Source organism: Pelodiscus sinensis, chromosome 1 (assembly GCF_049634645.1).
Source record: "Pelodiscus sinensis isolate JC-2024 chromosome 1, ASM4963464v1, whole genome shotgun sequence".
Lineage (NCBI taxonomy): Eukaryota > Metazoa > Chordata > Testudines > Trionychidae > Pelodiscus > Pelodiscus sinensis.
This window is the reverse complement of record NC_134711.1, coordinates 53,704,833-53,776,921: the sequence shown is the minus strand read 5'-3', so window position 1 is coordinate 53,776,921 and position 72,089 is coordinate 53,704,833. Positions and strand designations below refer to the sequence as shown.

The 72,089-nt window shown below is 42.1% G+C and overlaps 1 long non-coding RNA gene across 1 annotated transcript; it reads right to left on the bottom strand.

Moving 5' to 3' along the window:
* Nucleotides 1-40,157: 40,157 nt before the first annotated feature.
* Nucleotides 40,158-63,670, bottom strand: LOC142826541 (uncharacterized). The gene is made up of 4 exons (XR_012900742.1): nt 63,391-63,670; nt 42,086-42,139; nt 41,277-41,474; nt 40,158-40,634 (listed from the first exon to the last, which is right to left on the bottom strand). It is a non-coding gene; the product is annotated as an uncharacterized LOC142826541 (long non-coding RNA).
* Between the last annotated feature and the right edge of the window lie 8,419 nt (nt 63,671-72,089).

Here is a 72,089-nt window from a genome sequence, read left to right as displayed (position 1 = left end):
TCTCCTCCCAGCCATTGAGGGAATGACACCATGGGGCAATGTGGCAGGGCACTCTAGTCACCACAGGAATGGCGCCTCCTCCCAGCCATTCTGAAGAATAGCTCACCAGGTCAATGTCCCTTTCTGCAGTTGCATGCCATACCTCTGTCTCTATTTCTCTCTGCAGCCACTCTCACCCCAGGAGCTGCTGTGGACTCTGCCTCACGCAGCCATCCCACTGGATCACTGCTGTGGTTACCCTTCTTGCGGGGAGAGGAGAAGAGGAAGTGTGGAGGAAAGTCTCTTCTCCCAAACAGGCTCAGGCAGCCTTCCAATGTGCTGCTCCATTGGTGCAATTTCTCCCAGGGACCGTTTGGGGTACCCAGGCCCACTTTTGTCCAGGTTCCAGGTCAGAGACCCTCTAGTCAGCTGTCAAGGGTTGTTCCACCTCCTATCTTGCCATATGTCTTGCCCTTTCCTAAACTTCTGGCTTTCCCCTTCCTTCCCTGGACCTGTCAGCTTCACCACCACTAACAATCAAGATTGGTATTCTTCTGAAATTTTAGGGAATTTCTATGGTAGTGGTTCTCAACTTGTTTCAGTCCACGGACCACCAGGCCAATCAAAAAATTTTCATGGACCACCTTCAGCACATGTAGCACAGGACAAACAACACAGCAACTACTCAGCATGACAGCGGCATCTACACTGACACTCAGAGCCTCAGACAGAAGTTATTGGCAACACTGTGGTTGTGTCCTAGATGACGCTATGGATGACACACCGCGTGCTTGTGAACACAGTGTAAAACAGCCTAACAGCAGTGCCTGCTCATGCTGTGTGACTTTGGACAATGTTCCTGTAGACCACCAAAAAAGTCACCATGGACCACCAGTTGAGAACCACAGTTCTATGCTTGTGTTATGCAATCAGACTAGTCCCTTCTGGGCTTGTCATCAGTGTTCCCTCTAAACTCTGGGGCAGCACAACTTCACAGGTGATTAATCAGCCCCACCCAGTCAGTCAGCTGCATGCATGGAGCCCTGAGCCTCTGACTGGGCGGGCCTGATTAATCACCTGAGAAGCTGTGCTGCCATGCAGCCTGTGATCTATTCATCTCTTGGCCAGTAAAAAGCATTTCTGACCACTGCTGCAATCTGGAAGGCTAACTTGGAGCTTTTGAATTAACTTCTCAGTCCAAGAGTAGGATGAAAACTCTATTCTTGTGTTTGATTGTCACAGGTAATGTCCACACTAGAGTATAAATTATGATAGCTGCTCTGTTAATTCTGACTAAACTCTCTGGTCTCTAAATAATCTTCAGTAATATAGAATGGTTCTGAGTTTCAGGAACAGTACCTTGTATGTAGAAGAAAGTAGGCAAATGGAGTGTATTTTTCTTATCAAGAGATGAAGCAAGCTTTGTACATCTTTGACAGAGTTTTAGGATATAGGGGTCGGATTGCACATTACCCATTGCTGTGTCTCCCAACCCGAAATCAATATACTCGCCCTTCTTAGCACAGTAATAAGACCTAATGGCCCAAGTCATTTGACTCACCCTCAATAGCTGGGCTGTGTGGTCCAGTGGGCAGAGTCAATAGATTTGCTTCAGGCTGCAAAGCAGTGAGGCCCAGTAGCTACAGTCAGTAAATTTGCCCTGGTAATACAAGGCATTGCAGCAAAAAGGCCAGAATAAATAGATTTAAATTATCTTCATTCCTCTGCCCTACACATTATGATATGCTAATGGTAAGGCACTGAGTAAACAATTTAGGGATTTTGCTGATTTTACTGTGATCTGATTTTTGCAAATATCTGTGGCCATGCTCAAATTCCCACTGATACACCTAACAAACACTTGTAACAGAGGAATATCTGTCTTGTTGAACTGTGCCCTGGGCAAATGAGCTGCAAGAAGCAAAATATGCAATCATTACAATGAAACCTTTGACAACCTGCAACTATAACTTACTAAAAATGTGATACAGTGTTCTCTTCCATAATATACATCTACGGCACATGTCTAATGCAGGAACCTCAGCAAGAAGCAATGAAAAAAATTATTCCAGACTGATTTCAAAACCTTTTGTTCAAAATAGCAGACAGGAACAAATATCGAATGCTGATTCAGCTGCTTTGAAATGAATGGATTGCTGTAAGGCCACATTAGTCTACACACACATCTACACACACACACACACACACATTGCACTCTCCCTCCTCATAACACACAAAGACACCTCTGCTCAGGATTTTTTTCTATGACGTATCCATGCTTAGATTTTTTATTTTATCTTTTGCATCAATAACTCTTAATATGTTACTATGCATTAATCAATGAAAGTTTAACATCAATCCTATTTTAGTATTACAAACAATAAACCATTGATTGAACTTGGTGGCATTCACTAGGTGTGAACTCAATTTGTAGCAGTACAAAAAGCAGCTTAGCAAAGGAGGACCAAAAAGTCGAATGTTGGGTAATACTATATTATAAAAGATCTCAGTTGTATACATTGGTTGAGATACAATAATGAAACTGGGAGAACAAGGTACACTTTGGAATATACTCATCTGATATATTCTCTCTGTCTCCCCTCTGTTTCTCCTGTCCTTCCAAACTGTTAACCATAAGAGCTTAATTCAATTAACTAAAAATAATACAATTAAATGGAGCAACCTAATCACTCACAAGCCTGTTCATACAGCCTACTTGTCATTCCCTGTCCCCTGCTAGCTACACCTTACACCAGTGGTAGACAACCTGTAGCCAGTGGGCCACATGCAGCCCGTCAGAAGGTTCTGTTTGTGGCCTACAAGATATTTTGTTTACCGTAGCCTACATGAAGGGTTGCTAGATTCCACTGGTTTCAGTCTGTGTAGTTTTTCTCCTACTGGCATTACAAGCATGATATGTGCTGATGGCACACAATATTGACCATGAGAGCCATGCTCTCCCTCTCCATCCCATGTGCTGCTACAGCTCAGTCAGCACACCCTGCAAATTTTAAGTACTCAAGCATAATTAGTTAAACTACCCTATCTTGGTAATGATAATCTTGCAGTCCACTGAGATGAAGAAGGGCCACTCACATGGTACACTCACTAACCTACGTTGCCCATTGCTGCTTTGAACCTTTATGGAAACCTAAGTATCTTCCATAGTTTTGTCAAGTGTTTCACAAAATGCATTATACACACATGGGATAAAACATATACATAATATACCAGCACTGCTGAAAGTTCTGCAGACATTCCCTCCCCAGACAACTACATTATTGTTTACTGGATTATCTGTTAATAAGAATGCCACTGACGAAGTGGGTCTTTGCCCACGAAAGCTTATGCTCCAATATATCTGTTAGTCTATAAGGGTATGTCTACACTACCCTCCTAGTTTGAACTAGGAGGGTAATGTAGGCATACCGCACTTGCAAATGAAGCCCGGGATTTGAATTTCCCGGGCTTCATTTGCATAAGCGGGGAGCCGTCATTTTTAAATCCCCGCTGGTTCGAACCCCGTGCAGCGCGGCTACACGGGGCTCGAACTAGGTAGTTCAGATTAGGTTCCTATTCCGAACTACCGTTACTCCTCGTGAAACGAGGTGTACCGGTAGTTCGGAATAGGCACCCTAGTCCGAACTACCTAGTTCGAGCCCCGTGTAGCCGCGCGGCATGGGGTTCGAACCAGCGGGGATTTAAAAATGGCGGCTCCCCGCTTATGCAAATGAAGCCCGGGAAATTCAAATCCCGGGCTTCATTTGCAAGTGCGGTATGCCTACATTACCCCACTAGTTCGAACTAGCGGGGTAGTGTAGACATACCCTAAGGTGCCACAGGACTTCTCATTGTTCTTGCAGATTCAGACTAACACTGATACCTGTTAATCAGGAATTCTGTTCAATCAAGATAAAGTCACATCCTGAGGCATCTCAGGCAAAATGGTAGCTTTGCAGATTGTTTCTCTATAAACCTTTGATAAAGAGTTGATTTAACTAACAGGGTACATCTACTCAGCAGGGCTAAACTCGAAATAAGCTACACAACTTGAGCTATGCTAATTACGTAGCTTAACTTGAAATAGCTTATTTCAAATTTGGGCACATCAACATAGCACTTGTTTCAAAATAGAGCACTCTTCCTCTAACTTCCCTCGATCCTCGTAAAATGAGGGTTACAGAAGTCAGAGTAAGAAGTCCTCTGGCTGGACATTATTTCAACATAATGTTGAATCAATTACTTGTGTGTAGATGTGCACTTTGTTATTTTGACATAACGTCAGTTATTCTGAAATGACAGTGCTGTGTAGACATACCCATAGAGTCTAATGTGGAGCCCTGTCTTCACAGGAGAAAACATTTCCCATCTATATGGGGTTGACTGTGGTTGGATCATTGGTGTCAAATTCCAGTTTGATTGTATTTCCGGTTCATAGCAAAGGCCCCAAGACTGCTGGGAGGCACTTTTTAATGTTTTGTATAATCTAAACAATTAGGATTTTCAGCTAGTTTGACAAAAGATGTCAGACATAGACCTCTTCACTTCCAACCGCAAGCAGCATTGCATTCAGCAGTCCTGTTTGTGTGATCAGAGTTGACCAAGTTCAACAACCATTATAAAAACTCATTGTCACCTCCTTGTTTATACAGCTGCTGGTGATTTGTTCTCCCATTCTTGTAGGGGCCTGGTCCTTTCTGCTGAGCTGAGCGCGCTAGACCCTGACTTCTTTCTGTGGTGTGGAGGGCTGCTATCTCCCTGCTTATTTGCATACACTAGCTCATTTATATGCACATGGCTGCCTACTATGCTGATATGATTATTGCAGCTATTGGCCTGGCATAACTTCAGAGACCAGCTGGAATTCCCGCCTGGTATGGCTTTTGTTGGAGAAAGAAGATGCAGATCAACAGTTTCTCCAGTCACCCCATCTTTTCACCTGCACTCTCCCTCATTAGTTCATGCAGACTGTAGTGAGCCCTGTTTACATAAGTAATTGCACTATGTTGTAGATATAACTCCTATAGGTTTGATTGACAACACATGATAAAAGTATGGAAAATATAGTTTTATATACAGCTCATTGTGGCATTTGGTGGCTTCTCTCCCTTCTCACTTTTAAGCTATGATTACACATAGGTTTTCCATAGCATCCTTATTTTCAACTCACTGTTTGGCCTTCTTTTGATGTCTACATGCATATCAGTTGTAAATCAGGACTATTCTGCAGTATCCCTGGCTCTTTGACCCTGCTGTAAACACAGCTCTTCCACTGATTAATATCCTCACAACTGACTTTCGAGAACTTGGATTTGCAGGTTTTTCTTTTGAGTGGGTTTTTTTTAATTTGTTTTCTGTTGTGGGTGGGTTTTTGTTTTTAGGGTTTTTTGGCTACTAAGGACTCCTGAAAGTTCCCTAGCAACATATTAAGAATTATGGGCATTTCTGGAGCCAGTTCATCATGGCTAATGACTGACAAAAGAAGCAGTAGTATCTTCTTTCCCACTTACCTTTGGGTAGCAGTACAAGTTATTCCATGCCTGAAGAGCATTATAGATTGGAAGGGCAGCAACTTTACTATGCACTGGATGGCACTGAGAGGAGTCACCCACTCCCAACTACTCTCTGCCTCTAAATGCATTTGCAAGAGTTGGCTCAGTGCAAGCTACTGAAATCAGCTCCTGCATTGTCTGGTTCATGTGGTCTACCTTACACCCTAGCTCTGCACCCTTTGTACACATACTGTCAAGAAACATTATGCACAAATACAATCTCACTACCACATGTAGTCTAAACAATCTACCGGCAGTATACAGAACCCACTGTTTTTCTCACTGTACTGTAGAAAGGAAGTCCACTACAGGATGACACAACCCACATTCCATCTGTAAGAAACATTTGAGCATTATAGATTGATTAAAGGAGTACAATATCTCACATTTGATTAAAGGAGTACAATATCTGCCCTGAGTGCTAATTTTTGTGGGTTTGCAGTCATATTTTTCTACATTTTTCTCTTTGTTGTTGCTATGTGTACAACCCACACAAACAACAAAGAAAACATTTTAGCTATACAAAGGAAACTGTGAAAATGACTATACATAGTGTACCGCCAAACACACAAAGAAAAAAAAACAGTGAAAAGGATACATGTGCAGGATACACCAGGGCTGCGTCTAGACTGGCATGATTTTGCGCAAATACTTTTAACGAAAAAGGTTTTCCGTTAAAAGTATTTGGGTAAGAGAGCGTCTATACTGGCATGTGCCTTTGCGCAAAAGATTTGCTTTTGCGCAAAAGCATCTGTGCCAGTGTAGACGCTCTCTTGCACAAGAAAGCTCCGATGGCCAGTTTAGCCAATGGGCTTTCTTGCACAAGAAATTAATGTGGCTGTCTACACTGGCCCTATTGTGCAAGAATACTTGTGCAAGAGGGCTTATCCCTGAGCAGGAGCGTCAGAGTATTTGTGCAAGAACCACTGATTTTGTACATTACAAAGTCAGTGTACTTGCGCAAATACTCGTGGCCAGTGTAGACAGGCGGCAAGATTTTGCACAAAAGCAGCCGCTTTTGCGCAAAATCATGCCAGTCTAGATGCACCCCAGTAGTTTGTGACCCCAACTACCATAATAGCTCTTGGGGCCACATGAGAACCAGGCATCTTAGAGAAGTCCAAAGTTCCATCCTGACTACAAAAATAGTGGAGTAAAACAACCTTACTTACCCTTCTCTGGTCCAATTCCAAATAGAGCTTGTATGGACCAGAAAATCTCTACCTATATGTTACACAAACATATCAGAACTAGCCAATTAGCCCATTATAAGATGGGATTTTCAGGTCTCTCCTCCATGTCGGTCTTCTCTCCTGAGCCTCCAGTCTCTCGCTTCGTTTCTCTCTCTCTCTCTCTCTCTCTCTCCTCCTTCTACGGCCTCCTCCCCTCCCTCTCTCAGCTCTCCTCCGCCTCCTGCCTCTCTCTCTCACTTCTCCTCCCCCTCCTGCCTCTCACTCGGTGGACCACGGAATCTAAATGGCCATTTGGGCTCCGCACTCCCCGCTTGCGCCACTTGCTCCCACGTGGCGGCCTGGCTGAGCAGCGCAGGAGGCGAAGGGGGAGCGGGGTGGTGACATTCACGGCCATGGGGCGGGGCCTGGAGCCGCTGTCACGCCGCACATCACTGCCCCTCCCCTCTTCGCCTCCCAACGTGGCACTTGGCTGACTTCTTCGCTGCTCAGCCGGGCCGCCGCGGAGGAGCAAGTGGCACAAGCAGCCGTTTGGGCCCCACACTCCCCATGCAGCACGGGCCACCCAGAGGGAACAGCCAGAATTTCAAGCAACAGCGCCGCCCAGAGGGAACAGCCAGCATTTCGGCGTTACAGACTCTCAGACACTGGGCTACTATATATATATGATAAAGGGATTTATTAGATACCCAGGTGATAAGATCTTCAGAAATAAAGCAAATACAGTGGGCAACAGTTAATGAAGAAAGATAACTTCATCTTTTGTTTCCTTGAAGAATCTCTTATGGTCATCTCATGTATCTTTTGTTCCTGCTCAATAAACCAAAAGTTGAAATTAGCAGATGGACTGAAGGGCAGTTGGTTATTTTACCTACAGACAGATTTTAACTGGACTGCTAATCCAAACCAATCATTCTAATCCAAACCAATCTTTTTCCTTGAAGAGTATCCCATCCTGCCAAGACTTAACATCTGCTTTCTTGTCCTTCAAAATTGTTTAATAAGTGTAAAACCACTTCCCTGTGTCTGCATTTCCCTTTCTCCTGTGTCTTCCTAGTAAGTTATACCAAATACAGATCCCTAATCTTGTATGGAAATAGCTCACATACCACATCCACTTTGGATTCATGTGGCTCTCTTTATTACCAGACATTTTTGCTCTAAATTCAGACAATTTCAATAATAAAATAATTAATAATAAAATACAGGTTATCAACAACATCTGTCCCTTGAAAAATGGATTGATGAATTCACCCATATATTATACTTTTCTAATCTACAAACTAAGTTTCAACTTTCATAATATGCAAAAATCTTCCAAATATCAGATAAACATATATATGCAAAAACACCTACAACATATCACGTTTGCAATCTACATCAATAATGTAAAGGTTAAACTTAAAAGCTAACAATTGAAGCTAACTCCATTTTTAGAAACGGCATATCATGTAATTGATTCACATCCATAAATCCCATTGACAATATTGGCCGTTCTGCCAATAGAATAATTGGAGAATAGAGTACTTTAAATCTGCATAATAATATGCAGGGATTTTAGCTGAATAATTTGGATGCAACTGGGAGCTGGAGCTCTGTATAATGCTTTGAAAAATACACTGCCATTTTCAAATCAACAGCAATTTTTGCCTACTTATTAGCTCAGCAGAAATTACAAAACGACGCATAATCTAAAGTTTATGACATATGCAAAAACCAAAAAGTCCTAAAAAGCATCAATTAAAATTCAAAACTAATACCTGTAAGATTCTTTAGACCATTTTCTAATCTATTGATATGAAATGTATGTCAGACTCAGGCTGTTCGAACATTCCTAACTTGTCAGTGTGCACCATTAAAATTAGCCTAGCATATTAGGCATTCTGATAAACTTACAATTTATTAACATTTAAGTGGCAAAAATTGATGGAACACTGACAAAAACAGAACTAAACTAGAACTAAAGAGGCCTCTGACGCTAATAACATGGGGGGGAAGGTCCCTTACCACATTAAATAAGTGTTGATCAATAAATCTTACTCCGGGCAGAGAATATGTTGTACTAAATTTCAATATAAGTTAATTTTAACAACCAGTTTGAACAAATGAAGCTGCCCCATGAGATGTGCAGATCTGAGTCTATCCATTGTGTTTTCCCTGCCACAGTAAAATCATTTGTTATGAAGCCTCACTACCACCCAAAAGAGTAATTCCTTGACACTGCTCTATGAAACCTCAAAATACTAACATACTAGACCAACTACATGAACTGTATAAGTGCTGTATGTGTTGTTTTTTACTAGAACCCTCTCTTAAGTTTTTGATAAGGCCTTATAAATCTCTATAAAATATGGTAGAATAAACAGAAATATTACACATAATTAAAGTAACTTTAAGATTCCTGAACCTAAACATTTTCATGTGTTTTTGAAGTTAACAGTTTGACTTGTGCAGACAGCAGTGGTTTTAGAAAAGCAGCTTGTTAAATCATGTTTTCCACTTGCACTGGTGTTCTGTACTGTTAGTCACAGATTTCAGCACATAGACCCCCTTTAATCACACAAGAACATAGTTCCCCTGAGACGAGAACATTTTTTCTGGAAATTAGAAAACCATTAGTGCATAAATCAAAACACTGGTGAAATATCCTGCATTAAAGGAGGTTTAGCTGTGTTCACTGCAGCAAAGAAAGGTTAAAAAGCTCCAAGGAAAATGCTTGTATATCCATAAATCCAAATTAAATTAATTTAAACTATTTAGTTGTAGTTTAGAAACAATGACTTCAATACAAAAAGCTGCAATGATGTTTCACAGCAGATTCATTGGTTGGCACTATATTTTGATTACTCTTGTTCAGGGACCAGCTTTAGTCAATTAAAAATGATGTATGGGCTTGGGTCTAAATTGCTGCTTGTTTTAAGGATGGTCCATCCATCTACATAACAACTTATCCATCTCGCTTTTGACAAGAAAATGTAAAAAGTTCTATAATCTGATTGGCTGACATCAAGAAAGCAGGACTATCTAAGGTCTGATGCTATAATTAAATATTGTATTGATTGGTAAAACCATGATTAGATATGTTGCAATCAAATCTATTCACTTATATTTGTATCTTTCATTCTGTGCGATAGTGTGATACTTTTTCTAATATCCTACAGATAATTACTACTGATAAGTCAGCAGGACACTAACATGAACAATGTTTTTCAGCTGATGTTGGAATGCTCAGATTGAAATGTCTGTATGTCTTGCTGCTTTACCACATGTTTGTAATGTAGGGGAAATACAGATCTGGATGAACCTCCAGGAATGGCGCACAAACAGATGAAGCGTGAAATTTAATTTAAAAATTGCTACTGCAATTTTGCTACTACTGCTTTTGTCTACAATAATATTCAGATACTGAAATTCCTAACATCTAGGTATCACACCTTCACTGTGAAATAATATGCTTCATCAATCAATTGCCTAATGATTAAATGTATGCCCTGCCAACAGAATATCCAAGATGAGTGCCTGGATTTGACAAAAATGCAACAACAAACAAGATGGGTAGATACTATCTTGCATTGAACCAAATCTGTTGGTGACAGAAAGAAGCTGTTGAGCTTACACAGAGCTCTTCCTCAGGTCTGATAGAGGTACTCCGAGTACCTCTAACTTTTTGTGATATCTCACAGCTTGTGATTATAATATAAGGGAAAGAATTTTGTTGATCAGGGAAAATTTCAATTTAACTCTGTCACAGCGAGGGCCAAATCCTTGGGCTGTGTCTAGACTGGCAAGTTTTTCCGCAAAAGCAGCTGTACATTTTAATAATAAAATGTATTCAATATTTGGATGTTTTTCTATACAGTATTTTCAAATATATTGATTTCTATTACAACTCAATATGAAGTATACAGTGCTCACTTAAAGATTTTTATTACAAACATCTGCACTGTAAAAATTTAAAAAAGAAATAGCATCTTTCAGTTCACCTCATGCAAATACTATAGAACAAATTCTTTTTCATGAAAATACAACTTGCAAATGTAGAATTTGTCTTTTTGGTTACGTAACAGCACTAAAAAACCAAACATTTTAAAACTTTAGAACCCATGAGTCCACTCAGTCCAAGTTCTTGTTCAGTCTACTATTAAGACAAACACATCTGTGTCCATTTAAGGGAGATAACACTGCCTGATTCTTATTTACGATATCACCTGAAAGTGAGAACAGGTAGTCACGGGGTACTTCTGGAGCAGGTGTTTCAGGGTATTTGTGTGTCAGATATGGTAACCATTCAAATGCCCTTTCATGCTTTGGCTGCCATTCCAGAGGATATGCTTCCATGCTCATGATGCTTGTTTAAAAAAAAATAACGTTATTTAAATTTATGACTGAACTCTTTGGGGTAGAATTGTATGCCTCCTGTTCTGTTTTACTGACATTCTGCTATATTTCATGTAATAGCAGTCCCAGATGATGACCCAGTACATGTTCATTTTAAGAACACAATGTGAGATTACTAAAACATAGCATCAGCACTTGACCCAAAATTTAGGTATCTGAAGTGCCATCCAAAATCTGGGAGGGATGAGGTGTGCAGAATGCCATCAGACATCTTAAAAGAGCAACTCTCTGGTGCAAAAAACTAAAGTACCAACCCATCAAAGAAGAAAATCAACTTTCTGTTGATGCCATCTGTCAAGGCTGTTCCCCACTCTGGCCCTTTGGGTGTGTCTACACAGCAGGGCTTAACTCGAAATAAGCTATGTGACAATTGCATAGCTTATGTTGAAATAGGAAGCATATACATGGCACTTTATTTCAAAACAGAACACTCTTTTCCGACTTCCCTTATTCCTCATACAATGAGGGTTACAGAGTTGGAGTAAGAAGTCCTCCAGCCTGACAGTATTTTGACACTAGCGCTAGTTATTTCAAAATAGTGTTGCAGTGTAGACGTACTCTTTGAGTGCAAAAGGTGAGGGCCTGCAAGAGACTTTCAAAATACCCTGCCACTAAACGCTTCTGGTTAAAGCTCCCCTAGGTCAGGGATTCCATGGCTATGAATTAGTATTGCTGTCACCACTCAAATGTAAAAACCCTTTTGAAACTCCAGGAAGACACATTTGGGAATTTTTTCCTGGGGGGTACCCTCAACCTCCCTCTGGAGGGAACTTTGAAAAAAATTATAATGTTTCTTAACAGCTGACCTTGCAGTATTAGGCATGTGCACAAAGAACCTCCTGCCTTCCAGAACACAGGAATCAGATCATGGTCTTAAAAAGGTGATTTTTATTAACAAAACAAATAAAACATACTTGGTAAAACATTACTTGGTTGCTAGGTGTTACAAAGCAACTGAAAAAAGAAAATATAAAACACAGAGAATTGCTTCCTAGGATTTAGTTTAAAAGTTACAGTGCAAAGGGGGGGGGGCTTATATGTGCTCAGCACAGAGAAGTTCGACAAACCCAAAATAAAGAAAATAACTTGATCGTCCCTGAGTATACTTCCTCTGTTCCACTTATCTACCTGTTGTTCCAAGATTTAGTCCTTCCCAGAGCATGAGTGTTCCTGGATATTCCAAGCTTGCTTTCTGGCTTAATTAGTGTCACCTAGCTCTGCTCTGGTCACACAAAGACTGCCACAGGAAGGCCACTGTTTTCAATTCAAAAACCCACACTCTGTTTTCATTGGCTTTCCTGGCTTCCCACCAACACTTCCTGTTTCCCCAGCATTCCTGGAGACTCTGTAGGATCCTTATCTATGGTTTTAACCCTTATAGGCCATTTAGATAACTGAATGGCTGGAATGTTCAGAAAAGAGTAGTATTCCTCCCATTCATCACAGCAGATGATGCAGATGATGAAAATGAACACACGTCAGTCTGCTCTGCATTGGATCATTATCAAGTAGAACCTGTCATTAGCATGGATGCATGTTCTTTGGAATGGTGGTTGATGCATGAAAGGATATATAAATATTTAGTGTGTGTATCAGATATATAAATATATTGCCATGCCAACTACAATTGTGCCATGCAAACACCTTTTCTCACTTTCAGGTGACATTGTAAACAAGACTCATACAGCATTATCTTCTGCAAACTGTAATTAAACTTGTTTGTCTGAGAGATTAATTGAACAAGAAATAGGACTGAGTTGACTTATAGGCTACTTTTACATTGTTTTATATTGTTTTATTTTTGAATGCAGTTAGAAAAATCCAAACATATATTAATAAATGGTATTATATTATTGTTTAACAACACGATTAATTGCACAATTCATCACAATTAATTTTTTAATTGTGCAATTAATTACGATTACTTGACAGCACCAGTAATGTTTCTGGTTATTTTCTTGCAGTAATATTAAAAGAAAGGGTTATGAATGCAAAAAGTAGGGCAATACAGTAGAGTTGACAAAGGGTAGCTTATGAGTAACAGGAAATATACATCTTGTTTTCAGCATGGTTATATCTGGTTGCTGTTCTGGCTGCTATCAATAAATCCATTTGTACCATCTTTCCTCAAATAGTTCAGTTTTTAGACTAATAGTCTATAAATCACTGCACTTTTCTTACAGTTTTTATTCTGGTCAACCATATTTCTAGAGCACATATTTGTTCATGTTGTTTTCTGTAATCACAGTGATTAAATACATTTATTGGATTTAGTCACAAGTTTTTAATTCTATTTTGTTTATTTTTAATACAAAGTTAGTATCTAAATATAAACTGTTTGAAGGAGAGACCTTGTTTTTTAATTTGATCTGCAGAGCAGCTAGCACACTTCTGAGTGATAGAAAATTAACTATTAATAACACACAAATATCTTCTGTTTGGGACTCTCTATCAAGTCATACTTACTGTCACCAAGAGATTAGTCTCCAAAAAAGCCCAGTAAGATTGTAAGGGTATGTTTGTAGCACGCAAGTCAGGGAAGTGAAGGCCACATCCAGCACTCCTGGGCTCCAGCAAAAAAGCCCTTGTGTTAGCAAAATGCAGGACAATGTAGCACTTTAAAGACTAACAAGATGGTTTATTAGATGATGAGCTTTCGTGGGCCAGACCCACTTCCTCAGATCTTCCACTATTTGATCTGAGGAAGTGGGTCTGGCCCACGAAAGCTCATCATCTAATAAACCATCTTGTTAGTCTTTAAAGTGCTACATTGTCCTGCATTTTGCTTCAACTACCCCAGACTAACACGGCTACATTTCTATCACTTGTGTTAGCATGCCTTTTGCATCTCTGGAAGCCAGGCCAAACATTACAAAAGTGTGAAACTCCTTAGTCACATTTTGCTAAGCGATTTCCATTCAGCTGTGTTCTCTCACACATGACAACTGAAAAAGTTAAACAGAATGCTTTCAGCTTAACCTGGCTCAGTTTGTTTTCCTGCATTCGTTTCTTTCAAAAGCAAAGCATATTATCCCCACAATAGCTGCCCTGAATATATGGATGAGTGTAATCCAGACATTGATTCATGCTCTCACAACTACCAGTGGAAAGGTCACAGAGGCACAAAATATGCCTCAATGCTGAAGTTTGCATTTGTGCCTGAGGTAGCTGAAAGATGGTAAAAGGACATGTTGTTAACTAACTCTCTGCTAACTATGCTTCTGAGAAGGCTCATGTGTGATTAGCCCACCAGCTGAATGATTGAAGTTGCACTAATGCAATTTGTTCCTGATGTGCAAGACTGATCTGATAAGGACCATTGATGTATATGGGGTACATCTTCTCCATTTTGGACAAACCTCACCTTCCTCTTGAAGTATATTTTGAGACAAATATTTTTTCACCCTTTTGAAGTATATTTTGAGACAAATACTCCTATCACATATGCAGAGGGCCTTATCCATAGTGAAACCTCTGATTTTAACCATTACGCTTTTCAGAGCAGGAACTATAACTTCTTATGTCTTTATACAGCAGTTAGCACAATTTGGCTACATGTACACTGCAACACCATTTCAGGATACTGGAGCATCTCGAAATAGCTATCCCATGTCTTCACAGCAAACCTGTTGTTTCAGGTTCACTAGTCCAACGTCCCTGTAAACCTCATTCTATGAGGCGTAAGGAATATTTCGGAATAGTGCTTTATTTAAACATTTGGCACTGTGTTGACAGCGCCAAATGATGAAACAAACTATTTTGAAATAGCATTGAAATAAGATATGCAATTTGCATAGTTCAGATTGCATATCTTATTGCGAGTTATGGTGCTGTGTAGACGCAAACTTTGGGAGCTACTGTAATAGAAAGTGATATAAAAATAAATTATTGTAAGGGCATGAACTGGGAGCTCATGGAGGGTGTTCTTTGCATGTAAGGAATCCAAGGCCAAACCAGCTCCCTGCAACATAGTGCAGTGAGGATTTGAGGCTAGGCTATGTTGGGGAAGGCAAAGGTGATTGCTAGCTCCCTAGAACAGATTAAAGCAAGATCCAGGTAGGTGCAGATTTGTTGGAGGAAGAAAAGGGTTTTTGATCATATTGTATCCAAATTTGTTCATGATTTAATTCACCACTGACTGCCAATACACTGATAATTAATCATTCCTTTATGAAAGAGGTTGGATTCTCCCACCAATGAGTAACTCCCTAACATGCAGCACAAGAAACAGAATTCAGACCTATACACAAACCATACATATTTTCTCCCATATACATTGTCAGTCCTCAACACATTTTGGAGGACTGCAGGATCCTGGCAAAGCATGTAGGTTACAGTGAGTTCATCAAACACACAATTGATTCCAATTTTTTGCTGGAAATTAGAAAAACATTTGTGCTTAAATCAAAACACCCTGCTCAACTGATAGTTAGCTTGGCTCCCTGCAGCAGAGGAAGAAAAAGGCCTCCAAGAAAAGACTTGAGTCAGAGCCAAATTTAGTTCTCAGTTTACACCTGTGCTACTCCACTGAAGGCAATGGGATTACACAGGTCTAAAGGAGTTCAGAATCTGATTCCTAAAGATTACCATACAATATGTGTCTTAAATTGAGATTGCTCTTTGCTCTCCCCTAACTGCTTTTGTTATTGTATGTTCTCTTTGCATATCTTTTGCATGACAGGAGAGAAGTCACGTGATGATTACCTGTTGTATTCCCTCTCTCGGGGGCATCTGGTATTGGCCACTCTCGGCAGTGTCAACAGAGGGGATACTGGACTAGATGGACCTTTGGTCTGACCAAGTATGGCCGTTCTTATCTAAAGTGAATATTTCCTATTAAAATGTTCTTTTGAGATAGAAATTCCCTCACATTTCCCTCTCTCTTTAAAATGACACTTTGTAAAGAGAATCATTAGCTTGGAGGAAGTTTTTAAGATGAGCACTATAAGCAGCCACTCTTCAGTATGGTATGCAAACAGAGCATATGATGGCTCTTATTTTCTGCCACTGTTCCATGGCAATCTGTGAAACAATATAGTACATTCATGTCTGAGCTGCGTCTCATATTCTCTTCAGAATCCTTTCCACCAGAATAAGTGTACATTGCAGATACACAGCTTTCTTGCTGTAGATATCAAATGGCTTTATAAGCATTTATAAAATTAAGCCTCATAACACCCATGGTAAGCCATATTATCCCAGTTATAAAGATCGGGCCATGGAAAAAGGTAGGTTAAAAACATGTCCAAGGTCACATACAGAGTGTGGCAATGCTGGTAATAGAACATGAATCTCCTGATTCATTATGCAGTGTCTCAGTAACTTCCTTCCTTTTGCTATTATTGGTATTAATAGACATGTGGACTGTAACAGCATCCAAAAAGCCCCTTTGTGCTAGGCACCAAATGCCCTGCAGACTTTGCAATTCAAAAGGAAATAAGCCTTTTGTAGCCCTTGTGCCTCTGGAATTATCTTGCTCAGTTTTGAATTTATTTTGACAATATATAATTTGATTAGCTGGAAATTTTTAGTCTCCCTATTTAAGGATCAATTATGTATCCAAATGGAATCAAAGGGAGTATTACCACTGACTTCAGTGGGTGCAGGATTAGACCTTTTGCAGGCTGATATTGTGATGCCCTGGGAGATACTGAGTTTTCTTAACTAACATTGGGTATGTCTACACTGCCACCCTAGTTCAAAGTAGGGTGGCTAATGTAGGTATTCGAACTTGCAAATGAAGCTCGGGATTTAAATATTCCGGGCTTTATTTGCATGTTCCCAGGTGCTGCCATTTTTAAATGCCCCGTAGTTTAAACTACCTGCCAGCGGCTACACGTGGCACGGACAAGGTAGTTGGAATTAAAACTCCTAATCTGAGCTACTGTTACTCATTACAGGTCTAGACATACCTATTAAGATTGAGGGGAGTTAAGTCTAGTCAGCACTTCACAGGTTTGGATCCTGACAGATGCGGAAACAAACCATGAAACTTCTTGTCAATAATTAAACTTAAAAAAAAAATCAGCCGGTTACATGAAGATAGCCTACTGTATTTTACAAAATGTTAAAGGCAAACAGAAATAAATTGGCAGAGAGTGTTAGCTTTGGCTTCCGTGTATTTTTATCAGACGTTGTTGAAAGGTTTTCAAAGAATAAAAATACTTCCTCAATAGCTGGTGAACAGAATCAACTGCAAAACTAATAGGAGTGAGTGTGGGATGAGAGATACACACAGAACTGGACTGCACAGGACTGCATTTTAATGGCAAGTCAATACAAATCCCAATACAAACCAAGTCTACTCTGACAACCAATATTATAATGTGCAATACAGTCAGATTCAATTCAGATTGCCTTTATAGAACAAGGGTCTCTCCGTAATTACGAAACAGTCTTAGAATTCCAGACATAAATGTTGCCTTGTAGTGATGTCATGCAAGTGTCAATAATGCCAGGATGTGGCTTTATTTTGAAACATACTTTTATATAGACAGTCTTTAATTCAACAACAATAAGGGTCTGAATGTCTAGACTCCACGGTTTTGTCTCAATAAGGACTGGAGAAGGCAGTAAGCAACTCCAGTCAGTAAATTTATGGGGAAATTATTGCACTTTTCAGGTAGTTAAAGTCATTAACTTATGCCTTATTACAGCAACTGAGGCATGCAATAATCAGCTAACAACCTACTGCCTGTCATGTCTCAATGCTTAGTTAATTTTCTGGAATGCACATACTGAAGAAAAAATGCAAAAAGGGAAGAAGGGGGAAAGAGGTCCTCTCTAATTTGTTTTCCCTAATTCCTTCTTGATACCAGCTACCAGGAGGTTTTCTATACTGGCAGAAGTAAACCATGAAACTGTTATCTGCAAATGAGAATTTAAACCCTGTTTGCATCAGAATCAATATCACCACCAATCTACAAAAAACAAAACAAAACAGTAATAATCATGGGCCAAGTCTTCCACCAGTAGAAGTGCAGTTACAAATTCCCTTGAACTGAATTGAAGCTGTTTTGGGCCCTGTTTTTAGAGTTCAATAATTATTAGCCCATCTATTTTTTCAGTTTCGACTCTAAAGGTTAAAGAGCCCTGCAAAAAGATAAAGAATTTCCTCTAACTACCCCACTGCTAAGTACAGCTAATTCCAACAAAAGCAGGTAGAGAGCACTAAGGTCTCTCCTCAAACCCAGAACTGTAAATAAAACCATAACTTGTTTTGGTTCTTCATGATATTTTAGGGCATATCCTCTGATCAACTCTGTAAGCAAGGCATGAGATGATTTTTTTAATATAAAGCAATATACATGCATGTATTCTGTAATAAAATATCCACAACAAAGAAGGATTAGTTAAAGATTATAAATTTGTCTTGGCTAATTATCATTTATAAAATGCAGAACTGCATATATCACACCTTATTAGGAAGAAGTCCTTTTCTTTGTGATTACTTGTATTAACACAGCCTATCTAGATAAGTCACTTTTTATAGACTTCAGAAATGTTAGCCTATTACATGATTGCTAAGAATGTGTCTTATTATGTAAAGTTAATTTCTAGCCCTTCAAAGGAATAGTGTCAAGGTTTCATTACTCTAGTAACTAAATTTTCATCTCTACATTTTGAAATATTCTCTAAGAAGCTTGAAGAGAATTGACTTTATTATCATTTCATTTTCATCAGTTTTACATTGCTGTAAATCTACCTGGCTCAATGGAGTTATTCTTTGTTTAACAGTACATTGATATACATAGGATCAGAACCAGGCCTAATACTTCTTTCTCCACCAATTTTGTTCTTTTTCCATTTGCCAAACATCGATTTTTAATTCTGTTTTAATAATGAAACATGAGCCAAGAAGCTCAACACTTATTTCCTTGTTTGTGTGCCAGCATCACTGATGATACAATATTATCAGAACAACTTTGGAATATGGACCCTGATCCTGGAAATCTTTACTTATGTTAGTAGCCCTTACTCTTGCAAGAGGTTTGTTTAACTCAATGTTAATTTGTTAACTAGCCCACAGCTAATTAACTTTTGCTCCACCAAGGGTTTTCTTTGCAACAGCATGTCACTGGAGCATAATACAGAAAAATAATGCAGCAACTAGAAATGTTATGTAACTACAGGAAACCCCCTGAGCTGTGACCGCTCGAGCTGCAAACCCCTGCACTTGCAACTATTTGTTACAGTGTGGAAGGGGCCCAAAACCCTCGACTTACGTCCTCAGCCCACATTTACGAAGGTGCACGGAAATTGAAAATAAAGCAAAATATAATGCTGTCAAATATTCCCAAACAAATATGTAAATTTTCCACAGCTCTACAGAAAGGTCTTAATAGCAGCAAGATATACTTCAAAGGAAGGACAGACCTGCATCCTAGAAGAGACAGATCTTAGTGGAACTGAAGAGATACAAGTACACTTTTGACTTAAAGCACTACTGTATTTACATCTACTTTGTAATGATCTTTGCACAAAAGATGCATTTGAACACCAATAACCCACTGGTCAATAATATTATGGTGCAATTTACGTAACAACAATATAGGTAAAGCTATGAAATCCCTCTGTTGCTATTAGCATATGTTCAAAACCACACCACCCTATCTAGGAGAAGTTTGTAAACAAGCCTATCCTAAACTAAAAGATTGTATGTTTACCCCAATTTACATATAAGCAATAAACAAGACCAGCAAGACAGCAGGTGTAGGATATGGCAGGAGACAATTTGTGTTTCAACAAACAAAGATGGCAGAGAAAGAGCATGGACCTTCCTTCACCAGCTGCAAGTTGCTTTCCTCACCATTTGAATAACCATTATTTTGAGGGGTAACTGTCTGAAGAATCCACTTCAAAGATTCACTGGACTATAAAAGAAAGGCGTAGAGAACCCCATGTTCTCTCTCATTCATTCAAGAAGACAACGACACCGGCAACTTTGGGCCTCTGGAGATATCCTGAGCAAGGAAAGGGTCAGCCACCATCTTGCTGGAAGACTGTGGGTGAGAAAGGCCATCTTGAACAAAGCCCTGAACAAAACTTGCTAGATATTTATACATTTAGATGCATGTTTCCACTTGTATTTGCTTACAACTGTTTCTAACATGGTCTCATATTTGAATTCACTTACAGTCAATTCACTTCTTTTATTAATAAACTTGTTTTTATCTTTAATCTAACCCAATCCAGTGATGTATTTAAACTGAACTGTTGGATAACTCCAGTTAAAATAATAAACTGTTGAATATTAACTATTCACAGGGGCATTGAACCTTATCTGCATTGTCTAGGAGAAGGCGGGACTTTGCAGAACACATACTTTTGGAAAGTCCAGGACTGAGCATGTGTTGGAGTAACACTGCATGTGTAACCAAATGAAAGCAAGAATGTGACTGGTGTGTTGCTGGCAAGATGCTGGGGTTAGAACTGCTCAATCGGGACTGTCTAGCACAGAGACATTGAGGGTGTGACCTGCATGCTGGCAGGAAGGTTATGAGGAGCCTGGGTTGGGAGTTATGACAGCAAAGCACTGTGATGCACCCAGGATTATAGGGCAGATGGTGACACAACCCTTCACTCGTCTGGATTACACCTCAGAATGTGACACACTTGTCCATATGCGTAATTCAAACCCAATACCATTGAATTCTTGCTACAATTTTCCTCAGATACTAAGGCCAAAAGGGGCCATGATCATCTACTCTGAACTCCCGAATAACATATATAATACAATTTCACTAATTCCTGCATCAAGCGCATAATTGCTAGGAAAGCTAGAGAATATCTTGTAGCAAGACATCCAGTCTGACTTTAAAGAGATCAGATGATGGACACCACATCCCTAAGTAAGTTTAGCACTTCTGGTTAGCAAACCAAGTTACCAGATCTGTATTCCTAAAGCAAAGTATATTACCAGACCTGCCTTTCTATAGCAATGTCCTTTGGAAGCAGGCATCCTGAATCTGTGAGGGGGAACTTTCACAGTGTTGAAGCAAATAGAATAGAAGTCCGGGTCAGGCAAGGGGTTTCACAAGTTGATGGTGCACTGCATGAAGAAAAACTTTTTTTTTTTTTTTGCTTGTTAAACCTGCTACGTATTAATTTCATTTGGTTACTCTCCAGACCATAAATTAGTCTGTAACAGGCAAACTACTAGGTGTATTACAATTCTGTGCTAAATCAACTGGGAGAAAGAATTTAAACAGAAAAAGTGAATAATAATTGGGAACAGTTTAAGAACCTTCTATTAGATGCCCGAAATGCCACCATCCAACAATCAATAAAAAAGACTAACTTGGTTAAAACCAGCCATCTGGTTAGATTTAGAGGGGAAGCAAAAGCTGCTATCATAGTCAGACAGACAGATGGAAGAGGATATATTGATAGCAATAGTTATAAAATTAGAAACTAGAATCAATAGAAAATTAGTAAGGGAAGCAAAGGGACAGTAGGTCATCCCATAGCATGTAAAGTGAAGGCCGAAAAGGAGTTTTTTAGGTAAATCAGGAAATGGTATTTGGGGCACAGAGACAGAAGTATTCAATAAATATTTCTGTTCTGTATTTGGAAAAAAGTCAAATGATTTAGTCATATCAAATGATTATGACTAGTGACTAAGGAAAATTTTCAACAGCAAGGAATAAATGATGACATTTTAAATCCATGAGACTAAAGAACTATCATCCAAGAGCTGTGAAAGAGCAGGCCAAAATAATGGACCAGCTGATTAATTCAGGTTTCAATTAATTCAGAATTAAAGGATAATATAATTAATTACAATTAACATTTTATGGAAAATAGGTGTTGTCAAAATAAATTGATATAATTGTTATGAGATTACAAGTTTGGTTGCTAATGCTAATAAAATATTCTTAGGGTTGTCTACACTATAGAGAAGCGAGAAGCTGCCACAGTCAATCTTTGGGGTTCGAATTACCAAGTCTAGTGAAGACACGCTAATTCAAACTGAGAGGGTACTCCTGTTGGCACTGGCAGTCCTGCTCCTACGAGGAGTAAGGGAAGTCAACAGGAGCATGTGCTCCCGCTGACCTCCTGCTGTGTGGATGGCACTAAAATGCAATTTAAAATACTTTCATAGAATCATAGAATCATAGAATAATAGGACTGGAAGGGACCTCAAGAGGTCATCGAGTCCAGCCCCCTGCCTTCAAGGCAGGACCAAGCTCCGTCTACACCATCCCTGACAGATGTCTATCTAACCTGTTCTTAAATATCTCCAGAGAGGGAGATTCCACCACCTCCCTTGGCAATTTATTCCAATATTTGACCACCCTGACAGTTAGGAATTTTTTCCTAATGTCCAATCTAAACCTCCCCTGCTGCACTTTAAGCCCATTACTCCTTGTCCTGTCCTCAGAAACCAAGAGGAACAAATTTTCTCCTTCCTCCTTGTGACACCCTTTTAGATATTTGAAAACCGCTATCATGTCCCCCCTTAATCTTCTTTTTTCCAAACTTTGACTCCAGCTACATAATTGACATAGTTGGAGTTGCGTATCTTAAGTCAACTTTATCCTTATATTTGAATTAGTATTGCATAATATGCTTATCTAACAAGAATGATATAAAATCAACATGGTGCACATAAAATGGATTAAAAACTGGCTAACTGAGCGGTCTCAAAATGTAATTCTAAATAGGGAATCATCAACGAGCAGGCACATTTCTAGTAGGGTCTCACAGGGATCTCTTCTGAGACCTATGGTGCATAATAGTTTTAACAATGACGTGGAAAAAACTATAAAATCATTATTGATCTGGGGTGTAGATGACAAAGATTGGAAGAGAGGTAAATAATAAGTGTTGCTTGGTAAACTTGACAAAATACAATACAGTAAAATAAAAGGCGAGACATCAAGGAACAAAGAATTCAGGACATAATTACAGTAAGGGGCAGCTAGTGAAAAGGGACACCAAGGGGGCAACAGCTAAAGAAAGGGAAGGCACATGACCCCTTGTGTTATCTCTCCATGTGACTCACGCCCACCCCACCCCTCCCCCAGCCCAAGGCCTCCATGCTCACCCTTTTTTCTTCCCATCTTGTGTTACCTGGAAGGGGAGGGATTCTGTCCCCCTGCTGTGCGGGCTCCAGTCCCCCTGGCATGTGGAGCCACTAATACCCTCTCCCAGACAGTGTCCACCCACGCTGCCTGTCTGAAATGCTTCCTGGTACAGCGAGAGGCTGCACTCTCCCAGGCAGCCTGTGGCCAGGCCCACACTCTGTGGGAGAATGCAGACACTGTGCTGAATCGGGCAGCATCCCAGGGAGCATGGTTAGAAGAAGAGAGGCTCTAGCCCCACGTTGTGCCTTCCAGCTCTGGACCTGCCCCCTCACCTCCCCGGCTGAATGCCCCTTTCCTCTCTCCCAGCATACTGGAGAGAGGCATGTGACCATTCAGTTCCCTTCCAAGTATAAGCCACCGGTTAAAACATGGATTTTGCATCTTTAGGATATTTCTCTTTAGTTATACATTAGGACTTAGGCTGGCTGGCAGTGGCCTTTTAACAGTAAATACCCATAGGAAATGCCTATAGGAAAAAATTAACACTCAGTAAATGCTCTAATTGAAATAAGTAACGTTTTATCTCAACAAAGAGTGCTGAGTAAGTCATTTGTCATTAAAAGACCCATTTAGAACTGGTTCACATCAGAAATGTGCACCAGTTTAACTAAATTTATGCTAACTGATCTAATGTATATGTCCTATAAACTGGTTTAATCCATCTTAAATCAGTGATGCTTATGTGACAGCTGCCATTTTGGATGAAACTGGAAATGGAGGTGGAGACTTCTAGAACTAAAAGCACAAGTTTCTCTAAAGAAGCAAATTTAGACTCTCATCCTCTGTGGACAGGGTCTGTGAATAGGCCATAGAAAGGAATGCGTAATACAGACTTATCTGCAGGTTATACTTGCATCTGTAAATTACTGATTTAATTAAACTGATCTAAAATAAGGTTAAAGCAGTTTAACTGCATCCATATTAGAAATTTACACTGTTAAAGTTAATCTAGTTACACTGATGCTAGATTTTTAATGTAGATAAGCCCTCAAGTGTTCTTCCACAACATTCTGAGGATAAACAAAGTAAATATAAACCTAATGATATGGTAGTGCACATTGCTGTAACATTTATCATTTCTTCTGTATGTGGGCTAGGTAATGAAACCATGTTAAGCCACATCATGGCCATGTTCTTTTACTAATTTAGGCCAACACGTTTTGTTTTATGGCTGATCTTTGCACATTGTTAACAAAAACTGTACAAATCTATAAACTCTGCTTTTGAACAGCTGTGAGAACATGCTTGCATTCTACACATCCCGCAATGAACAGAGAATACCATTTAATGAGATCCAGTCCAAGCACGTTCTGAAAACTAAATTTAGCCATAACATTCTTCAATAAATCTATGTATTTGCACCTTCTTGATGCACTGTCTTAACGTTATGTTGCAAAATTGAAAACTTACTTTCCATTTTCTGCCTAAGACCAGGTGACTCGTTTTCATAAACTAATAATTTAATGTTTGAAAACATTCCATTGTTTTATTTGTTCTATTCTTTGTTCATTGTTAGTTGTTAATATAATACAGTCTTTTAAATTTGGTTTTAAAATCAACTTTTTTTTTTCCAAAAAAGTGAAAAGCCTTTAAGGCTTGCAGCAAAATTACTCATGGAAATGAAGTATGTATGGGCCTCTATTCATAAAGAACTGTGCACAAATAGCTTCAGAGGGGTAGCTGAGTTCATCTGTAACAGGAAAAACTTCAAAAACAACAAACAAACTACAGTAAACTTCCGATAATATGGCACCTTTAGGACCCAGGAGGTGCCGGATTATCAGATATGCCGGACTATCGGAAGGGGGGACTATGAGGGGTCTGGGGTGGGAGGGATGGAGGGACGGCACTGCAGGACCAACCCGGCAGCACCCCAGCTGCTCTGCCACATGTGTCCCCAAGTCAGCTGCTGCTGAAACTGACCAGCGGTTGACTCGGAGAAGTCCGGGGCAGAGCAGCTCCAATTGTCCGGCTGCCTGGAGCACTTCCAGGTTCCAGGTGGTGCCGGACTATCAGGGGTGCCCGACCATTGGATGCCGGACAACTGGAGTTTTACTGTAGTAGCTTCTTAAAGACCAACAAAACATGTAGATGGTATCATGAGCTTTTGCGGGTGCTACCTACTTCTTAGATGACATACTAGTCTACTTGGTTTTTTTTTAAGTTTTTCCTGTGTACCAATAGACATGTTGCATAAGCAAATTCAAAATCCAGATGGCTAATGTTTATTATAAACAGAAATAGGTATAGGCATTGACTTCTTCCAGGTCTGAGGGGTGCTCAATCCCCACTCTATCCCAGGTCCTGTCTTCACCTCTTCCTAAGCCCCTACCCCTGTCTCACCTCTTCCTGTCCCTCCTCTGCTCTGGGCCCCACTCCAGTCCTGCCCCTACCTCAAGTCCCCACCTCTGCCCCACCTCTTCTTACCACCTCCCTTCAGCACACTCCATTCCTGCTCCCACCTCTTTCTCCCAGACTGCAGCAGGTAGTAGGCTCTGGGAGGAAGAGGGAAGAGTTAATCATTCGGGCTGCCAGTGGGCAAGAGGTGCTGGACAAGGAAGGGGGAAGCTGGCTACTGGTGGGTGCTAAGCACCTGCTAATTGGTTTATGGAATAATTTGCACTTGCGCAAAGTAATGCAAAGTGCTGTGAGCATGAGACTGGTCTTGCTACTGTCGCGAGAACCACAGGTCCAATGATGCATACCCAAGGGGGGGAAGGACAGAACCAGGTGGACAGTTTTAGCAAATAAAATATATTTATTTATGACAATGATAAATTTATAGTATTTATTCCAAGATTTTTAACAGACCGTGTTAATAATGAATTTACAGTATTTATTATATTTATTCTATGATTTCTAGTTACATGTGTCAGAGATATAAGGATGGGAATGGCAAGGGGAATAGTCTCTATTCTAAAAATATCCAGCTACACTAATTAAATAACAGTGATAACTACAAACTCTACAAAACAACTACAACACTAAGCTTATACAATGAAGAAAATCAAATCATACATATCAACTTACACAGCACACGGAACATTTCACAGATATCGGTTCGGTTGCGAAGGCCTTAGTTACGCCCGAGAGTCGGGGGAGGTGGCTGGCAGCACTTTGAAGTATACAGGAAGGCACATGCACAGTGGTACATGTGTTGCAAAGACCTCCTCAAGCGAACTGTGCGATGGGTATTTATCCTCCAAGTCTGCACATCGCTTTCCCACACTTGCATATTACCATATATGGCCCAAAGGTCATCAAGTGGGGGGGTCTGTGTCCCAAGGGTTGGGCCAAAACTGTGCAGGTTTCATGCAACCAGGTAAGCCCTGCTGTTCTCACGCCAAGGTGATGGGTGGGAGAGTCTGAGGCTATTTTCCCCTTTTCACACCTTCCCTTTTTCTAAAGGCAGTGGTATGCAGGAAGGGTGCGGCTGGTTTCTCCCAAGGAGTACTGCAGCCCACTATAGCAAGAGCTGCCTGGCCAAACTTTTTTTACTGGGGGGGGGGGGGGAGGCAGTTTTTTTCTCTCTAACAGCTACCATGGAGAATGTTCTGGGCTTCTATTCCTCACAGGTGGAATCAGAAGATGAAAAGAACTGAGTGCTCCCACCCCAACTCCCTTTACCTGGATGTCTGCCTGCTCTTGAGGACTCCTCTTTTCCTCTCCCATGTGGTAGAGTCCTCATAACCCCGATAAGGCTGGGGCCAGGATCCCTAAGAAACCTAACCCCAGTATCATCACAGGTCACTGAGAATGAGGGCTAGAGCATCCCCACTCTGAAGTGCCCTGGATGCTTCCCAGACTCCTTAGTCACACATTTTGTTTAAACCACATCTAAGTAACTGAAATAGCGACTGTAAAAAAAAGGCGGGGAGGGGGGGAGGAGAAATTGAGAAGGTTATAGGGTCTGGAACCCTGCATTATGGGCCCAGGGAATGCCCTAAACAATCATCTCAGGGATTCAGGACAATTCACAGTTTACTCCTTTATGCATCCCAGCTCTCCTTCCCAGGGCCTGTCTGTGCTACAGTGATAACATGGCTAAGCCATCAGCTCTGGAGGTGGCTACAAGCCCTCAGCCCTCTGATTGGGTTTGTGTCTCCCCACTCTGCATTCAGCCTTTAAGGCCCTCTTGTCTAGAGATGTCACCCTCCATTGGGCCCCATCTCCCCAGAATCCCTACCTCGTTCTCCCTCTGTTGGCCCACACTAAGCTCCCCTTTACTTGCCACATGATGGCCTCTCTGCTATCCTGCTTCTGGTCCCATGGCTCCCCAATGTAACTCGGTTCTGACTCACTTCGGTGCAGTTTGTCTCTGCTGCTCCAGTTCCCCATCTCTGGGAAGCTGCACTCTCCCTCTCATCGTATTCTGCCCTGGCAACCCGAACTCACACAGAGGATGAGCCCTTGCATTGGCCTGCCTGTCATGTCAGTCCAGCTGACTTAAAGTGCTGGCCTCTCCCCATTGGCCCTACAGATCTGTCAGTCACAGGATCCTGACTCCTCTTTTGACCCTTCCCCTTTCTCCTGGTATTGGGAGAGGGCCAACCAAAAAGGCAATAAGGAGCCAACTATCCCCTTACAATGGATTGAAACCACAACCAGTGATGAGAATATGATTTGTCAGGGTTTTCGCTTTGGACATGTGTCAATGACTACATAAGCTGCCAGGCAATGCAGAATCTGGCCCATTTAAATCAACAGGAAAAGTATGCATATATTGAGGGTAGTATATAGCTTCTATAGCTACACAGGCAAAATTCTGTGCATGACTCAGCCCAGTCTGGCTTCAAGTATCCCTATCACAGCACAAACCCACACCACCCCCTCTAGCAATTTGTCTACTACCCTTGATACCAGTGTTCACGTTCCTTTTCCTGTTCCCTTTAGGCTTCAGTGATTCTGTCTGCCTCTCATTTCCTGCCTTGCTGACCATTCCTTCAACATTTCCTTTTTAGCTTCTCATGCATCCGTACCCCATCTGCTGTCATCTGTGATGTTATGGAGCTTCACCCAGATTGGGAAGGAGTTCTGTCAGAGCCTGCCATGGAACCCCGGGTGCCTGTATGCTGTGCAGCTTTGACTCAGAGTCCTGACACCAGCAGCCTTTACAGAACAATGGTCTCATCCAAGCATTCACCAGCCCAGTTAACATCAGCTCCCTTCCAGTCCTGAGTCTCCCTGGCAGTGCCCAATCCCTCTTACTGGAGACTCAGAGAGGTATCGGCAAGTGGGATGCCTCCAATGAGTCACAAATGCTTGTTAGCTCATCTGGAGCAATGCCCATCATTTTACCATAGAGTACTGAGATGGTTTGTAAAACGAAAAATAAATTTATGATCAAAGAACACAGATTTAAGTGATTTCAAGCATGAAAGAAAGAGATGCAGAAAGATTACAAACAAAACAAAAATAACATGCTTACTCGGGTTTAAAACTTAATTCTCCAGCATGTTTAAACAGGACCCAGGTGAACCTCCAAAGCACGGTGTTCTGTTATTGCCTCCCTCCTTTACTTTCTGTTCACATTACTTGAGTGACCTTGTCAACTCTTTGTCATTGAAGAATCCAGCAATCATTATTTAACAATGAGAAGGGGAAGGACAGGTACATTATTATAAAAATATAAGTGATAAGTATTCACAAACACACACACATTGGACCAAATCCTACAAATTCACAAAGGGACATGTCCCTTTCAAGTGCTTTTGATTATTTTATGGGAACAGTGCTTCAGCAAGGACTGTGGAATCAGATGATTCTACATACATATCCTGTCCTGTTGAAATGTAAAGGGATTCTGTCAACTTAAAAAAAAAAATCAAAACTTAAAAATGCCCATCTTGAAGCAGGTTTTTCCACTCTGTAACAGGTGAATCCTAAAACAATTACAGCTGGAAGAGAATAGATTTTTGTACATTTGGCAACCTCTGTGGATAGTCAGGGTCACTAATTTTCCCTTTTATAGTCAGTTGGTATCCTGTTCCCCTGTTGTTTGTGTGGGGCTTTTACACAGCAACAGCAGGAAAAAAAACTACAAATAGAAAAATTTAACTTCAAGTCCCAAATACGACTTTACTTATTTAGATATATTTTTAAAAAATTAATATAAGAATTCAGCCCAAGTTCTGGACATCTCTTACAACTCGAAACAATAAAAAAAATACACTGAGCTGCTTAAATTCACTGCAAGTGCCTCTAACACCATAGCCAGAGCTTACTCTATCCATACGTAAGCAGGAGAATGGTCCAGCTATGGTGGGGAACTTCCCTGACTTCTATACTACATGGGTGAAATGGGCTAGTGAAAGGGTCTGAGTTCTCACTCCTGTACTCAGAGGGCTCCCTGGCCTCAAGGACTCCCCTTCTATGCTCCTGTGTAGCAGTGTCCTTATAAGCCCAACAAGGTTGGTCCCAGGATTCCTGAAGGGCTCAATCCCCAACCTTGTTGTCATCACCTAAGGCAGGGGATAGGATGTCCCCACTCTGGGGTATTCTCACCACACTGGATGGTCTCCTGACCCACTGATCATTACATACAGCTCAAAGTAAAAACAAGGTCATTACACAACAATCAATTACCAAAACAAGAATAAGGAAAAATAGGGAAAGTGAATGGGAAATGCATCACTCCACCCCACTCTGTGGCAGGGAACATCACAAACAGTGTCTCTGGAAGGTCAGGGCAGTTCACAGTCTGTTCCTCGCAGGCCTCAGACCACCTTCCCAGACCCTTGGGCTGTGTCTACGAGAAACTTTGGAATTGCAAATTCCGCGGGGGATTTAAATATCCTCGCGGCATTTGCATGAACATGGCTGCCGCTTTTTTCCGGCTCGGGGTTTTTGCCGGAGAAAAGCGCCAGTGTAGACGTGATTTTCCGGAAAATAAGCCCTTTTCCGGAAGATCCCTTATTCCTACTTGAAATAGAAAGGGACATGAAAGTATTCCTACTTGAAATAGAAAGGGACTTGAAAGTAGGAATAAGGGATCTTCCGAAAAAGGGCTTATTTTCTGGAAAATCACGTCTACACTGGCGTTTTTCTCCAGCAAAAACTCCGAGCCGGAAAAAAGCGGCAGCCATGTAAATGCAAATGCTGTGGGGGATATTTAAATCCCCTGCGGATTTGCAATTCCAAAGTGTCTCATTAGTATCCCTTTTCCGGAAAGGGATGCCAATGTAGACACAGCCTTGCTGTGCTTCAGGGATGCTACAGCTCAGACACTTGTTCTGGAAGTGGCCACACACCTTCAGACTCTGGACCCTTCTTCCCAGTGTCAGCCCCACCAGTTGGGGTTTTGATTCTGCTCTAAGTCTGCCCTACAAGGCCTCTTGACTGGTGGCGTCTCCCTGAGCTGAGCCCTCTGCCCACAGGTCCCCTCACTTTCACCAGCTGCTCACCGCCCCCTGCTCCAGAGTGCTCCAGCTCCACTCTCTGCTGCTCTGCTGTCAGCTCAAGGTCTGCTTCTGTGGCCCCTCTGGCTCTGTGGCTGCACCCCTGTGCCCAGCATGGATCTCTCCCTGCAGTGTGTCTCTGGTTGTCTCTGGCTAGCATGGTTCTGCTCTCCACTCAGCTCAGGCCCCTGCTCTTTCCTAAGCTTGGCAAATCTAGCTCACACAGAAGACAGGGCCCCCATCCCTCAATGGCCTGCCCATACTGTCAATCACCTCTTCCTCTTCTTCCTGGGGATTGTCAATCTCAGGGTCCTGATTTCTCATTGACCTTTCCCTTCCTTTTGGTACTAGGACTAGACAGCCAAAAGAATCCACTGAATTTTAGTAAGGGGCCAACACATAGTTATGGTCATGCTAGTAAGCAACCCCATCCAACGGGAATGCTGGTCCCACCTGAGAAAACGAGATTAGCTTTGTAGCATGCCCAGGTTCTGGAAGGCCAAGGAAAAGTACATTCTGCATTGAAGAAGCTCTCAGGGAAAACATCCTTCCAACAGTTCCCACTCTTCTGTACTGGGGGAGCTTCTGCTCAGCCACCAATGACTGCTTCTGTAGCAAGATGTTGGGGGGGAAAGGCAATCTCCCACGTACCTTAAAGCCAGGGGCGAGTTGTGAGGGGAGACCTGGGATGCCACTGGCCCCATGACCCCCCAGCCTAGGGAAAGGCCAGGACAACACCCTTCTACCCTAGGGCCTGCTTTTCCCAGTCCTTACTCTATCCCCCCCCCCCCCCCCCACCCACCTCCCATGCCCCTTCCCCCAACTGAGGCAACCCAGGGAACAAATGCGGTTGGGGTCCAGTGCTGGCAGCGAAGTGTTCAACACTCCCATATACACACACACACACACACACACACACACACACACACACACCCCTACGGCAACAGTATGGGAAGCAGAGCAATGCAGCCCAGCTTGCTCTCCTCCTGCCAGCTGCATTATTCCACTTTCCACCAGGGAGTGCGGGGGCATTCCCGCCTCTCCCCTGAGCAATGCAGCCCGAGGAGCAGAGCACGCTGGGGCTTCATTGCTCTGCTTTACCCACCACTGCCAGTGAGTTGGGGAAGGAAGGCGGCAGACACTTGCTGAGAGCGCCAGATTCCCCCCCCCAACTTCTCCACCAGCTGCTGGATGGCCCGTTTCCCCTCCTGCCCATGGCATTGGGGGTATATGCCCTCTCAGGCCCCCCACAAGTTGCCCTTCCTTAAAGCATGATTTAATGTATTCCTGAGCTTTACATTTGCAAATGAAATCAGCAACTGGCAAAACTACAGGCAATGTAATATGACTGGACACTTGTTTTTCAGTCCAATAATGTCTGTCAGAAGGTAGCATTCAAAAACATAAATATGGAATTCTTACTGCTTTGCTAGTAAGTTAGGAAATTGTTAAACTGAATTCTAGCAACTGTCACCATAGAAACACAGGAACTGTCATTCTGAGTCAGACTATTGCAGTTCAACCAGTTCAGATTCCTGTTTCCCTGAAATTGGCCAGCATCAATGATAAGGGAAATGTGCAAAAAACCTGTGCAGGGAACTTCTTCCTAACTCTGGTCAAGCCTTCATGCCCTAAAGCATCACAGTATAAACCCTTCTAAATGTTTTTAAATCCTGTCTAACATAGCAGCAGATGTCCTCATTCATCCAACCCTCTAATCATCTCTTAATCCTGCTAAGATCTTCACCTCAGGGATGACTGTGGCAGTGAGTTCCACAAGTTAATTGTGCATTGTGCAAAAAGGCATTTCTTTTGAGCAGTTTTAAATTTGCTGAATCTCCCATTTCATTTAGTGTCCCTTAGAATTGTATTATGAAAAGTAATAAATATAGTGCACAGTTTACCTTATCTATATTATCAGTATGTTGTATACCTCTACCCTGCCCCCTATTAACTGACTCGATTTGTTTTGCAAACTGGGGAATGAAGGAGCAGCATATGCCGCATTGCAGGTTATATTTTAGTGTTTTTAACACCCCTAAGATCTCATATATTCCCTACATATCCATCTGATCATAGTGCTTTTGTAGAGCATAAAAATAAGCAATTTACTATTTGCAACGTAATAGCCTTTCTCCAGATTAATTTTGCAGAATGAAAGCAAGGATACATTGAATGGTGCCCACTCCTTAATACCTTATCTATTATAACCCTAAAAAGAAGGTAAATTTTAAATTTTACTTGTAATCTTTCTTCTCTGTGTCATAGCCTTCAGATACATTGAAGAGAGAACATGATTTGAATACGAACATGTTTTTTCCCTGTTCCAAATGTGAGATATATGATGTGCTGTTCGTCCATCGAGGTCGATGAGGACCACCCAGTGTCATCAGTTTAGTTGGGGGTGGGTTCGGAGATGGCTGATTAGTCCAATCCGAGCCCGAAATTGACGGTTACAGTGGGGACATGAAAGATTGGACTGCCGACTGGAGGAAGAGAAGATACCTGCCCTGGACTTGCGAAGACGACGTTTCTCTGCAGCATAACGCAGTCTCTTTTGTTCATGGGCTATTGCACCATCATGTATTCGTCTGTGCCAGGCGGAACGATCATCAGCAATACTCTCCCAATTTCCAGGATCTATGTTACAGTTCTTAAGAGAGGCCTTAAGGATGTCTTTGAATCTCTTCTTTTGACCTCCAAGAGATCGCTTGCTGTGTTGTAATTCACCATAGAGCATCTTCTTGGGCAATTGATCCTCAGACATGCGCACAACATGGCCAGCCCATCTGAGTTGTGCCTTGCAAAGCATGGTGTGAATGTTTGTCATATTAGCCTGTAGAAGAACATCTGGAACTTTATACTGCCATCTTATCTTCAGCAGTTTCCGTAAACAGTTCAGGTGGAAGTGATTCAGCTTTTTCGCATGACGACTATATACAGTCCAGGTCTCACAAGCATAGAGGAGGGTGGGCAAGACGACCGCCGAGTAGACTTTTAGCTTGGTCTCAGTCTTAATGCCTCTTCGAGCCAAACATTAAGTTGAAGCCTTCCAAAAGCTGCACTGGCTCTGGTGATTCTAGCATTCACCTTCTCGTCGATGTTGGCTGCCTTCGATAGAGTGCTGCCAAGATATGTAAACCTGTCCACATTATCGAGCTTCTGGCCATTGACAGTGATGGATGGCTCAGTGTAGTCACAGCCAGGAGTGGGCTGATGCAGAACCTTGGTTTTTTTGGTGGAGATCGTGAGGCCGAAGCTCATGCACGCTGAGGAAAATAGATTCATGCAGTGTTGCATGCCTTCTTGCGTACCTGAATTGAGGGCACAGTCATCCGCAAATAGAAAGTCACGAATGGTCTCGACCTGAACCTTGGTTCTGGTCTGAAGCTTCCTCAAGTTAAATAGCCTTCCATCAAAACGGTAGCGCAAGTCGATCCAGACATTATTTTCTCTAAAGGCATCGATCAGCACAGCAGAGAACATAAGGCTGAAGAGACTGGGGGCCGGGACGCATCCCTGTTTCACACCGTTTGTGACTGCGAATGGCTCTGAATAATTGCCACGATCTTGGACTCTGGCAAGCATGCCGTCATGGAACTGCTTCACCATTTCAATGAAGGTATCTGGGCATCCAAATTTGGCCATAATCTTCCAGAGGCCCTCACGACTGACAAAGTCAAATGCTTTAGTTAGATCCACAAAGACAGTGTAGAGCTGGATATGCTGTTCTTGAGATATATGATATGGCATCAATCAAGGACAAATTCTTTCAATTTGATCAAAAATATTTGTTGTGTGGAATATTAAAAGCCATATTTAAAATTTTATTAAATCAAAACCCCTGAGCTTTATCTGTTTGACTGGAAGTCCTGATTATTTGATTTGAAGTTGAACCATATAGATATGTCTGATAACAAAAAGCTGTAAAGGTTAAGCACACATTGGCAACCATAATTTACCAACGAAAGTTATCTTGACTTTTTTTAATCGTTTTTGGAAAGTTTTTAGCAGAAAAACATTTGGTTTACATTTGTCCCCTGGCTGACTCTATCAATTGTTCTATTAAAAAATCAATGTTATTTCTAAAAATAAGGTTCTGTCAAACCAGGAACAGAAAGGAAGTGAAATAAGTTAAACGAATTTGAACTGAGTGCCAAATGTTTGCTTTATGTGCTGAATGTCTCAGATTAATTTTGGGTACTAAGTATCAAAGCGCAAAAGGCATAACACTTGTGAGGTGAATCAAGTATTTTCAACTCCAATCTAAACACCTTTAAAAAATCCAAGCAAGGGATAAAATGATCTGAATCTTCAGGGGTGGGGAAGTATTTGTTATAACAAATTTTATTTTAATTTTACTTAATAGTCACATCTGACTAAGCTCATCTGGTGTAACTGAATGTAAAACATTCAAAAAACAATGAGTCTAAGCCTACCAAATTCATTTTGTACAGATTTTTTGTGGATGGGAAGAGAGACTTTTTTTTAAAAGTCCTTGAAAGGCAGAGGTTTTATAAATCAGTTTGAAAGAAATGTCCTAACATGTGATGAGAGAGAAAAAAATATACACTGAGATCCCAAAGAGTTCCAAGAGAAGTTTATTCTAATGTATCCTCTGACCCAAGACATTATCTCCTGCTTCTAGGAAACAACTACAGCCATTATGTAAGGAAGGGTCATTACTGATGTGAACTATTTAAAATGTATAGTAATGGGGCCGAGGAAGGAAGGGGCAAGCCAAAGGCAACCAGTCCTCTGCTCAGCCTGGAGCATGATGCACCACCTCCCAAGCCCTTACCACTGCCCAGAGTGCACAACATGGCGTTCTGGTGTGGAGCTGTGGTGTCAATTTAAAGGGCTCAGGGCTCCTGCCACTGCTGAATTACTGGGCCCCAGTGATTCCATCACCTCCCTAGGATTTTTGACACTGTGCAGTGCTATAGCTGTGCTTTACTACAGGTGAATTATACAGTACACAGCAGGGAGGTGTAAAGGGGAGGAACAGGTTTTGCAGCACTCCACTGATTAAGCCCCATGCCTGTGCTTCACCACCCACCTAGTAAAACAATTTTTCTTAAGATCCAACCTAGACCTCCCCCACTGCAACCTGAAACCACTGCTTCTTGTTCTGTCACTGCTACCACTGAGAACTGCCTCTCTCCATCCTCTTTGGAAACCCCCTTTAGTAGCTGAAGGCTGCTATCCCATTACCCTTCACTCTTCTCTTCTGCAGACTAAATAAGCCCAGTTGCCTCAGCCTCTCCTCAGAAGTTATGTGCCCTAATAATTTTCTTTGTCCTATTCTGGACTCTTTTCAATTTGTCCACATCATTTCTACAGTGGGGGACCCAACAGGATGCAGTATTCCAGATGTGGCCTCATCGGTGCCGAAAAGAGAGGAATAATCATTTCTCTCAATCTGCCGGCAACGTTCCCATTAGTACAGCCCAATATGTTGTTAACCTTCTTGGCAATAAGGGCCTTATATCACAAGCATTAATTATATTACTGTAATGACTATTTCCAGGGAAAAAGGGTTAAAGGATCAGAACCAGCTTAGGGCATGTTCCTGGTTCTACTGAAATCAGTGGAAGTTTTCCAATTTACCAACAAAAGCAGGATCAGGCCCTAGTTCATAAAATCATTAGTTTTGGTTAATGTTAAACATACTACCAGCTATTTTACATGTTTCCAATATACACTGAAAGATTCCGTTTTGTGCAGCTCATATTTTATTGCATTCCTTGGAGTCAGCGACAAAATGTATGTGGTTTAAAAGTTGTTTACATTTGTCATCTTTTGGTTTACATTTTTTATTTCACTAATGGATCATGTTACCACTCTTCTGTGGATTAGCATTAAAATGGGATACTGTTTTTTACATTACACAGTAACATCTTATACTCAAATAATTGCTAATCTCATCTCACTGAAATAATTCTTTGTTCCATATTCAAGTCCCTTGGATCTCTGGATCCTCATGGTAAAGTGGCTTGGAAAATTACTGAGGGACTGTTGGAGTCAGTTTTCCTTGGGGTGTAACTCTAATGATTCTAATGGAGTTGTGCCAGAAGAGAATTCGGCCCTTGATATAAACCTCCCATGGGATGTTCGTTGTTCTATTATACAGACCATGTTCATGCTACATGCATACAATAAACTTTGAATAATCCATCCCAGAGAAGCAAGCTTTGTTAGGCTGATTATTATGTGAAAATACATAACTAAAAATTATGCTTCAACCCCATAAATCCAGCTTGGAATAGTCAAGTCAATCTCTATCCAGCATACTAATGATATAACTATTTTTTATCTCATTCCCCAATATTTATTTTCAAAGGCTTTGAGCTTGCACTAGGTTACATGTTGCCTGCACAGGTCACTTCACAGGTAAACCCATGATCCTGAAAAACTCGGTCAGATCCAGAAAATACTTACACATGCTTATACTATGCGCATGCATCAAGTTACTCACATATATGGTTTTGCTAGATCAGACTTTTATCTGCATAAATCTGTTTTAAACCATATCAATAGTATTAATATTTTGAACAGAAAAAAGAGCCACTGTGTAATTTAAAAAATATAGCAACCCTTAGCATTTGTATAGCACTTTATATCTTCTGGGTATTATGCAAACAAACTAAGAGATATAATGCAATGAAGCCTTTTTCTTCTAGTGAAGCCTTTCCTTCCATATGGTAAAGGCAGTCTGTTTTCTAACAGTATCTAACAGTGGAAGACATCTGTTTGCCTTTCATATCAGATCATCAACCTGTTAGAATAAAGCCTCTCTATTCATCTGAAACTAACTTTTTCTTTTACCCCTCCAGCACACAAGGGTTTGATGCTGATATGTTTTCCAAGGGAAGGTGAAATATTATTGCAATAAGTAAAGTGAATATAAAAAAAGCAAACTAGCATCATTTCATTTTTCTTTTTCTACACAAGTAAAATTAACTTCTCTCAATGTAGCATCCAGCAATTATAAAAGATTCAGTGTGCGGAGGCAGGGAAGTATATTACTGTACAAATATAGACTATAATTATTCATAAACAAAGATATATGTTGAGCCTGTTCCTGCAGTCCTCATGCAGGTAAAAATTCCCATTGACATTCGCTTTGACTTGGCTCCAATGGAAATTGTGCCTTAGTGAGGACTGCAGAATCTTTCATGTTAACATAACTGTATGGATTCGCATTTGACTACATCCCTTGGGTAGATTTCACATTAGCAAATGAGATAAAGGACATGCCACATTTATTATTCCTTTTTTAAGATATATGTGGTTGGATCAAATCCAACTATCCAGCTCATGCTTATCTTTTCTAACTCTACGTAGAAAGTTAAGTACCCCACATACTTCATTAAAGTTTGTAGATTGTTAGATCGCTCTCTACACATTTAGCCTCTTTTTGTGTTAGTGAACCATTAGCAATCCAAATCTAATTTTATCCTAATGTATTCAGTATACCTAAGTATCCACTCCATAGCTTGGACAAATAATTCTTGGTTTATGGATGCTGTTGGGTACCCATGTTATATAATTAGCCACATGGAATTCCTTCTGCTTCTTGTCAGATGCTTTGTAAACAAGAGAATCAGGAATAGTGAATAACTCACTTCAAGCATGAATAAACCTGTTAAAATTAATGAAACTGAACATTTTTACTCATCCCCAGGAATTATCTAAGTACTCATGTGACTAAAAAGTAACATGATCCAATGAATCACAGCCAACTGAATTTGTTCATGAATCAGATGGAGGGAACGGGTTGTTTTGTTTCAATCTAACCAGCTCTAAACAAATGTTTTAAAATGCGTATTTCTTTTAAACGGCAGCCTTAAACTTGAATCACTTCCCCGATATAATCTATTTGTGAGTACGTAAAATGTGATGTTATAAATATAGATTATCATTATGGTGGCAGTGTACTGATATAAGTCTTCAGCTATAAGGGAGTTTTCAATGCAGTTGGTGAAGACAGAAAGATGATCACAGCATCTGCATCAGTAGCTGAAAAGTAGAGACCATTAAGAGTCATGATGGTGACTTTACACATGGAGAGTCCTATAAGCTGGAGGAAATCTCATGTGACTAGATCTACAAACTTTAGGAATCATTTACACCACTGGAGTGGTCCAACATTACTGAAAATGTTTTGAGTTCCACTGAATGTAATATCTGACATTTGGACATTTTAAACCCAGAGCTGAGTATAAATAAGAAAGTCACAAAATTCTCAGTTTTTACTCATTCTACTCTACAAGTCTAGCTATATAGGGTATGTCTACACTACCACCCTAGTTTGAACTAGGGTGGTTAATGCAGTCATTCGAAGTTGCAAATGAAGCCCAGGATTTAAATATCCCGGGCTTCATTTGCATCTTGCCGGGCACCGCTATTTTTAAATCCCCATTAGTGCGGACTCCGTGCCCGCAGCTACACATGGCACGGAGTAGGTAGTTTGAATTAGGCTTCCTAATTCGAACTACCGTTACTCCTCGTGGAATGAGGTGTACCGGTAGTTTGAATTAGAAAGCCTAATTCGAACTACCTACTCCGTGCCGCGTGTAGCCACGGGCACGGAGTCCGCACTAACGAGGATTTAAAAATGGCAGCGCCCTGCAAGATGTAAATGAAGCCTGGGATATTTAAATCCCAGACTTCATTTGCAACTTCGAATGACTGCATTAACCACCCTAGTTCAAACTAGGGTGGTAGTGTAGACATACCCTATGGTATTTGTGCATCTGGAATAAGAAGAAGAAGAGCTGGCACTACAGGCTCTGCTTCGTTTTGTTTTTCATTTTGAGCAGGCAAAGCACAGATGTGAATCACCAGGAGGGAGGGAGGGAGGAAGGAAAAAGTAAAAAACATGTTTTGTCAGTCACAGGAAACTTTCATTTATTAATTCTCAAAGATAATTGTCAGTGTAAGGTGAACATTTTAAAATGGTAATAAGATGAGTAGTAAAACTTTAGTAAAAAAAAAATCAAATATTCCAGACCCTATCCATTTCTTAGAATGGCAGTGTGACGAGGCGGCCCCCGCTCGTCCCTGGGGCGCCGCTGAACAGGCCTTGCTAGGGGTAAAGGGGGGGCCCTGCCGAGGCTGCGCGGCGTGCACGCGAGCCGCGCCGGGACAGGGACAGCTGACCGCCCCCCCCCCGAAGCGGTAACGCCGTGTCCGTCGGCGCTGAGACAGCGGGGGGGCAGCACCCCCCCGCCGTGAGTGACAGGGGAGCCGGCCAATGGGGAAACCGGACGGGCGGTAAGGGGAACGCCCGCCCGGTGACGTAAGGGGACGCGCGCACCCGGCGGGAGATTTAAAAATGGACTCCCTTCTGCTCAAGAGGGAGGGGAGAGAGGAGTTGGGCGGCAGCCATGCGCAGGCCGGTTGCCAAAGGGGTGGAGGTCTGGAGAAACCACCCCCCTTTTCTTGAGCCCAGACCCGACAGTCCTCTAGGCTGGGGAGCTAGCCCAGCGCCAAGTGCGGGCGTACGGACGAACCCAAGGTGACCACCCCGAGGAGGGGGGCGGAAGGGGCACCTGAGGAGGGGAAGGAAGTGGCCCAGGGCAGAGCTCATTGGAGCTGGTGGGCTGACGCGTTTCGGCAAGGAGCCCCGTCAGCCGGACCGGAGCTAAATATCTCCGTGTCCTTAGGGCCCTGGGCTGGGGCCCGTGAGTGAGGGCGGGCCCGGGCCCCCCTTTCCCTCCCCCTCTCCCACGGGAGGGGGAGAAGCGTTTGAGCTAGGCGCCGGCCGTGTGGCGTCATAAGGCACGGCCGACCACCAGAATCACTCCCGTGAAGGCGGGAAGACTGAACCCTGAGGGGGAACCAAGCCCACGCGGGGTGTGGGCATAGGACTCAGAAACGGGGCCGGGAAGGGCCCCCGTACAGGCAGTCAGGGTGAAAGAGTACAAAGAGAAATAAAATATCTCATCTTCTTTCATTCTTTCCTTTTCTGTAGTCATCATTTGTAAGGTTTCTTTTTCATCATAACCACTAAAGATCTACGTTCTGAAACATGAATTACAGTGGTGTCTGTTCATTGGTGGTCAATCATTTCCATGACATTTTAAATATAATGAGGAGTTAACTATGTGACTGACTTCCAGGAAACAATATCTTAATACATTTTGCTGAAAAATTACCTCTATGTGTTTTATATGTACAAAAGAATGTGAAACAAATATCTACTAGTTACATCAGTGGTGACACAATGTAAATTGTATCACACACAGAAAAACTGTCATTTTACAAATGTTTTTGAATGTAAAGTCAAACAGTCAAAAATTAAGAAATGACATAATTAAGCTTGATTGTGCACCCTTAATTCAGCCCTTTTATGCATATGCATAAGCTTTAAATATAGTGTAATGGTGCAGTTGCACACTCAGGGAGAGTAGGGTCTAAAGCAGTTCAAGAGGGAGACTGGACAGAACCCTCCAATCAAGAAAGAGCTTATTAAGAGAGCCAATCAAGAAAGGGCTTGCTAGAGCAGCCCAAATATAAAGGGCTGCTCAGCAAAGCAGAGGGTAGCTCCTGCCTGAAGCTATGAAGAAGCACCTAGATCGGGGTGGGCAATAACAGACAGAAAGACAAGCACTTCGATACTCACCCCAACAGCTCACAACACAACCCCCCTAAAGCCACACTTACCTTAGCTCCTATAGGAGGTTTCCCAGGCTAATTCCCCTGTTGGCTGCTGCCCAGTTCATTGCTCACTCCATTCACTTTGGCTGTCTTTTTTTATAAGGCTGTTGGCTCTCAGGAGGTGGCCTGGCTCAAAGCCTTGCCTCTGATCCAATACAGGTCAAATATCAAGACCTTGCTGCAGGGCATGGGGTGGTGCTAAAGCTGTACAAAGGGAATGTCATCAGAATTTTTTTTACATGTGATAGGTAATGCATATAGAATGAACAATGTTCCCTCATCAAAAAACTTGCTATCTGTGGTAAGAAGACCTATTCTTAATGGGCCCTCACTTAAATTTTTAATATCCTTGCATTTGTGCTGCAACCTGTAGTAAAACTGAACACTTTAGGCCAGATTTCCAAAGGATTCAGTGCACACAAATGGTGCCAGATTTACAAATGTGCTCAGCATCTAAAATCTCCCATGAGAATGGGCCATTAAAAAAATCTCTCACTTTATTTAAGTGCCGCCTCAGTGAAGGTTGGTTGCTGAATGCCTATGACAATTTGGCCCTATTTACTCACCTTATAGATACATTTGAACTATTTGTATTACAGTCTAGGGTGTCAGTTTTTAACTGGACATTCCGGGTATGCAGAATCTTGACAAAACGCACCATGACTCCCTGTGCAGCTCTAAGTCCTTTAGCTCAAGATAAAATTACAGATTTTTTAGTGGCTCAAAGTTGTTACCATTGAACTTGGCAATTTCGTAGGCATTGTGGTTTATATTATAAGTCAATTAAAGGCAATATAGATGCTATGGATACACACCCACTTAAACCATGAGAATTTGCTTGGAAAATGCACTGTAGATTTTTTTTCTTCCTATAAAAGAAATGATAAAATATATGATGGAGTTAGTTTTTTGGCAGCATTCTAAAACACATGAGTTCACAGAGTTAACTAATTACAAGCAAATTTCAGTTTCAAAAAGCAAAACTTTTAAGTGATAGGCACATGGAAAAATCTATATAACCACTAATCCAATTGTTTCTCAGTCTTGCAGGTTAAAGCAAATCTGTGTTCTTTTTTAAAAATCACTTCCAGGTTGAGATTTTATGTGCCAAATTTCAAACTCAGACACTTTGCTTCATCTGATGGTAAAACTGTGGTAAATAAAATCTTGTGATCTGAATGATAATATAGCCAAATCTACAGAAGTGAGATTTATTTTACACACATAGGGTATGTCTACACTACAGCGCTAATTCGAACTAACTTAGTTCGAATTAGTTAATTCGAACTAAGCTAATTCGAACTAACGCATCTAGAACTAAAAACTAGTTCGAATTAGCGTTTTACTAATTCGAACTAGCGCGTCCACATTAAGTGGACCCCGAAGCGGGGTTAAGGATGGCCGGAAGCAGTGCCGGCAGGGCATCAGAGGAGGACTTAGAGCGTGTAGATGCTGTCTCAGGCTAGCCGAGGGCTGTGCTTAAAGGGTCCCGACCCCCACCCCGGACAGACAGTTCTCAGGGGTGCCCCGCTTGCAAAGCAGTCCTGTCTTGGAGTGCCCGAGTGCCCACACTCGGCACATCACAGCACTCGGCCATCAGCCCGCCTGCAGTTGCCGCAGGCTGTCATCTGGAGAGAGGGGGCAATTGGGTGGCTGCAGGGGAGCTTCCACCCCCAGAAGCCCGCAGAGCCAGCCCAGTCCTCCCCATCAGGGGCGCGTACCCCATTCCTCCCTCACCTCCTTCCACTTACCCTTCTCTAACCCCTCTTCTTGATGTACAAAATAAAGATAACGTGTCTTCCAAAATGGAATCTGTCTTTATTAAACAAAACTGGGGGAGACTGGGAAAAGGAGGTGGGAGAGGGGAAGAGAGAGGCTGGGAGAGGGGAGGGCAACTAAAATGATCAGGGGTTTGGAACAGGTCCCATATGAAGAGAGGCTAAAGAGACTGGGACTTCTCAGCTTAGAAAAGAGGAGACGGAGGGGGGACAAACTAGTAACAGAAAGTTGTTCTTCACAAAGCAAAGAGTCAACCTGTGGAACTCCTTGCTGCAAGAGGCTGTGAAGGCTAGAACTGGAACAGAGTTTAAAGGGAAGTGAGATCAAGTCATGGAGGTTGGGTCCATGGAGTGGTATTAGCCAGGGGGTAAGAGTGGTGTCCCTGCCCAAGATTTGTGGAAGGCTGGAGAGGGATGGCACGAGACAAATGGCTTGGTCACTGTCTTCAGTCCATCCCCTCCAGGGTCCCTAGGGTTGGCCGCTGTCGGCAGACAGGCTACTGGGCTAGATGGACCTTTGGTCTGACCCAGGACGGCCATTGTAAGCTCAGGGCTCAGGGTCGGGGGTCTCAGTGGACCCCCTTGCTTCTCTTGCACACCTGCTCCTGGGCGGCCAGGCTGGCAGATATCCTGCCCAAGCCGGCCACTTTCCTGTGCCTAGTGCAGAGATCGTGGACAAGGTCCACGATGTCCGCACTAGCCCAGGCAGGTGCCCGCCTCTTGCGGTCCCGGGCAAGCTCCCGGGAGCCGCCAGCCTGGTCCCGGGAAGAGCAGGAGGGCTGGGGGGCATCGGGTGGGTGGCTCGATCCTTGCCAAGTGCAGGGTCTGCTGGCTGGGTGCTGGCAGGCTTGCACCTGGCACGGGCACCGTAGCCAGCCCGTGCCCCTTTAAGGGGGCCGGGGCCGGGAGGGGGGCAATAGAGTTTCCCTGGTGTTGGCCAGAGTGTCCACCAGGGAAACCTGGGGAGGGCTAGCCTCCCACTAGTTCAAATTAAGGGGCTACACACCCCTTAATTCAAACTTGCTTGTTCGAACTAGGCTTAATCCTCGTGGAATGAGGATTACCTTGTTCGAACTAAGCACTCCGTTAGTTTGAATTAAATTCGAACTAACGGAGCGCTAGTGTAGCGCCTATGAAAGTTAGTTCGAACTAACTTTGTAGTGTAGACATACCCATACACACATGTGCGTGCTTCATGTGTATATGTTTTTAAAATAAATACATTGGAGTTGGCTAAAAATAAGAATATCCATATTTGAAAAACAAATTTTATGGATTACTCACCACTCTTTTTGGGTGGTCCAGAATAAACTTGTAAAGTTGTTGGATACACAAACCTAGTACTGTATTGTTTAGAAAATAGTCATCTGTGTATTATATTTGCTCTTTACAGTTCTGTGAATTCTTATTTCCAAAATACCAATAGCAGATCCAAAGCTGAATGATTCCTCACTTCAACAGACACCAGAAAATGGTGAACTCAGTGGAACAGAGACATTGTGTAGATTTGCGCTGCTTTGGACTGACCAGTATAGGGACTTATTTGTTGATAGATGATTGATTTTTTTCCATAGTTACTTGCCATACTGAGAAACTAAACCAACTCCTCTCCTTCCAAATGTATTCCTTATGCTGCCTAAACTATGGAGCATTATTGAATATTAATGGGTTTGGCTTTATTTATTCATTTATTTATGGCAAAGCAGACACTCTAAGCTTAACTCAGGAACAGTATTTTTCCCATGTCTTCTTACAGTCCATAAATAGGTTGAATCAGCTCATACAATAAAAAAACCACTAAAAAGTTATAGTACTATCAAGCCAAATCCACTTTTCCAGATCTTACATTTCTTACTTTCTCCATTTAGAAAAACTAAGTCAAATTTTGTGTTTGTTCAAAAAGATTTTTTAAACTGTACCTTTGAAGTGCAAATTCATCTCTGCTTTCCAGTTACATTTTTCTGTTGTTTTGAAGAAAAGTGCTTTAAATTAACAAGTCTAACACTGAAGTAATGAAAGAAGCTTCAATGAAAAAAAGCAGGGTTATCATAAACTTACTGACTCAAAGCTAATACATTCTCAGCTCCATTAGTACTAAAATATAGAACTATATATTCCATATAAATTGACTGGATATTTTTCTAATATATAATTCATTATGGTACTGTTAAGTGTGATACAAATATGAAGCAACTAAAGAGAACTGATGGCCAGTCCAGTGGATAATAAATGAATGAAAAATGATGCTTTTCTTACAATAGCACATCTAAACTGCCATCAGTATGTACTTCCATCTAAAAGGTATTTAAGCACTAGAATAATCCAGAAACAGAACTTGTTGGCTATCAATAGAAGACATCCGCTTCTTCCCATGGATGTCAAATCCTCCTGACATTTTCCTCAGATATAATTGGCAAGGGAATAAAAATAGCACAATATTTGTGTTTGTCTATATGCAGCTTGTAATCATCTTTATATATTATGTGGTAAACCAACACCACTACAATGAATGGGATGACACTGGAGTAACTGAGGGCAGAATATGCTCTAGATTTTTTTTTAGCTATAGGTCAGATTGTGGAGCTTTCCCTAAAATATTTCATCAGGATATGAAGAAACAGTTGACTAAGTAGCAGACATGAATGAAAAAGGTGAACTCTGGGAAACAGTTGTCTTTACACACAGATCCATGGGCTGTGATCTGCCACTATGGCCAGTTTGCCCTAACAAATGGTTACACACATTATGGTAAACAGCAGTTTATGTCCACCTATTTGTTTATTGTCTGGTCTGAGACTAGTACCGTATTTTAGCGAATATACCCCGCATCCGAATATACCCCGCAGTTTTTCCGAACTGAGTAAAAAAAATCTTGTATACCCCGTGCACGAGTATAAGCCACATGGTATGCAAGACTTTTCTTTCAAACTGTGCCGGGATATATTAGCTAATTTATGGTGCCAGGGGGAAGAAGGAGGGGAATTAGCCACCCTAAATGCCTCGGTTCCTGCGGGCACTCACTGCACCAGTTCCTGCGCAGCCTTCAGTCTCCAGGCGGGGGAGCGCTCATCTCCCTGGTTCCTGTAGCTGTGCAGAAACCGGGGGATGAGCTCTCCCCCGCCCCTTCCTGCGGCTGCGCAGGCACCAGGGGGATGAGCACTCCCCTGCCCGGAGGCTGGTGGCTGCACAGGAACTCACCAGGTAAATACAAAAAATACTGTATACCTCGCACCCGAGTACACCCTGCGTGGGGGGGTGCAGGGTTTGTAAAAACGCATATAACCCGCGGATTATATGTGCTAAAATATGGTATATCCATTAACTATTAGGACATGTCTACACTGCAGCGTTAATTTAAAATAGCAAGGTGAGCGTCCACCCATCAAGCCTTCTCGGCCTGGGGATCGCACAGCATCCTGGGTGTGTGGATGCACAGGGAGCACCAGTCTGGAACAGACAGCTGCATGGGCTGCCACAAAGGAACCTTGCGCTCCAGCTCACAGGGTTTCTGGAGAGACCTGCCTTACTCCCGACTCCATGGTGGAACACCTTCCCACCGCAAGCCACCACTATGGAAGCTGGCATCATGGACACACACAGCTGTACCACACATGGCACAGGCTCATGCCCACGCTCTTGGGACAGCATCCAGCTCACACATTAGGGCTAGGCTTCCTGCACTCTGTCTCCTGGGATGACTGGTCTTCTCGCTTTTCTTCATTGCTGGATCAGCTGCGAGTGAGGCACATCCATCACCTCCTGCGCCATCCTCCTGACCCCACAAGATCCACCACTGCAGACGGTCCCGCGAGGACCTGGAGCGGGAACACATCGCCTGTGTGCATGCCCTCCAGTGGTGTGGTAAATGGCAGGAGCAGAGGTGGGATGCCGACTTGGAGTTGTGCCATACCACTTGGCAGGAGCTGTCCAAGCAGACCTGGATCCAGCTTGTGCGTGGCATACACCACTGCTGTCAACCACCTGATCCTGAGTGGTCCAGCAGCCACCCCCTCGCATCAGCTGCTTCCCAAGTCCCCTCCTCCCACCCCCCACACACTCACTCCTGCTCCTGCCTTCACCTCTTGGCTTTGACCCTTAGCTCCTCCTCATGGCTAACAAGGGCCCCACACACAAGGGCGTGTGACCACCCGAGGCAGGCATCAGTCCCAGTCTCATACCTGTGCCCCTCCTCCCACCTCCTGCCCCTTCTACCTCCATCATCTTCCCTCCCAGATTCCTTTCCCAGTTATATTTAACCCAATTAAAAGTAATAAAAAGTTTATTGTTCCAAATTGAAACATCTGGTTTATTTGGTCTGCAGGGGAGGGGAGAGGTGGGAAAGGAGAGCAACAAAGGGAGGAGTGGGGGAGGAAAGGCACAGAGGGGCTATGCAGAGGTCCCTTGTGGGGAGGCCCAAAAGAGAGTGTCACAGGTGGTTTTGTCAGAAACACTCCCTCAGGACCACGGGCAGATGACCGTTTTGCATAATTTCGCGGGGCCCTCCCTTTGCCACGGCACATGCGTGGGGCTTTTTGAAGCACGGGCCCTGGGGCGGCCGCCCCGTTCGCCCTGCCCTATATCTGCCCCTGCTCAGGACCTCTCAGATGCACACAGCCCCCAATGGGCAAGCCAGATAGCAGCCGTGTGCAGCTGCTCAAAGACCCTGGCCAATTGCTCGGCCTCTGCCCCCAACCCTAGCAGGAAGGTCGCCCCTTGTTCTCACACAGGTGTGCAGTTCAAATGGCCCTGCTGAGCCTGACATTGAACCGTTCTTTTGTGGGGTCAAGGTGTCCTGTGTAGGGCTTCATTAGTCAGGAGAGCAAGGGTTAGGCTGTGTCGCCCATGATGCCCATTGACATGTCCATGTCCCTTACCCGGATGGTGCAATCAGGGAAACAAATACTGGTGTGCATCTTCTGGAAGAGGCTGGAGTTCCTAGAGATGCAGGTGTCATGTGCCTTCCCCAAACACCTGACATTAGTGTTGGTGAAGTGGCCCCGGTGGTCCACAAGGGCCTGCAGCACCATTGAAAAGTACCCCTTCTGGTTGATGTAATTGGAGGCCCAGTGGTCAGGAACCCAGATGGGGAATTGAGTGCCATCAATGCCCCTCTCCCCCCGCCCTACACACACACATAGTTGGAAAAGCCCACGGCAGCAAAGCCAGTGACGATGGGGTTGACATTGCCCAGGAAGATGACCCTGTGCAGCAAAATGACATTTATGGCCCTCACTGCCTGTAGATAGATACAAACTAAAAATCACAGGGTTGCCAGAGGTCTCAGGAGGTCCCTAAGCCCAAGCCCATTCCCTCAGGAGAAGCAACCCCTAAGTACCCCATTCCCTGCAGGGCTTTTTTAAGGTGGGACTGCAAAGCCTCCAGGGAGAGAGATTCCACACACCCCTCCTCTTCCCTAGGGAATCCCATTCTAGTACTTCACCACCCTCCTGGGACAACAGTGAGAGAGTCATACCTGCATGAACATGGCCCCAGTGGTTGATTTTTCCATGCTGAACTGGTTACAGACAGAGCAGTAACTGTCTGGCGTGACGAGCTTCCAAATGGCAATGGCGACCCACTTCTGGAGGGGGATGGCGAGTCACGTGCAGGTGTCCCGTCATGTGAGGGCAGAGGTGAGCCATTCGCACAGCTCCAGGAAGGTGTCCTTCCACATGCAGAAGTTCTGAAGCTGGTCATCCATGACGATCTGGTCCCACCAGTCAGAACTGGTGTCCCGGAGTCAGAAGCAGTGGTGCACGGTGTGCAGTGGAAGATGGAAGGGGCTGTGCTGCATGAGCAGCACATGAAGAGAGATGAGGAGGAGGAGCCCCAGAGTAAGCTGCTGGTCCTGGTGCTGTAGTGCCATGTGGGCAGCCTGCATTAAAGTACACCAGGAAGTGCAGCAGGAGCTGTAAGACCCAGCGAGTGCTTTGCAGCAGGTCCAGCTCCATGGCAGAAGTAGTGTGGCATCTGCAAGGGCAACCAGAGCATACAGTGGGAAGAGTTTGCTGTCCCTTGAGGAGGTAGGCAACGGAGAGGAGATTGAGACACAGTTGTAGAGGGTAGCTCCTTTAAGCACAAACCTCCAATAGCCTCAGGCAGCAGCTACAGGAAGTGACTGCTGTCCTGCTGCCCTGCCCGGAGTGCTTACAGGGGGCTTTAAATGTGATTCAGCCTCCAATCAGTGTGAACATGCTATTTTGACATAATTCTGTGCTATTTTGATAGGGATTTGTAGTGTGGATACATTATTCTGAAATAGCGATTTCGGGAGTTATTATTCTGAAATAGCTTATTTCAAAATGAGTGGGTAGTGTAGACATACCCTTAGTTAAAACTGCAGATACTGAGTGGTTGAAACCTAATCATTATACACAAATATGAGTTTCAAATGTAGTTACACCTGGCTAACACCCACTAAGCCAAATGCTTCCAGCCTACATAGCTGGTTTTCAAAGGCCCTTTCAGCATTAGAAAAAACAATAGGCCTTTGAAGAAGCAAATCCCCCACCTGATAATCCTTCCTGAAAACGCTCCAGACAGCCTGTAAGTAACGCTGGATTTCATTTTGGATTCCTGTATTTTCTCACAAACTGAGCTGAAAACTGTTTTTGGAACAAAGGGTTCCCAACATATGGAAAAGCTATGTTAAGCAGGGAGTGACATATACGTTGTTCTTCTTCCACAACTGAACACATGAGAAACGCTCTAATAGAAAAGGACTGGAGTGAGGGTAGGAAGCCCAAAGCAAGTGCAGGCTGTGTCTTGAGAATCTGCAAGCCTGCTTGTACCATCAGTCAGGGTGAGAAAATTGCTAATTCATAACCAATTTTTTTTAGTATTTTAGATTTACTTTGTGTATTTGCTAGGTAATCTGATTTGATAAGTTTGCTATCACTTGGAATTACTTAAAATCTACCTTTTAATAGTTAATATACCAGTGTAGATTAAAACATAAAACAAGTTTGTCTTTGACGTATCTAGGAAAAATCTCAGCTTGGTTTACCACAAGTGTATTGTACATATTCCTCTCCACGATGAGGGAGAGGTGTTTTTTTCTCACCCTAAGCAATGTGGTTGTACTAACAATAGCCCAGTATAGGCAGCCCCTATGTTGACTGGAGGACCTCTCACATTGGCATAGCTACTACCTCTCATGGAGGTGAATTAACTACATTGATGGGCAACATTTTCCCAGGTCTGTGTAGTAACAGCTTCACCGAAGTACCATAGTGGTGCAGCAGCATTGGTGCAGCTGTGTCACAGCAACATTTTAAATGTAGACCTCCCCTAACTCACTAAAAACCTTACCCCAGCTGCTTTTCCCTTCCCCCGACTGAAAGGGTGTTAATGGACCACTTCATCTTGAACGGAACCTTGAAATATGTGTTAGTTATTTATGCTAAACAATCTGTTCGAATCTTGTATTTAGCAGTGAAACTATGAGTTAGTTTGAGTTAATTTCCCAGATCTGAAGAAGCAGAGTGCAGCTCAAAAGCTTGTGTCCCTTTCCACAACAGAAGTTGGTCTAACAAAATATATTACATCACCCATCTTATCTTTGGAATGAGATCTGAGAAACATTGGCCAGATGATGCAGGTAAATTTGCACTTCTACTGCTTGCATTGTATTGATTTTGTGGATAAAACAGAATTTCTGTCTACAGGCTTGCCCAAAACTAGCACATTGTACCAACACTGAAATCTTTCTTGAAATGTCTAGAAAACAAAAACTTCAACCCACCTCAGTATAAAACTAGAGTTCATTGCTATTACTGAGTAATGTTTCTAAATAAGGCAAACACCGAAGGAAACTAAAAATTAGTTAAGTGAAATTTCCATGGAAGAAACCAATCAGGTTTAAAATTCATTTTGAATCTGTTGTCTTGCATTATCATGTGCTCAGATTGTGCCAACTAGCACTACTAATGCAGAAGAGTACTAAAGTTTCATCCTCTAACCCCTGGCTGCAATGAAACTTTTTTTGTATGTGCTCCTAGACCGGCATGGACTAGCCAGAGTATTTGTCCAGGGCCCTTATGCCAGGGTGCTAACTGTAGAAATAAAACTATACAACTGTTGATCAACATTTACAATAACTACTGTGGTGTAGCTAAACTAGACTTAAGATATACTTATAGTGGAGAACAAAGTTCCCTCTATTCTTTTCCATCTATGTGTGGATTTTTTCCATCCATTTGCAGAATAAAGGTACATCTACACTACACCGTAGCTTGTAGCTTTGAGTTACACAAATTATATATCTTATCTCGATCTTATTTTGAAATAGCTTATGTCGTACTTTGGCACTGTCAACACAACACCAAATTTTGAAATAACCCACTATTCTGAAAGGTCCCTTACTCCTCATGGAACAAGTTTTACAGGAATGTCGGAATAGCAAGCCCATTATATTTTGAAATAACGGGCTTGCTGTGAAGACATAGGATAGCTATTTTGGGATACTCTGGTACACTGCAGTGTAGATGTAGCCTAAATGTGCACCATCAGTAGAAACAAAACCTACCTGTGAGCACTCTGCTAATCAGCTGGACAGCATTGGAATCTCTCCTGACAAGTGCATAGTTTACAGGGAACACTGCTGGAGACAGCGAAATAACAGAGACCTCATTTGTGCCTCTCTAGAGGAACGTCTACACTGCAAGCTTCTTTCAGAATAAGCTTTTTCGGAAGAGGCCTTATTTCTCATGGAATGAGGTTTACCAGCATCGGAAAAAGCCCTCCACCATTTCAACTTTCTTTCGAAGTAACGCAATTGCAGTGTGGATGCTAGTTTGTTTTTCCAGAATAACAGCCACTATTCTGGGAAAATGGTGCAGAGTAGACACACTCTAATAGCCATATTTAAACTTAAGTAAAGCATTTTTTCTACCCCTGTAGACTCCAAAACAAGACCTTAAAATGTTGACACTCTTCTGTCCAGAAAGCTATTTTATGTAATCTATGGAGGTTTCCAAAATGTATTGGTTACATTTTTTTTTTCAGTTGGATTCATGGAACAAAGGCTATTAGCTTTGAAGATGAAGGGATGCAAAAAGATTATCCATATAAAAGGTAAATACTATATTTTACAATATATTTACATTGTATATTAATATTAAATTATATGGACATTATCCATTATATGGATATTTTATATTGATATTAAATATTTTAATATTTAAAAAATCAAACATGATTCTTGGAAGTATTAACAGGAGTGCTTTGAGCAACACACGAGAAGTCATTCTTCTGCTCTACTCTGTACTGATTAGGCCTCTGTTCATGTATTGTGTCCAGTTCTGGACACCACATTTCAGGAAAGAGATAGAGAAATTAAATACGGACTATGTAGCACTTTATTAGATGATGAGCTTTCATTTTGATCTGAGGAAGTGGGTCTGGCCCACGAAAGCTCATCATCTAATAAACCATCTTGTTAGTCTTTAAAGTGCTACATAGTCCTGTATTTTGTTTCAGCTACACCAGACTAACATGGCTACATTTCTATCACTATAGAGAAATTAGAGAAGGTCCAGAAAAAAGCAACAGAAATGATGAAAGATCTAGAAAACATGACCTATGAGGAAGACTGAAAAAACTGGGCTTTTTTAGCTTAGAAAAGAGAAGACTGAGCGGGCACATAATAGCAGTTTTCAAGTATTTTAAAGGGTATTACAAGGAGGAGGGAGAAAAATTGTTCTTCTTGGCCTCTGAGGATGGGACAAAAAGCAATGGGCTTAAATTGCAGCAAGGGAGGTTTAGGTTGAACATTAGGAAAAACTTCCTAACTGTCAGGGTGGTTAAACACTGGAATAAATTGCATAGAGAGGTTGTGGAATCTCCATCACTGGAGATATTTAAGAGCAGGTTAGACAGACACCTGTCAGGGATGATCTAGATGGTGCTCAGTCCTGCCATGAGGGCAGGGGACTGGACTTAATGACCTCTCGAGGTCCCTTCCAATTCTAGTGTTCTATGACTTCTACAGTAGTCCTTTTGTAGATATGTGGTATGCACCATGTCTTTGGCTTGGTAGTATATCCAAAAAAGTTTAAATGGAATCTGGGACCAACTCAGGCTCTGGCTGAAGTCAATGGATATCTGTCCATTGAATCCAGTGTACACTGGAGCAACTTTTAGTTGGGCTGAACTACATAACTCACTCATAACTTTGTGCAACAAGTAGTCCTGTGGAACCTTAGAAACTGCAGTCATCCCAAACAAATGCTGATAAAATCTAAAAATAACAGCAACAATTGTGGTCCCTATAGGACAGAAGCCATATTGTTCGAGAGGCTGTACTCCCAATGAAAAGACAGCCCAAAAGATGTTGTAAACACAAACACAAAATAAGTAAGAACCCAGTGGTATTTACTATTTCTCTCCAAAATGAAGACGAGTGCTTCTTTAAAAATACATTACATATTATTAACTTGATAGATAAAATCAGCAAAACATTTATTCATTGATTTCATTCACTATTTACTTAAAATAATAGCATATGTTTTGAAATTATTTGGGCTAAACCAAAACATCAGTTGTCCCAATCAGTAAAGTGCCCTGGCTATCCTCCTAGGTGATGACAGTACTATATTTAGTTACTGAGTACCACCAGCTGTCTTGCTAACAGAAGTCTGGCATTTTCCTTAATTGAGAGCTGCAGGATGTGTGAAAGGATACCACTCACACTCACTCATGATTGTACTAGCATGACCAATTTGAAAGCTTTGGATTTTTGCTTCTTTGTTCGGGGGTATCAGTAAAGTACAATGTTAAAAACTGAAACATATACAATGGTTTTGTAGGGATTTTGAGCCCAGTAATGATTTAGAAGTCTCAGTTTCATGTTTCCATGGGAGGGAGGAAAGATGAAAAGAGAAAAAGAGAAAATGTAGCCTATATCATTTTGACTGGACCTTTTTAGTAATTCATGTGTACATCCTTTTCAACTTTGTCACTGTTAGTGACACTGGTAGTGTCATCAACTCTCATGATTTTGTCATGAGTCTCATGACAATTATTGTTTCCCTTGAAGCCCTAGCTCCTGGAGTCATGTGGATATGTGATTACTATAGCCTTCATTCTTAAAGAAAAAAATAAGCCCTCGTGGCTGTGGAGAAAGCTTCAAAACGTGATCACAGCACACCCTAAAAACTCTAAAAGCAGAAGGCAAATAAAAACAACACTAAATATATTACATTTACATAGTCTCCGTATTTTAAAGTCAATCCCATGATTTTTGGAGAACCTGACTCATGATTTTTGAACATTTGAGGTTGGTAATATTGCAATAAGCCATGTAATACCATTACTTTTTAGGCAGAACTCCTAACTGATACTGGAAAAGCTGTCTGCTTAATACTTATTTGTATAATATGACCTGCTGGGCCAAACACACATAGCTACAACTTTTATTGCATGTGGTATGGACAAAATAGATACAGAGTTAAGGACAGTTGTATAGGTAAGGCACTTAACTGGAATACTGTAGATTAAGTTTCTGTCACAGATTTAGTGTGTTACCTTGGACAAGCCATTTAATCTCACGATCAGAACCTCTGAGAATATAAATTATAACCCTACGTCAAATGCTTTTTTCTTGATTTCAGTAAGGCTATGAGACAATTTATACCACCTGAGGATCTGCCCTTTTGTGCTTAGTTCCCAGCTGTATAACAAAGATAACAACACTTCACTATCTTACAGGGGTGCTGCAAGGATAAAATCATCAGTGCCTGAGAGGTGTTCAGATTCTGGGGTGGTGGGTTTACATAAATAGAGAGATAGACCAGAAAATAAACCTTGGGAATAAGTCACACACCAATTTGATGTATGTACAGTAAAACTCCAATAGTCCGGCATCCAATAGTCCGGCACTCCTGATAGCCCGGCATCAAAATGGCAAGAGCCTAGTGAGTGATCTTCGGCAAAAAATGAGTCATAAGGTAACAGCGGCAGCAGCTGAACTGAGCGAAAAGGGTAAAAAAGGGTTAAAAAACTAAAACTTTACAGTATACTGTATACAGTATGTACAATAAAAAGGGTTAAGAACACTTTATATACCGTATATAATGTATACAGTATATATATAACCAGCTTATAGTACCTCCTGATACTCCGGCATATCTGATAATCTGGCACCACCTAGGTCCCATAGGTTCCGGATTATCGGAAGTCTACTGTAGTTTGCAATGTGGGCTTTATAAATCTTTAAGTGCAGCGTGTTGTATGTTTTCTACCATTTCCTGTTCCAAAAGACATGGGCTTTGCTGAGAATGGTAGAAAATTGTCCTTTATGCTATGACAGATCAACGATCTAAATATTAGAATAATGTGAACACATGCTTCTGGGGTGAAGTCTGGGCTCTGACATCCAAGACTGTTGAAAAGGCAGCTGCACTCATCTTGCTTCCCAAAACAATCTGGAAATTCAAACAGTGAGGCTTAAACAATTCTCAGTGTATAAACTGTGAAGTTGATTTGAAAAAAAAAATCAACATTTTAATTCAAGTTCACATTATGTGACATTATTTGTCACAACCTTGATAGTACCAAGAAGAGATTCAACTACCAGCTAACACGTGCAGAACAATAGTGGAATGTGGCTTTGGTAGATTGTACGGATCCTGGCATTGTTTACTCACAAGTTTGCATCTCACTGAGAAGAATATCCCAAAGATTATGACTGCCTGCTGTGTCCAGCATAATGTTTATGAAGCTAATAGGGAAAAGTTACTGCTCAAGTGGAGACCTGAAGTGCAACAGCTGTTTGCCGAGTGTGAACAGCCAAGGAGAAGGCAGTTAGAAGAGCTCAATGTGGGGCTATACATCTCCGAGGAGGCTTTGAAGGAGCCCTTTAAAAATCATCCACAGTAAAGCATTGTGGCGTGTTGTATGCTCTACCTAGCCTTGTTGTCTGGGGGGTCCTTTTATGAATTGTTTGGTGCTTGGTACCCATTTGTGAATATAACACTGAAAATGCAGTTGTGTGTGCTCTATATTTATTATTATCACACTGTGTTTGCCACTGACAATATGGGCTGTGACCGTGCACAACAACAAGCAAGAGGGGGCTTTCACTGCTGCCAGGCATTCCACAGCATATGGTGGGAACCAACAAAGATGAATTATTTTCCAAATGACAGAGTTTTATTGAGTAACAAAAACACTTAAAAAAATCTGTACAAGTTAAAAGCATATACATAAAAACCTGAATAAAATCATGGAACAGAGCTTAAAAGGAAAGGAATATTTATCTCTACACTAGCTAAATGTACATCAGAAATGGCTCTCACAGGAAGGTGCAGTTGTGCTTGTCTTTAATGTCCCTTGGTATGGAATGATAAGGGTAGGAACAATGGTGCCAAAACTTTTGTAGGGGTGGGGTAGCCATGGCTCTGACCCCATTAGCCAAACTTTTGTATCCTCACCGAGCTCAGACTATCTACTGCCCAGGACTGGCCCCAGGGCATCCTGCTGCTAGGGACCGCCTGGCAGCCCAGTTCAGGCCAGGAAAAGTTGGGAAAGAGGGAGCAGGCCAGACAGGGAAAGCCCAGGAAGGGAGCTGTGGGAGGAGAGTTGAACCCGGACATGGTCCTCTGTGGTCCCAGAGAAGTGCCTTGCATTTACTATTTCTGCGATGAGGCTACAGTCCCACTCAGGGCAGCAATGACTCCATGACTTAGGATCACAGTTTAGCCAGGCAGGGACCATAATGCTGGGTTTATGCTGCACACCCAACCCACCACCAGGAGTGAGAGAAATGAGGAGGGAAATCCTCAGTTGCATGAAACTACGAATACAAGGCCATGGCACTGAATACTGGCACCATTTTCCATCAGTGGTAGTGATTTTGGCTGTTATCTCACTCATGAAGGTGAAAAAGGCACAAAGGGTTCAGCTGCTGCTGGTGTCCTGAAATCACCCAGGGCCCATATACTTCAATCCTGCAACACAACAGAATGCGCTATGGGAAAGCCTCCAGATGCAGAGGAGGAGGAAGTATGACTGCCATCCTTGAAGCCTTTGGAAGAGGATTGAAGAGTATCTTTCATGAAAGCTTCGTCAAGATTGCTCAGAGGATTCTAGGGACATCTGTGAGTGCATAAACAAAGTGTTCCGCATGCTCCCACCTCCCCACCACAACTCTACAGGGGTGATGAAAAAGAGATAGCTCCACATCCCTTTGTTGTACTGCTGCTTCTTCTAGTACAACAACACTAATGAAAAGTGAATAGCTGTGTCCTTCTATGGTGGGGGCACCATCCCTGCAACAGGAAATAAATTCACACACTACCCTGAGGGTTTCTTCCCCTGTGCCAAGACTGGCTAGACTACAGTGATGTCTCAAGCATCTCACTCCATAAATGGGTCCCTTGACTGCATATCTTCAGTCCTCCTCCTCTTTCTCCTTCTCCCTGCTGTTCATGCCAGGGGCCTGTGACTTAAGCTCTTTGAAGGTACCCCTGGTGATCTGCAGAGGGGTGGAGAGTCTCTGCCACGTAGGGCAGGCAGCTCTTTGTAAAAGCAGTAGGTCTGCAACTCAGCCCCAGATCAACTGGTGGCTTCCCTGGCCTTCTGATACACCTGCCAGCTCCTTCGCCATCATGTGGCGCTGCTGCTGATCCCTGTCATGCCCCTTCTCCTGTATCCCCTATGCAATCTGCTAGTACATGTCCATGTTTCTATGGCAGGTCTGTGGCTGTGCGTGCAGAGCCTCGTCTCCCCACAGACTCAAGAGATCCAATATCTTCGGTCTATTCCAGGCTGCAGCATGTCTGGAGTATGGAGACTTGATGGCCAGCTGGGCAGCTGCACAGAACATTGGAGAGCTGCTAGATGTGCTTGCCAAGCTGGATAATCAGGAAACAACATTTCAAAAATTCATGAGGTTTTAAAAAGGAGGCTTCCGGTCTCCGTGATCTCTGGGCAGCGAAGGTCACCCTTGTGACCAGAGGGGTCAGTACTGGGCATTGTGGGACAGCCACTGGAGACTTGTTAGGGACTGTATCGAACTGAGTCCACTGACCGTGGCTCAATGCTGCTGAGGAAGGCGGTGTTACTGTTTCAATATAACGGAGTGCTTACATCAGTGGAAGACAAATTTAATTGTAAGCTCACGCACGACTAGGCTGATGCAAGGTGGATTATTTTGACACTAATTTTGTAATGTAAATCAAGCCTTAGAAGTGCTGGGGTAAGAGAGAATATTGTAAAAGGGGCCTGTATCTTGCACAGACACTCCAGGAACTGTGGAACTTGGAGGCTCATGCAGGACTAACCACTCCACATCAAAAGACCTTTCAGTAGAAACTGCAAGTCAGCTTTCAGAGTTTTCTGCTGACAGTCTCCCTGCCAATGAATTTTTTCCAAATGAAGGAAGGATTGTGCTTTTAGAACTGATCCTGGAACCCTTTTTGAAACTGAATACTGCATATTCAAGTGAGTAATCCCAATCACATAAGTAAGGGTAGCAGGATTGGGACTGCTCACATCATGCAGTTAAATCCTGTCAAATAAATTATTTTCTGTAACTCCAATACAGCCATGTAAAAATAAAAACAAAAAAAGAGTTAATTTATGGAAAATATATCACAAATCATACTCTACTTGTATATGTAAATTGCACTGGGATGTATTTAGTATTTTCCCATGCATATTTATCTTATAACCTTTTCATGGACCTAATCATTTCTCTTCCTTGAATTGCATGTAGCAATGCAGCTGAACAGCCAGGTGGAAGACAGCTGTACACTGTCCAGCATGAATGGGTTTTAAATGTTTATCTGAGTCTGCTAATTGTGTGACATTGTCCCTTGTTTCATTTTCTGAATGAACTGCTCACTGGCGTCTGAGAAGGCATATCTGAAATCACAGCTATTGCTCTTTTTAGGCAAGCATTGCTTTCTTTCTTTTATATCAGCAGTTTCCAATTAGGCAACAGCATACTAGAACAAGAAAGGATCATTAAAAGTGCAACTCAGGATGTCCCAGAAAAGAAATACAATGCATGTGTTGTTTCCTTGATGCCTTGTCAAACTGAAATGGTCAGTCCTCTCATTGATTAGCGGCTGTAGCAAATGACTTATAACCTCATTAATACCTTTGGTCACCCCAAAATTTAATATATATAACATTTTGGGATGACCAAAGGTATTTTTATCAATTAAAAAAAATTCACAGTGGAAAAAAACTATTTTATGATTGCATTACCCTGTCATTAGAAATCTTTGAAACAGCATTCCACCCCCAGGTTGCGTTCTGTGGTTATGAACTTCATTTGATCACTGTCCCCTCAATTTGACATTAACTGCTAGAATTTACAACTGCTCAGACTTTCCACCTATTATTGTCCTACCTCTACAAGTGCAAAAAACTACTGCCCAGGGGAAGTTTAAAAGAATGCAATGTCTTGTTACAACCTGAAAGGGTAATGAAGCGCAGGGAAGGTGAGGGGGGAGAACCTCCTAAAACAGGAAAACAAAAGGTCTGATAATGAATAATGTCTCACTCCCTACTGTGAACACCAGTGACCTGGCATGTAGACCACAGCAAAGTAGTGAATAATTCACTCAGAGAGTCATAGGCCTCCTGGTAGACCACAGCATTGCTTTGTCTCACAAATATGTTCTCTTACAGAACAAGGCTTGACAGGATGTTTCAGTCTACAAATGCTTAAACAAAAGGCGTGCATGATAGAATATGCAAGACAAGCACCTTATGTTACAGAAATCCTGTTTGCACAGCTATTTGTCCATTGGTAGCATATTCATAAATCTATACGCACTGAAATAAAGTGCAATAAAGCTTTGATGAAGATGAGGCACACATCTGATGTCTGATTACTAATCTACACGGGAATCCAATTTCACCCCCCCCCCCCCCCAAATACTTTTAAGTTAAATTAAATGTCTGACTTGAAACCACAAGAGCATAGACATTCTGGCCGGCTAACAGCTGGAAATTCAAACTGATGTTCTGACTTTAGTGCATGAAAAAGGAAGATGTGTCCCAATGAGTTAATAGGGCTGGAGTGTCATCCCAGTTTCCATATGATTTGCTTTCATTGCTTTTGTGGGTTTCTCAGTCTGACAGGCCAGACTGAGGCCAGGTTTCGTCTGTTTATTTTTACTTTGCAAAGAGAAAAGACTCAGTCTCAAGAAATATAATAAAGGTTTTCAGTCTACATCCCCTCCTGTCTCTGGGAAGCATTGGGGCATTCCCCTGAGTAAGCACCGCAGCCCTGACAGCCGTTTTGAGGTAGCAGGAGCAGAGCTGTGCAAAATAATCCACTTGAAATCAGCCTCAATTTGCATTTGAATTGTGTTTGTAAATCAAGTCAGCAGTGGTTTATTAGCATTTGTGTATCAAACGGTCTATAGAAATCTTCTGCAATATTTCTTCAGCTCCATCACAGCACTCAGACATTCTGAGGCTCCTATCACAGTGCACCTGGAGTTCAAGATGGCACACTGTCAAGTTGCTTAAGCCCAGATTCCACTACCCTTAGTCACACTGAGAAGTACCTATTTCTACTACATCCCTCTTAATTTAATTGGAGTTACATACAAAGTAAAGTGCTTTTCAGTGTAAGGATGGCAATATCAATAGATCAGGATCCACTGGTAGATCTTGGAACCTTTTGACAGGTGATCCTGACAGGTTTGGCAAAGAGGCTATCAAGTGCCGGCACTTCACTGCCTCTCTCAGCATTGCCGTGCTGCTCCTGCCCTCTGCCTTTGAGGTGCCCCTCACTCCTAGGAGCCTCCAGCTTGCAGTGTAGGGCATAGGAAGAAGAGGAAGGGAGGTACTGGTACTGATGTCAGGGTTTCCCTCCCACCACCCTGTACCTCATCTCCACAAGGTGGGGGATGGAAGGGATGGAGAGAGTTTGCTGGCTGCTTTTGGGGGAGTGGTGCAGGGCCAGATTATAGGTGAGCCTGCCTTGACCCCTGCACCACCACTCAGAAGCCACCTGTGGTAAGTGGTGCCCAGCTGGAGCCTGCATTCCAAACCCTGCCCCAGTCCTGAACCCCTTCTGCACCTCAAACCCCTGCCCCCAGGCTGATAAAAGTGAGTGAGGAAGGAGGTGGGAGGGAGCAGGAGTGGTGCCTTGGAGAAGGGGTGGGAAGGAGATGGGGCAAGAGTGTTTAGGTTTGAGGTAGATCCTAGATTGCACTTAAATTCAAAAAGTGATCTTATGCTTTAAAAGTTGGGGGATCACTGAGCTAGCCTGTAGTATTTTTCTTGCATCCCTGAATGGCTGAACTGCTTCACCACCACCACCACCACCCCAGCATTGCAAATTACTGTTGTGGTGTCAAGGGAAACAGGCCCCAGGAAAGCAATTGTTCTTCACGTCTTGGTTACGCTCCCATTTTGGTATGTGCAAATTTCAACTCCAATTTAATGTCTGTGAAGGGAAAGTTTTGCGATGCAGCGACATTACAGCCACTTTCCCCTTCTACAAATCTGCTCCAAAATCATTTCTATTGGGTTACCAGTGGAGCTGACAGCCTGACCTGACCCATGGGCAAGGCAGGTAGGACCCTGCTTTGCTCCTGGAAGGGGTGGAGCTGTGGGTAGAAGGGATGGGGCTGGGACTAGAGCTAGGCAGCCCTCAGAGCCACTCAAAGGACACTGTGCTGCCCCCAGGCAGCCCTCGGTGCTGCCCGGAGCATGCTGCATAGAGTACCTGCAGTGATTTAAAGGGTCTGGGCCAGGAGCTCCAGGCTGTTTGGTATAACCAGGCCCCAGGGCAGTTGTCCCCTTTCCCCACTGCCCCATTGGCAGGCCTGTGAGTTACCAAGAGTCAGCTCCCCCCAGCAGTGCACAGCAAGAATGGGGGAGGGACACACAGATCCTTCAGTTATGATTATCATGTTGAAACCCTTTAGTCTTTTTCATTTGCAGATCACTGACCTGAAAAACTGTTATGATTCATTAGAAGCTGGTCTTTCCAGTAAATGGAGATTCTGCACATGTGTATTCAATCTTTTTTGCTAAAATAGGCCCAGTAGCCTAGTTTTACAACTAACTAGAGAGTGCTTTTAAGTATTTTCCAAATGACTAAAGTTCTTGATTTTCACTGTATACTGCAAAAGTTAGCTAAACATTGTAATTGCCAATATGAAACTATTTGGGATTAAATGGCTGCAAAAAATGTCACTTCTCCCCTCACCCCCTTTTTATTGTGCTTTTCAACTCAGATCTTCAAACTGATTCTTTTTTATTTAGTAAAACCATAAATCCCCTATAATGTCTGATATTTGTATTCCAGATTCTTGGCTATATTTAGTAATGATTTTTGACTGGTTAACAGAGATTCAGAGGGTACACCTAATATTTACAAGCTTCTACATAACCTTATTATTTTTCCAGCCATCAAAGTCACATGCGCTCCTTCAAAAGGCTCTTGGAACGCCATTTCTTAAGTGCCTTCTCTATAATTTCCATCTACTTCATGCTACCCTCATACTAGAAGGAAACTTTAAAGACATACAGCTAAAGAATCATTGTTTACTATTTGGAATGGCATCTATGTATTCCCTTCAGGCCTTTTTTGTTATTGTAAGACTGGGAAACTGTTCTCTTGTTCTTTCTAGTAAAAGATCTTTTAAAATGTAAGTTTTCTAAGCTACAGTAGCAATATATCAAACTAGCAGGTAAGGCCTGTCATTGACTGGGCAAAATAATTTTGCATAGATTACACTTACAGGAAAGTTCAAGAAATTAAATATATGCAATAGAATTTTTCATAAATATGCTTGCAAAAGGGAAGTAAAGGAACAATTTTAAATGTGTGGGATTTCAACTTCAAACATTATTCATTTTATTGAATAATTACCATACACAGTAAATTCGAATTGAAAACTCATAAAGCTTCCATTACTCTTTCTGTAACTAATTTGAATTATTTTGTGATTTATAACAGCAGAAATTTTCTTTCCACTAAAATGACAGTTGAATAGGCGACTCAATTTTAATTTTGTTAGCAAATATTTTTTATAAACTCTAATCATAATAATCATGACTTTTTTCTGGTGAAAAACAAAAAAATATCTAAACCTTTCGCCCAGTATATTCCAGTGTAAAAGTAGTGCATTCAACTAATTCAAGAGGTCAGATTGTTTACACAAAAATTAGTAATTGTAGGTAATCACAAAGTATGGCTTTATTTTACACAAATCCAGAAAAACTCTTCAAAATATATAATAGATGTATATGCACTTACATTTTATCCAAACGGGCTTATGGCAGCTGCTACAGTAATTAGAATGAGAATATTTATTGTTTAGTCCTAGCAAGGCTCAAAAGCAGGACCAAATCCTGCCACTCACCTTAGTGTCTCCTACCCCATTGATCCCTCAGTTCAACGGCACACAGTTCAGCTCCTATTGTAATCAATAGGATCTGAGAGCACTCAGTCCTGTCAGGAGGCACTCAGTACCTAACAGGTCCATAGTAGTTTAGGATTGCTTAAATCAGACTGGTACAAACAAGCTTACAAGATGCACAATGACAAACACCTTCTAGGAGAAAAGGGTTGCTTTAAAGTCATATGGGTATAGATGAACAAGGCGTGGATGGCATGAGGAGCCTTCCCTCCCTGCCTGCACCTGCAGGAAGGAGCCACTCACAACTGCAGTCCTTGCATTCACTTGAGGATAACTCCTGCACAGAGTTAGAATTCTCACAACAGTTATTGCTTTGGGGCGGAGGTGGAGAGAGACGAGCCATAGGCACACACCTGCCTGCAAGACTGCTCAGCCATGAAGGAGAGCACACAATGAACCCTCTAACAGGGTAGAGAAGCTGTGTTCCCACTGCATGAGTTGGCGCTCTGGGAGGTATTGCACAATACCTCCCAGAGCTCCTTCTGAGGAGACTTAATTCTGCTCCACCACCCCCCAGCTCAGGCCAGTGAATTAGCAGTGCAACAGAATCCTCTGTGTTTATTTCATGCCCTCCTTGGAAGCTTGAAATCTGCTTTGTTAACCTGATTTTATTTCCAATGTGCTGGCATTGCTCTTCATTATAGGGCTGCTCATCACAGCTGGTCTAGTGCCATCCAAAGCCAGATTCTGCTGCCTTTTGATACATTCAGAGATTTAGAAATTCCAAGGCAAAAAAGCATCATTGTCATTTTCAAGTCAGACCTCTGCATAGCAAAGGCCATAGACCTTGATTTCAAAACTGTTCATGATAGAAAATCCACCATAACCCTTGTTTCATGTTCCAATAGTTAATGCATCACATTGTGAAAAATCTAAACAGCTAATTTCCAGTCTGAATTTTCCTAGCTTCAACTTTCAACCATTAGATTGTGCTATGTCTTCCTCTGCTAGACCAACGAGCCCATTATTAACCATTTGTTCCCTGTGCAGATATGGGTGGCCTGCAAACAAGTCACCCATGAACCTTATCTTTGTGGCCTCTTTGAGTGGTTCTTATCCTGTTCACAGTGGTTCTCAGCCTGTTTACCATTTTGGGTTGCATATGTAGCTCTTTATGTGTTATATGGCTACATGCACACAATATATAGGCTGCGGCAATGTGTGGGGAGCAGGCACAAGGGATCTTGTGCCCCCTACATGCTGTGGGTGGGAGGTGTAAGGGGGGCCTGATGCCTACAGCAGGTATCTGGCCCCCCTGCACTCACCAGCAGCAGCAGGGGAAGCAAAGCAGCGCAGCCCCAGATCACTCTGCTCTCCCCCACATTCACCAGCAGGAAGTGGAGTGATACAGCCCAGGGGAACAGTGTTGCTCCCTTCCCCTCATCGCTGCAAGTGAGTGCAGGGGAAGGCAGACCCTTGGTGCTACCCCTCCCCCCGGCCCTGCTATTTAAGGGTAGGGAAGAGGTGAGAGGGGACAGAACAAGGGCAGTAAGAGGTGAAGTAGGGGCAGGGAGAGGCAGGGCCTGGGACGGAGGGGTCATCTCAGCCCTTCCCCCGTTTGGTAGGGTCATGTGCTGCCCCCCACACACACTTTCACCCCAATATATACTACCTATATAACCCAGAGGATGTCACATGGGTCACAGCTGTGCGCTGATTGGGCCACAAGCAACCCACCAGCCTCAGGTTGAGAACCATTGGTCTAGCACGATAAGGTATATTTTCCAATCCTTGAGCAGTCAAGACTGGTGGAATCCCTTTTGCAAACATCTAGAGAGAAGGGGAAATGGCAGGGCAGAATTTTGTGTCTGCTGCTTTTGACCGTACACCTAACTGAATATCTGTCGTTCTTCTCATGTGGAATTAAATATCAGAATTGTGAAGATCCAAAAGTAGCTGTACATTCTGGCCTTTCCACAGCTGTCCATGACAGAGCTCAACAGCAGCTGACAGCAGGTGAATATGTGGATGGCAGCTTGTAGATATATTCTGTTAAACTTAATGAATAAACCATTAAATGGACTTGTTTTCTGACATGCCTGAATACAATACGAGATGCATTTACATACAAGGCAGAGATTAATTCTATACAGCAAATCCCTTGTGCATTTTGCAACACATCATTTAGGTAAATTATGTTCTATATTATTTTTGGTAATGGTGTCCAAAATAACCTCCATTTATCCTTAATACTTAAAGTCATCTTTAGCTTATAATTCACAGAACATTTAAAATCAATATATGGAACATGTGTTAGGCATATTTACATCTGCAGCATTTTGTAAGTAATACTTCTTGTCTTAGTGATGTGTTTGAGCTGTAAAAGAGGGTTTTACAATGGAGCAATTCTTCCTTACAATTAAAATCTTTAAAGGATTATCCAATTCTATGATTTAATATTAGCATGTCTGTTGTAATATGATTATATACATTGAGGATTATTAGAGCAGACTTAAGCACTGCAAGTTTTTAAGTATGTGGATTTAAAAGAAAGGAACTATGGTACTGCCAAATCATGAGACTAGCTTACATCATGGGATAAAAACACAAAGTAAAATATGACATCATATTTTGGCCTCTTTTCTGTCAAGATGCATCTCCCATCCCCACCCTCATGTGTGAATCATATTTCAGTAGAATATTCTATTTTAAATTAACATAAATGCAGCTTTCACCACACCTGCCTGTGGGGAGAGGAAATCCACTCACTTCTCCTAGCTGTTGGGGTGGAGGAGCTAGCATTCTTTCCTCCCCATCATCAGACTTTCAGAGTTTCTTTTTCCCCACCCTTGGCTCACTCTCCTCTTCTAGCCCCCAACACTAGAATTTCCAACCTGCACTGAAATGCATGGAGGAGAGGGGCAAAAGTCTTCTTATAGTCCACCCTAGTTTTATATCATATCTGGAACTTCTCCAGGGAAATTCATGGTGACACCCAACAGCTGGTATGGTGAAGCACATAATGGATTACAAGAATTAGTAAATGTGATAGTGTGACAGGCCAGTCAGAGCAGGAAAGATTCCATGCACTTACAGCCAGCCCAACCATACAGGAGAACTAGGTGATCGCCGAAGGCGTCACTCTTTAAGGAGTGCCAAATTAGACAGAAGAGAATTTAGTTCTCTATTTTAAATATATATATTTATGTTATCTTACTCCATGTTTTAGAAACTTTGTGAGTCTGTCTGTCTATCTGCCTGTCTGTGAGTCCATTTGTTCAAGAACTCCTACATGGTAAAAGCTAGAACCACCAAATTTGGTATGCAGCTTCTTCTTCTCATAAATCAAAGCAAGGTTATGTCAGGACAGTGGTTGTGCCTGGAATCCGATTGTTTTTCATAACATAGAAAGGGAGGCATCTGATAGCAGGGGCAGTTGTGCTCTGGAATGACCACAGGAGGGCAATAAGCGCAGGGGATAGTTATACAGCAGAGTGACCACAGAAAGCCAGCCAAACCTGTAAGACAGTGGCTGTCTGGGAGCAGGGCTCTGCATGTTGCAGCTATAGGTAAGTGGTCTCTCAGCCCCAAAGACAGAGCCCAAACCATTCCACCTCTCCGGCGCTCAGCCCCAATGCCAGACATTGGGGAGAGGGTTCCCCAGCCAGCAGCTCTGCCACAGTGGCTCCACTGGGGAGCAGCCACTGGTCAGGGCTGGGCAGCACAGCCCCTGCTACTGCAGCCTTCTCAGACACCGGCTAAGCAGAGCAGGGTCTAGCAGTTCAGTCAGTCATTCTCAATAGCCCAATGTTGGCTACTCATGCAGTTGAGTCAGTGTTGCATGCTGCTTAGAGAAGGCCAGTCAGTGATCTGCAACAGCCATTCTACCATGTTACGAGCTATGAGTCTGAAGCTCTGAGCCCACAAAGAACTTGTGTTGGACTTGAAACATTTGGTAAAAGGTTTTAACAAGACCGTAAAAAGAGAATCACAAGATTAAGATTGTGTATTTGTTGAAGACTATTATTGTTCAAGTGTCAGCTAATGGGCAGTTTACCATATATAGTACAATTGTGTTAGGATTAATGAAAAGTTGGAAAAATATCAAGAAAAATATTTATTTATTTTTACATTGTTCATTTCACACACCAAGTAAATAAAGGTAAAATTTCATTCTAGACATCTCATTTTTCTCTATACTGAATGGGGGGATTTCAAAGCCATAGTTTGCATAGGGCATCAAAAACCCTTGAGTTAGCCCTGCTCTATTACAAAATAAACACAAAGAACATTTTGTCCTTGAAGGGTCAGCACGAGGACAAGATTCACCCCAGATGAAATCCAAAAGTGACAAATGAGCAAAGTCAGAGGTGCATGGGGCTGGGGGAACATGATTCTCCGCCCTTAGCCCTTTACCTTTTATCCTTGACTCTCACTCTGAGACCCATCCACCAACTTTGAATAGCATATCCCTCTTATAATGTACTAGGGAGAATTAGTTTATGCCCTATGGCTGGAGCAGTCCTCTTGCCTTTCAGTATTCCTGACAGGCAACTGTGGTCTTTCCTCAGAGAACACAGAGAGTTAACTCCTTTCTGCCAGCTTCTGGAAAATTACTATATATCCAATCTTTGCAATTGTCTCTTCAGAAAATTCTTTTTCCAGGAAGCCCCTTTGCAGAAACATTACTGCCATTTTGTTGAGGCTGTAGCTTTGATCTCATGTACATTAAAAGACAGTAGTGTCAATTCTTTTTGAAAGGATGGAAAAACCAGAATAAATGATGGTTTTACTCCTGTGGAGCTCTGTCAGGTTTATTGCTTTGAATATTAAAGCAGTCTACCAACATCAGTAGGTTAAATATTACACTGACAAGATGTAAAGGGGTACGTGAAAGTATAATATACAGAGTACAAAAACTTAAGTTAGCTCTGATTTTATCTATTAAGCTGTATTTTAATAAGATACAAGAAGTTACATTTGAATGAAAATACTTATGTCTATCTCTATAAATCTTTATGTATAAGAACATCTGTCTAAAGTTGGTAGAAATCAAAAGAATTCAAACCCATTTAACAGAAGTAGAAAATGAACAACTGTCTGAAAATCAAACTTCAGTAAGATTAATGTGCTTTGTGGGGGGGGGTGTTCCCAATGTGTCTCCGCATTCATCCATCAATTCTGTGCATTAAGCCAATGTGAACTCCAAGGGTTCTGTTGCCTGAGGCAAATTGGGTGTGTGTGTGTGTGGGTGTGTGTGTGTGGGTGCCTCATAGTCAGCAATCTTCATATAGTAGACTCCAGAACATTTTGTTCTTCCCCCACCCACCCCGCCCACAAATGGAAGACCCAACCCTTCACCTACTGTATGGGCAAGGTAAGTCAAACATGTTCTCCAAACTATTTTCTTACAAATAACTTTAATCCTTCCACTAACTGCCAGAAGTTGACATCATGTTCAGTACAAATCAGATTGACCGTGACAAACATTAGATGCTGCCTCTGAGATGTAATTCCTTTAAAAGATTAGATCTAAATAAAACCTACTAGTTTCCTTTTCCATTTTATTCAAGAATGTTCTGCCTATAAATGCTGAAAGTGCAATAATGGAAATAAGACATAACCTTTTCGACTGGCAAACTGATTTTTTTTGCCATGCTTTGAAAGTAGATTTAAAATAATATGGATTTTACTTTCTTCCAATTTTAGAATAAATAATAATTAATTATCCCTTTCATTCCCAAAGTGTCTTCTATCAAAGCATCTCCAAATATGTTACAGCCGCATAAGCCTCACACCACCTGCCTACCCTGTGAGGAAATATTATCCCTGAGTGACTAACAGACATTAGAAAATCTTTTATGTTTGTCACAGTATATTTTTAGGACTTTACTGCACTTAAAAAGAAGCGGAATTAAATCTGGTGAATACAAAAAATGAAATAAATCTGAAAGTTTCAGATAAAATATCATTTGGGGTCCGTCCGTCTCCCTCCCCCCATGTATTATAAGCACAGGCAAAAATTACCAGTATAGATGCAGACAGAGGCTGAAGGGTTACTTCAGTCTCTATACCCATTCAATCATTGGCCACTCAGTTAAAACTCCTAAAGTGCAAACTGTCTATCGGAACATTCTTAATGCAACCTAACAAAGTTTGTAAGCAAGCTGGTTTGGAAGAGACTCTAGTAATCATGTGCTACTTTCACCAATATTGTCCATCTACGTTGTGCTGCTCCAGTAATGGAAGACAGCCATAAACACAGCCAAACATACCCATTAACCAAATTGAAACAAAGTATTGCTAAGTGACAAAATCCCTTCCCCTCTCACTTGCTTAGCTTTCATTCTTGAGTTTCATGATGTTATACTTGCACTAATTCTGCTGTTAAAATAGAATCTCTACGCTGCATAAGACCTGAACATTTAATGTAAAAAACAACTTGGGAAAGGGAACAGCAGTCAGACTTTCTTTATATTTAGGAAATGAAAGGTGACCAGTAAGGAAGAAAAAAAATGGGTTTGTGGTCTGTTAGCTGCGTCACCAAGAATTCAATAGTCAACATTTTTCACCAGATGCTAGTTGCAGGAAACACCCAGTCAGGCATTTTGATGCTTCTCTAAACAGGCTCAATATGTTCTCAGAGGCAAATTTACTAACTGCACCATAAAGTGTCTTCTGATACTTTGATGTTGTAAAATCTTGACAATTCAGTATCACTGCACAGGAGCACTCTGTCTGTGTGCATGTGTGTGTGGACTGCTTTTGTTAGCTGACATTTCTTCAGTATTGTTTTCTATATTGTTCTCTTCACAGACACTTACTCAGATTTCAAGCATTACTTCTAAGTCACCATATTAAGTGGTCTACAAGCAGAAAAAAAGAGACAAGGAGGGATGAAATAGCCCATACTAGTTAGATAAAAAATCTGCTCTTTATTCCAAAGTAGATCTCAAACCCAACACTGTCTCCCTGTGAGTACCTCTCCTTTTTACACCACCAGGCACATATGGGAAAGCAGATTACTGAAGCTCTTGCCTCATCCTATTTCACCCACCAATGAGCTACTGTATGTTTGAAAAACTAAGGTTAGGGTATTTTTTCATCTTGTGCAGTACTGAATGTAGAAAAATGCACAGGAATGTTGTCTTAACATTCTGTTTTCTGTGAAAATATTTTAGCTTCATGTGTGGGAACTGTATGCATTACGACACCTGAGTTACATAGTTTATTTCTCTTTTGTTGTAAAAATAGCATTATAATTGTCCCAACCAAGGGTACTTGCTATATGAAACAGCGACAGTTTAGAAGGCACTGTGTGATCAGATCTAATGAGTAAAGAAAGGTTACAGCAAAATGGCTATAAAACACCAGTGAGAGAAGATCAGGGAAACATCTACCATTGTTGCATTTTCTACTTGCCTACTTTTTAATGTTAGGTACCATACAGATAGCTCTTGTTCCAGAGGCACTCAAGCACCTAATAAGAAGAGTTCCAACTAGCTGGAACTTCCTGCTTCCTCAGTTTGGTCAGAATTGTTTTAACCTTGTCTAAATAGGTAAAATGACCACAGATTTTTATGTGCAACTCAAAACATGTTGCTGGTGTTCAGCTTATCATCTAGAGCCTAACCCAAAGCCTACTGAAGTCAGAGGGGGATTTTCCATTGACTTCATTGGGCTTTGGATCCAGCCCTCAGAATGTAAATTGAAACAGTAGGTAACAGAAAGGTATATAACCTCTTCATAAATATAAAGTCCTGAATCAGCATGCTATATGCTTACAGGTGTTTAGAGCTGCCTGGAGGAAGACAATTCAGTTTCCTAGTAATTTTTGAAGTTTCACAATTTGTTGTCATTCTGCATTGGAACAAAAGCAAAACGTTTCTTACGTTGTCAAATGCCTGGTCCAAAAAAACCTTTCCTGACCAAAAAAATCATTGGAATACTACACCTCTGTGAAATATTATTGGTTTCATGAATCATCATATTTCATTTTGCTAAAAATGTTCTAACCAGCTATAGAGATGATAGACTTATTTAGGTTAAGAAAATGAATCAGTGTCTGAATCTAAATAAATCTCTGAATTAATACATTAGGTAAATGTAATGATCTTGGAGATGTCAAATTGATAACGAGACTCATTGATTGCTTTTATCTATGGAACAGGGAACTTAATACAGGCAGTCCCCGAGTTACGCGGCAGTCCCCGCCGCCGCTGCGGCTTTGCTCCCCGTGTCCCTGGTCTGCTGGGGGGGGGGGGCGCAGCTAGTGTGCCTTCCCCCTCCAGCAGACCAGGCTTTTGTTGTGGACCCTGGGGTAGAGCAGCTGGGGTGCTGCCGGGTTGGTCCTGCAGGGACCTACCTGGCAGCCCAGCTGTTCTGTCCCAGGCTCGAGATTCAGCCGCTGTTGAAACTGATCAGTGGCTGATTCCAGGAAGCTGGGGGCAGATCAATTCTGCCTCCAGCTTCCTGTAGTCAGCCCCTGGTCAGTTTCAGCAGCAGCGGCTGAATCTGGAGCCAGTTCCGACTTACATACAAATTCAACTTAAGAACAAACCTATAGTCCCTATCTTGTACGTAACCCGGGGACTGCCTGTAGGTTACAAGGCCAGAAAGGAATATTATAGAAACAGTGAAATAGAATAATCTATTCTGATGTCCTGCATAACAGGTCACAGATTATCACCAAATGATTTCTG